Source organism: Lactuca serriola, chromosome 1 (genome assembly GCF_051521515.1).
Source record: "Lactuca serriola cultivar US96UC23 chromosome 1, Lser_US96UC23_V15, whole genome shotgun sequence".
In the NCBI taxonomy this organism is placed as follows: Eukaryota; Viridiplantae; Streptophyta; class Magnoliopsida; order Asterales; family Asteraceae; genus Lactuca; species Lactuca serriola.
In genome coordinates this window covers 117,449,401-117,521,489 of record NC_136408.1, presented here as the reverse complement: position 1 = coordinate 117,521,489, position 72,089 = coordinate 117,449,401, and the positions used below count along the sequence as shown (strand labels likewise).

Here is a 72,089-nt window from a genome sequence, read left to right as displayed (position 1 = left end):
TTTAATTTGTAACAACTTAGAAACTTGTTATTAAGCACGTGCCAAATTAGGTGGCTAACACTAAGCTAACTCCATTACTTTTTTTAATTGTAGGCACCGAGGTGATTCTGCCTGTCGGTCTGCTTTTTTGTATTTATGTTTATCGATTAGTCTACATATAGATGCAGATCTAAACAATGAATTAGTTGAGAAGTAACCACCATCTGCTACGGTTGACCTTCTGCTGCCACCTGCACAAACCAGCATCTGCTACCTCCTCCCAGCACCGCTTCCGAGACCTTTTCTGCCCCGGTAAACTTCTTCCAGAAAAAACCATCAGCAACAGGCCATCATCCCCTGCCTCTAACATATCGACTATTGGCGCGTATATCAAAAGAGGATGTCTTCCTCAAGAGTAAGCCTTGAAAGTTATCTAATTCCACTAGATGAGATCAAACGTGCCACCGAAAACTTCAGTCAGGATAGATGTATTGGACATGGTGGATTTGGTGCTGTCTACAAAGGAGAACTCTCTGCAAGTTGGCAAAACCGCACAGCCGCTGTCAAACGGTTAGGTCCGAACAGCTACCAAGGAGAGCACGAGTTCCGCAACGAGCTTCAGATGATCACCAGATTCCACCATGAAAACATCATACCTTTCATTGGCTACTGTGACGAAGGTGTTGAGATGATTATAGTTTATGAGTTTGCTAAGAATGGAAGCCTTGATTATCATCTACAAAACCCAGGTAGGATGCGTTGCATAACATGGATACAACGCCTGAAGATTTGCCTTGGGGCAGCAAAGGGACTCGATTACCTTCACTCGGGTCTTGGGGATCACAATAGAGTAATACATAGAGATGTCAAAAGTGCTAACATCCTATTAGATGCCAATTTGGTTGCAAAGGTTTGTGATTTTGGCTTGTCAAAATTGGGTCCCAGAAATCAGCCAGATACCCAACTCTATACAAAGGTTGCTGGTACCCAGTTTTACTTGGATCCCACATACCATGAAAGCCGCATCCTCCGAAAAGAATCAGATGTATATTCGTTTGGCGTGGTGCTTTTTGAAATCTTAAGTGGGATGCTTGTTTATGGTGAAAGAAGTTTTGGAGATGAGCAACAGTTTCTGATGAATAACGTACGACGATACCATCAGAATGAACCAGACAAACTAATTGATCCCTATATAAGAGATCAAATTAACTGTGGTTCTTTTGATACATTCAAAGAAATCGCATATCAGTGCATTAGTTTGAATTTAACAGAACGACCAATGCTTGACACTGTCATTAAGAAGCTTGAGGAAGCACTATTTATTCAAGTAAGTCTTTTTACCCAATTCTTTTCTTAAAGAAATCAAGTTTCAAATGTATGAATGAAAACTATCATGGATCGTAGAACATGGTAAATTACCCTTGTCTTTTTCTATCACCTGACATCATCATATAATTCAAACAATTTAGGTTGGTTGCACGTTTCTCCAAAAGTTCGGAAAGCCATTTTCATTTAAATGATTTATTCTTCCAAATTGTTGAACGTCGCAGATTCACAAACTGCCTTCTTTCCAAACTTTGATGCGATTTACAAGTAATTAAAACATTTAATGAATTGTTAAAATTTCATTGATGGAGATGAAAGTTATGAATACACTAAGAAAAATACGATGTTACCAATCAGACACAATAAGACACAACAGCCTAAGTAATTCGTTTCACCTTTTTCATTTTGCAAACATTTGGTTTAATTAATATTTTTGCATTTTCATAGATGTCCGAGCATTCTGCATCCAACCCCGCAGATCATTCCATGATAGAAAGTCTCCTACATAAGCTTAATTCCACCAGACCTTACGACCAGTGGATCGCCACCGGTGAAATCTCACGCCTTACAAAAACAAACCCTGAAAACCGTGTTGCCTTTGCTCAAGCAATCCCTCTGCTGATAGACTTCCTCAGAGCATCCGATTCGCAGACACAGGAAAATGCAGTGACTGCTCTTCTTAATCTCTCGATTTTTGAAGATAACAAAGTCAGCATAGTGACCTCCGGAGCTGTCACGGGGATTGTTCATGTGCTAAAAGAAGGTAGCATGGTAGCACGGGAAAACTCAGCAGCTGCTCTTTTCAGCCTCTCTGTAATTCATGAAAAGGATTTTATCATCGCTTCTGCAGGAGCGATTTCACCTCTGGTGTTACTGTTGAGTGAAGGTACTGAGAGAGGGAAGAGGATGGCAACCAATGCGTTGTTTAATTTATGTATAACTGAGGGTAACAAAAAGAAGGCTGTGAGGGCGGGTGTAGTCCCGATGTTAATGGAGCTTCTCATGGAACAACAGGGTGTTTTGAAGGATAAAGCGATAGCCATTCTAGCCGTACTCTCAATCCAAATTGAAGGGAGGTTGGCTATTGGTATAGCAGCAGCTTTGCCGATTTTGGTTGAAATTATTGAGACGGGATCCCCGAGGAACAAACAGAATGCAGTTGTAGTTTTGGTGGAACTTTGTTTGGAAGATCGAAATTATTTAGTGGAGGCTCAAGAACTTGGAGCTATAGAGAAAATGATGAATTTACTAGAGCATGGTACGGATAGGGGAAAGGTAAAAGCCATAGAGCTGCTAGAAAAGATAAAAAAGTTGGAATATTTGAGGTGATATGGCCTTTGGACCATTTTTGTAATAACTATGTAATTGTTAATATATTCACATATTGTGATAGCAACTATGCCAATATGACATAATTGATACTCCATGTTATTCACCTGTTGAATAAGGAAAACCGGTTTTTCTCGGTCTTGATGAATCCTTAAAAATACCAATCAACTAGTCTTATATCCGTGTGATGGACGGGTTGAACAATGTAAAAACTATCATTGTACCATTGGCAACAAAAAATTGTAGGAACCTAATTTCAATCGAGGATAATACTAAATGTGAAACAGTGTTAACATTATTTTATAAAAATACACAGAAGACTCGAAAATAAATGCAAGGTCCAAAAGAATAACATCAAACACATTAGAACTAAGTTGAAGGGAGGTTGAAATATCATCATCAGATTCGTCATGTAATAGGAGAACTCCCTTGCATCGAATCTTTATGTGTGGCGTTGTTAAGGTTGTGGTGCCCGATTTGTTTGAATGATCGGTTTCTAAATTAGCATACAGGCATCCTAATTCTTTGTATAACTAATTGTTTGTATAATGTAAGCGTTTATACAATTGATGATACATTACATGGTGCAATAATAGGGACTTGAATAAGTACGTTGCTATTATCAGCTAAAAGGATAATTATGTTGCTATTATTGATGAAATGGATTAGTACATTGCTATTATTGGCTAAAAGAATAAATGTTTCTATTAAAGGTTAATAAAATTATTATGTTGCTATATTACAGAGAAAAATATAAATGTTTTGTTATTATTGCTTACAAAAAAATTATGTTATCGTTATCAGTTAAAAAAATAAGTATGTCGTCTCTATTGGTAAAATGAGTAAAGTAACATGAAGAGAACATCACAATGCCTTTAAGTATCAAGTTTGCTTAATGAGACTAATGCCTTTAAGTATCAGGATTGCTTAATGGAGTCTCTTGGAAAGATGTCTGTCAAATATGGCGTTACACATTCTCCAACGAAAGTGTAAATAAGTTTATTTTAATTTAGTGGTAATGCCAACATACTTGATATTCATAAGTTGTATGTTGGAAATATAAATACTAAAGAATGACATAATTGACCTTGATTAACTTTTGTTCATAAATTTTAATGCTATATAAACATATAATTCCAATTATTTATAATTTCTTGTTCACAAAACCTATAACTATTATTGGGTAAATGAACAAAAGTTGTACTCGTAAACAGAAATTCGTTCCCGAATAACATATACGTTAAAAATATAATTTCACAGGTATATTGAAGAATTTAATAATACTAAAAAAGAAACCAAAATATATTTCCTTTTTACATTTTAAGCAAGGTTACAACCTACAACAACTTACTTTAACATAATCAATAAAATTGAAACCAAATTCCAAGTTTTCCACTACAATATGAAAACAAAAGACGAAAAATGAAAATAAAGCATGAAAAATGTCACTTGAAGATAACAAAAGAAATCAATTTCATAACCATCATATATACGGGCATAACAACTCAAAAATATGTAATTAAGGCTCACAATCTCGTAAGTAGGGTTGAGCAACACATCGGGTGCGACCCAAACTGCGAACCAAAAATCTAAAAAAACAATTTCCATGCATCACATAGACCAAAAATCAGACTGCTATATGGTGTTCCAGTTATGGTTCTTGTTAGTTGGTTTCAGTTCCTACACTAGTTCTCAGTGTTGGATCTATATGCTTAAGAATTATTATACAATGATGTTTGTTAATAAAATATGATCATATAGGATCACATATTTAGTAAGTTTTCATGTACCGAATATTTATTATTAATTTCATTATTAATAAATAAATTCAACTTTTGTGTTTAATTACAGAATTATTATTGCTTTATGGAAATAATAATTAAATTGAATATATATTAGTTATTATATCATATGGTATTATTTTATAAGCCGTGCACAAGTTTTGACACTTAGGATTCCACTAGACATATTATGTACATTAGTTTAATTAGATGATGTGTAAGACACCTCGTCATCCCTCCTTTCTCCATACATGGGTTGTTAGTTTTGAGAGTATGGGAGGTTTCCCTCTTACACAATAAATGCTTCTACTCTCTATGTCTTTGACTTGTGTAAGGGTAATAATTTCATTTAGAAGCTACTTTTTGATCTTTAATCTATTTCACTCCATACACATAGGCATGTATTCCTTGCCCTCTCTTACTCTCCAAAAGTAGACTAGCGAAAAAATATGTGTGCTTATTGTTGGATAAAAAACCCAACACTTATGAAGTTCTTCTCCTTTAAGACTTATTTAAGATAAGTTCTTAAAGGCTTAAGAATTATTTTACTTGAAATAACTAGCATTATTGATGACTTATCTTGTTGGTGGATACATTATAGAGAAACTATATCTAAAGTTTTTTCAATCTTCATCAACTCCCTAATTGTCAAGAGTGATCAAAGTCTTCAAAGGTTAACTTCTAAACATTCTATTTGTTGTTCATAATCTTTCTATATCACATATTTGTATCCTTTGTGGTCTTGTATAAAATGGCCTTAATTTTTTTCTTTAAATGGCTTTCGTTTGCCGTAAATAAGAGTTATATAAAAACATCGCTTTTAGCTCCCAAAAACCAATCATTTAGTTCTTTGTAACACTTGGAAATTATGTTTGGCATACTACTATACTAAACAACATTAGGCACTCTTTTTGTGTTCTTGTGGGCATTTGTCTATTGCTTATGCAAGTTGGATGTTGTTGGATATATGAGCTCTAGAATCACTTTAGAATTGTGCTTGCCAATAACATGTGATCATATAGGGTCACACATTTAGCAGGTTATCATTTATTGAATACTTATTATTAATAAATAAATTCAACTCATGTAATTGAGTTGGGATAGGAAAATAATATTATTGAACTGAATAACTAGACATTAATCATATAGAATGATTTAATATGTTGTGTACAAGTATCTGGACCTTTAGGATTTCATATATATATATATATATATATATATATATATATATATATATATATATAAATTGTACACTTATCAGATAATGTTTAATGACTTGGAAACATCACATAACCCTTATCATCACTCATGGTTGTAGATTTTAGAAAGGTATGGAAGGTTGCTTTCCAACCTCCCTCTTACAAAATATATTCTCCTAAATCATTATGCCTTTGACTTGTGTAAGGGTATTGATCTTGGATATCATTAGTTGGTATGTAAGAAAGTGTAAGACTTGCATTTGTGCTATTCTTTTCTCTTCCCTTTGTGATGGTCAAATCTATCATCCCTCTCTTCTTCCCTCTCCTCTCTTTTCTCTCTAAAGTAGACTAGTGGGAGTGTTGGGTGTTCTTATCAAGTGCTTATCCTTTTAGCATTATTTGTGATAAGTTATTAAAGGCTTAATAGGTACTTTTAGAAAAAATAACTAGCATTCTTGGTGGCTTATTTTTTTGAAGGATTTATTATAGAAAAAGTCTATCTTGAGTTTTTACCACATTCATCAACTCACCAAAATCAAGTGGGCTCAAAATTTCAAAGGTTGTACTTTTAAACATGCTATGGTTGCATTAATCTTTCTAGTTCATCTATTTGGATTTTAGTTTTGTTAAAATGATCCAAAAATAAACTAGTTATATTAAATTGCTTTCGTTTGCCGTTAAAGTGTTTTAATTAAAAAGAAATCATTGTTAGCTTCCCAAACTCATCGGTGGGATCAGAGCCACTTTTACATGTTAGAAAGATTTATTTAAGTGTTTGATATTGTAACCACCCAAAATTTTCCATTTGTTAAAAAAGTTAATTTTTCGTAAGCTGAATATAAATTTTCATTAGTGATAATGTAATAAGGTTGTTAATTTATACATTGAAGCTTAATGTGGGGTTATTTAAGAAATTTGTAATTATAAATGGCTTGATATGATTTGAGGGGCTAAGATGTCATATATGGAAATTTTAATTTTTATCTTATTAGGGTTAGATGTGTTTGGAATTTTCTCATGATTATTGAGGGACCCTGTCATACCCTTGGCCGAAGCATGACGAAACCTGTCGGGCTATGCGACTTAGTTCATGGATCACATGTAAACTGAATATATAGCACAACTACAACAATAAACTAATAGTAATTGTATTCCATCTTGAATTTTGAATACAAGATTCTTACAGATGATAATATAGTACATGAATTGCCAAAAGGTATTAAAATGAGAAAAAACTATTTTGAAGAATCTTTAATGAAACTTTAAAGAACTATGAAAACCAAAAGGTATTATTGCATATGTAAAACCATACTTAAAACTATTTTCAAGTGAGAAAAACCACATCTATGGTTTGTAGATAGATTCAGCTAATGTTTATAATGAGTCCTTGTAACATCCAAAAATTCATGAAAATTTTAAACTATTATAATCAACGTACAAATCATAAATTGTTTACAACATAGTTTTCAAAACATGTTCCATATCAGAGTTTCCCAAAATCATAAATCACAACAGGAGGATGTGTACGGTCACGTCTTAGCCTTCCCATGATCGTCTGAAGTATTTGAAACATAACCCAAAACTGTAAGCCAAAGCTTAGTGAGTTTCCCCAAAAGTACCAACATAATACATAATCATAACAACATCAACATACAACATGCATACAAAGCCTTCAGTCTAACTGTGTCAGACCCCCAAACCGGAGCGACGAAAACGTCCGGGGGTGGACGAATTCATTGTATATATGACATCAAAAGTCATGAAACAAAAGATAGAAGACATGACTCTGTACTGCTCCGTCTTCTCAAAAATCTCGGGGATGTACCTGTCTACTAGTTCCCTGAGAATACAAGTGATTTGAAAAAGAAAGTATCAACATTTAAGTTGGTAAGTGCATAAGTTTTTATGATTAGAAGTTTGATGTTAGTTTCCTGAAATAGTAATCATGTTTATTCTTCCAGAAAATCCAACATTTTCTGTTCTAACTGAAAAGTAGTTTTAATACCATAAAACCGTTTTGTATAAGTGTTGTTGTACTAGAAAATAGTGTAACATATTTTTTAGTTCACAATAAAACTATATAAAGAATTTTTTATGTATTGTTTACATTTTCCAAGTTCTGTAATTGTACTCTTTGAAAACCCTATAAAAGTGAGTATGTCTGGCTCCACCAGCTGTAAATTGTATTATTGTAAAACCACTACTTTTTATTCGTACTGTTTGGTTTAATTATATACTATTTGTATTTGTTCATATCTTTTTTTTGTTGAGTTATTATAACCATACTATGACTAGATGGCCTGATACAACGGTTTGTAGGCGTCAAAACTGTTAAAGACATTTGTCACTCAAAGGCATATCAGCCCAACTGTAGCTAACAATCTGAGTGCGGGATGTTAATCCTTTATAGATCTATAAACATTTGTCTCGCTCTTTATCTGGAGATTCTGGTTATAACATCAGGACTTTAACTGTATTGCCTAAATGAATAAGCAACTAAACATTGTCTCACAAAAAGCATATTGACGATTACGTATATAATAAAAGATGAAAAGTCATTTTGAAGTAAATGAACTAATAGTATGATCTTTCTCTAATTTTCTTGAATGTAAAGTATTTGTACGAGAATAATCTGTTAAACTTTGTATAACTGATTTATGAAAATAGTTTGAGAGTTTAATAAATTATACCTATTATAATTTGTATGTGTGTTCTGCTTGATATGTTATATTCATGAAAGTATCCACTTTGCTCGACATTTTACAAAGGGAATATGGATCTGATTGAAGTAACTTTTATATATATATATATATATATATATATATATATATATATATATAAAACTAAAATATAAATGACATTCAGACAAATAATTTTACCCTAAGCCCACATCCAAATAAGGAAAAGGAAATAAAGCGAATTATTAGTCTTAAGCCCTTCTGCATCAATACCGCACCTAACCTCGAAATCGATGCGTCGCAATATACTACCAAATCATCTAAACCCTCGGGTAGCACTAGGATCGGAGCCTCGCACAATCTCCATCTTAAGGTCTCGAAAGCCAACTGCTGATATGTGCCCCACCGGAACGTTGCATTCTTCTTGGTCAAACGGGTCAATGGCACAACAATCTTGGAGAAATCCTAGATAAATCTCCGATAATATCCCGCTAAACCCAAGAGACTACGGATCTCAGACGCATTTTTCAGTATTTCCCACCGCATCACAGCCTCAACCTTGACAGGATCAACCGAAATACCCTCCTTATTGATGACATGCCCCAAAAATTGTACCACCCGCAGCCAAAAATCACATTTGGAGAACTTCGCATAAAGCCTCTCCGTTCTCAAGGTCTCTAAAACTTCTCTCAAATGTTAATCATGCTGCTCTCTAGTCTTAGAATAGACCAGAATATGGTCGATAAAAACAATCACCGACCGGTCCAGCATTGGTCTACACACCTTGTTAATGAGATCTATGAATGATTCCAGGGCATTGGTGAGCCCAAACGGCATCACCACAAACTCATAATGCCCATACCGAGTCCTGAAAGTCGTCTTCGGTATATCCTCATCTGATGAAACCCTGACCAAAGATCAATCTTGGAGAACCAAGACGCACCCTGCAGCTGATCGAACAAATCATCGATCATCGGCAGCAGATAGCGGTTCTTCACCGTTAGTTTGTTCAGTTCCCAGTAATCGATGCACATATGGTGGGATCCGTCCTTCTTTTTCACGTAAAGGATCGTTGCTCCCCACGGGGAATTGCTCTGACGTTTGAATCCTCTATCTAGCAGCTCATGCAGCTGTGTAGATAACTCATGCATCTCGGGTGGTGCCAATCGGTACGATACCTTTGCTATCGGAGCGGCACCCGGCACCAAGTCGATGCGAAGCTCCACCTGCCTCTTTGGAGGCACCCCTGTTAACTCTTCGGGGAAACCATCCAGAAAATCCTGCATAACCGGCACACTACCCACATCCGCATGGTCTCTCCCCTCGTATTCCAGATGTAAGCCATAAATCCTGTGCAACCCTACTATAAAAACCTCCTAGCCCTCCCAGCCGAGCAGAGGGTCGGTCTCTGTGAGACTTCATCACCATGTATCACCAAATCTCCCGCACTTGGGGTTCGAACCCTCACCAACTGATGCTCGCAATCGATCATGGCCCCGTTGGCCCCAAACCAATCCATCCCAACAATCACTTTCAGCCCTCGCAGCGGTATCGAGACTAGGTCCACGCGAAACGTTTCACCCAAGACATTAAGAACACAACCCCAATACACCCTCACAATACTCAAAGTGCGGTCATCCGCAATCTCTACCTCGAGTGGGTATTCCAGAGTTCTAGGTGCGTCCCAGAACTTCTTACTAAGCGCAAGGGACACGAATGATCGGGTAGGACCCGAATCAAACAAAACATGTGCCGACATACCATTGACCAAGAAGTTGCCTAAACAGCATAATGCATACATAAATTATACAATCATAAAGAGTGGAGAATAAGAGATACGTACCCGCCACAACGTCTGGAGCTGACCGAGCCTCCTAGATGGTCAATTGGAATGCACGGCTCTTCATCGCTGGAACATCTGCCTTGACAGGGCGGCCATCGGTAATCCTTAGTGTGGCGGGTGTACACGCCGCCTGTCACAACTGGCAAAATTAGGTTAAGATGTGAATTCCTAAATAATATAATCTCCTTGTATAAGCCCAAAAACTCGATCCAAAAAGCCAAACCCAATCATTTTGAGGTTAACCCATAAAATCTCAACCCAATACCGTTATTGGACCAAGACTTCCTTATTGGGCCCTATTTGGCCGATAACTCCTTTAATTGGTCTTTTTGGGCCGAAAACCCTTCCTTGGGTTCTAATGGGACGAAAACTTCTTGGTGAACCAAGAACTCTTTTAGTCCAAGCCTAAAACTCGAAACCAATCCTTTTTGGGCCATCATTTTGGGTCAAGAACCCTCTTGGGCCCGTTGGGCCTTAAAAGAAAAAGAAATAAGGAACTAATACAAGTTGACACCTCATTAATAGACACTAGGTAATTAGACCATTACATTACATGCATCAATGCAACTTAAGTATCCATCTAGTACTAACCATTAATTCCTCTCTCTCCCTCTCTTCTTTATGTATGTATGTACGTATGTATGTATATATATGTATGTATGTATGTATGTATGTATGTATGTATGTATGTATGTATGTATGTGTGTAAGTATGTATGTATATGTATGTATGTATGCATGTGTGTATGTATGTATGTGCGTATGTATGTATGTATGTATGTATGTATGTATGTATGTATGTATGTATGTACGTACGTACGTGCGTATGTATGTATGTATGTATGTATGTATATATATATGTATGTACGTACGTACGTATGTATGTATGTATGTATGTATTTATGTATGTATGTATGTATGTTTGTATGTATGTATGTATGTATGTATGCATGCATGCATGTATGTATGTGTGTACGTGTGTATGTATGTATGTATGTATGTACGGATCAGTTTCTTGATATTCCATTACATTTTATGTAGGCGGTTATGTTGGAGAAGATGTGGAATTGATATTGTATAAACTTATTGTGGTATGTACATAAGCATAGTTTTGGTCAACATTGACTTTATGCATATATGTGTTAACTATTCCATGTATTTTGGTTGAATGGATTCAAGCTGTTGACTTTAGTGTTCAAGCAGTTCGGCAAGGAACTGTGTAAATAGATTAAGTTGATGTGATAACTAAAAAGGTCTTGTGGTCTTTAAATTTATGGAAGAAAACTTATACTTATTAATATTCTATATGTATTTGGGTTAAAAATTATAACTATCTATGTATGATGAAAGTTTAAATAGTGGAAAATATGTATCTGGTGAAGGGAAGTTGTGAGTTATATTTATTTATAACTACATTGTTATTATTTTTTCACCTGAAAACTATAAAACAAGTGTATAAGTTTTTAGTATTGTTGCTTTTATCTCTCTAAGACCCCATTTAACGATGTTCGAATGATCTATTTATAAAAACTATTTGTGACAATAACAATTTATGGAAGGAATAAATACAAATTTGTAAAACAAATCAGAACTTAATGGGAATAACTTCATTTCCATGACTTTCTCTATAAGCAGAGGACAAATTGCAGGAAATAACGATGTACTTCATGAAATCATTGGAGATAGATATTCATTATGCATTTGATGAAATGAAGTTGATGAAGGTTTGCTTTTTTTTTTTTTTTTTTTTGTTTAATCAATTATTGTTTTATCATTTTTGAACTTATTTTGGATTCTAAAAATTGAACTTTCTTATTTGTTTTGTAGTTCCGACATGCCCATGTATGCAACCTAACATTGAACTTTCTTATTTTTGGAGAATAGAGAAACATATTATTAAGTAGCATCATACATTCCTTTGTATTACAAGATTCTATTTTCCCTTATTTACTTAAGAAGGCATTGAACTTTGGAAAGCCTACTAACTGTACTTCAAAAATTCACCCAATTATCTTAGAACCATATTCATTTGAAAAAACCAAAAGAAATGGGGATCAAGTAAATACACAACACAAGTAACAAAAGTTTATATAATTTGCTTTTTTCTGTGTCTTTTGATAATGAGATCAGGTAGCAATATTTCTAATGCTTTATGTGTTTGACAGATCTAACTTTCGTGATTTGCAGTGTTCAAAGGCATACATTGAAAATGAGACGGCTACTTATGAGAAAGGTCAATTACATATACATATGGTCAGACTTAGTCAAATCAAAATCCACCACTTCATTGTATACTTGAAAACTGTTTGTAAAACTAAACTAGATTTTAAATATTTGTTGGTAAAATTGATTAAAGTACGTCACCATTTCTTGCATTTTTATTATATATACGATTACTTCTGTCCCGTCGCGAAGCGCGAGATATCCTCCTAGTTTTTATAATTTGGATGTTTTATTAAAGAAAAAAGTTTAGGCGCCATTTATGTAATTATGTATCATTGCAATTGAATTAATATCATGATTGAAAAGCTCTTATATGCAAGATAGAAAAATAAATGTGTATAATAATAAAACTGGATAGTAAAAACCCACCGCCAATTGTAAATGATAATAACTAGAAGTTACCCCTTCTCGCTTCAAGAATGATATATGTGACATTTTGCTTACTATATTCTAGTCAGACAAAAGAAAAGTACTATTATCAGTCCTTTTATCGTTTTATGTGCACTGTTTACCAAACTTGCTGACTAGAAAAGTATAGGACCAAACCTATAGATTTTCTATTATGTAAAGATTATTTTTGTAATTTTTTAAACATAGGGACTGTTTATGTAAAAAAATATACAATGATATTTTCTATATATTACAAGGACAATTTTTGTAATTTTTTTAAGCACATGGATCAATTCTTTAAAAGCTTTACACAATGATATTTTGTGCAAATTACGTGGACAATTTTTGTAACTTATTGTCGGGGCCAAACCTGCTAACATACAAAAATATTTGACATATGGCTTGTTTTTCAAAAGAAACTTTACAAGGACAATTTCTATAAATTAAAAAATTACAGGAACTAAATCTGTGAAAATATAAAACCATTGTTGTAAGGACTAAATCTACCAAAATGTAAAACATTTGTAGCAAAAGTCGAAAAACAGAAAATATTATTGGTCATAAACACTTTCTATTTAACAATAACTAGTATTTCATCACCCCACGCTTAGCGGCATAGAACTCGTTTACAAAGTGGACTACAAAAATATAAAATAAAGTTTTGATCCAAACAATTATGCATGAAGGAGACTACAAAAATAAGGTATAAAAGTGTAACTTGATTTGTACAATACACTAATGACAATTAATTACAAAATTACAATAGTAAAAGCAATATTAGTAGAAATGAAAACAATAAAAACAAATTATACAAGGGACAAAAAACGTAACTTTAAAGTAAAAAAACAAAACCCTATTTTTTACTTTTAAAGTTACGAGTTAATAAAAAATGTGTGAATAAAATTAATTTAGGGATGAAAATGTAAAAAGAAATAAAGTTTAAGGGTAGAAAAGAAAACTGTTAGAATAAAAATAATTTAGTCATGTAAAAACAAAAATCCCTATAGGATTCTCTCCCATATATTCTTCTCTCTCCTACCTGGTTCCCACTTCTTCCATATTTTTGGTCGTCGTTGACGGTTGTCATCTCTCCCTTTTAGGTATTCACATCTGTGATCTGCCTGAGACCTTACCTAATATATTCAGAGTTTTCAAGTTTTCAGTCTCTGCAAGCCGCGTTTTTTTATTGAAGAAGATCCTAACTTTATCGTCGATGGTAACTAGAAAGTCGTAACTCGTAAGTATCTCATCTCAGTCATTGCTATAAATCAAGCACATAAACACAAATTTTATCGTGCTTTTTAGTTTATCATTTTGACTTAATAAGATTCATTTTTTAGTAACTAAATCATTTCTATTCATAAGATTTTGTTTCCCCTGTATTTAGCACTTAAAAGGTTTTACAAAATGCGTAAATCTTATTCTAATTACTCATTAATTTTAAAGTCTGAAACTGCATAGAGTTTGTCAATTATTGACAAATTATAATGTAAGCTGCATACAATTTGTCATCACTTACGTACCAAGAACGGAATGGGGTGATGCCTTTTGGTGGTTAATGTGATTGCACTAACTATTGAATTTTAATTTTGATTGAAAGAATACGTTTAATTGAAGTTTTAATAATGCAATTATGTTTTGTTCTTTTTGTGATTTATATCTAATAATGTAATATGAATGTGATAAGATAAATCTAATTTAAGAACTAGAAGATATTAACTTGTTTGAATGAAATGAAAGTGCTATGATGAAATCAGGAAGTAAGAACAGATAACAAAAGTTTCACTAGATTGACTAAATTAACACTCAAATTAACACCAGAATAAACAAGGGTAACCTAATGCTTGCTAGTGATTGGAGAGCCTAGCCTCTCCCAAAGGTTCTAAGACTAGATTTTGACAAAAGATGACTTACACCCCTTCCCTCTACTATTTTATAAGCATTCTCGTAACAAATAAAGAAAATGCCTAAAATGCCCCCGCACTAAGGCTGATCTATAAGAATATTCACGAATGCACAGCAGGTCACAACAACATAAGTAGATTGTGCCAAAGTTTCAGTGCCAAGAACAATATTGGCCAACAATCTCACTTATTGAGCTTGAGTTTGTGGATGTAAGTATGTAACAGACAATGGGATGACTGCAAGATAGCTGATTTGCTGGCATTAGTTTCTCTAATCTTCACAATCTTGCAAAAATGACTTCTTAGAATTTCCAAAAGTGACTTCTTAGAAGTTCCAATCTTCACAATCTTTTCCTTCACATAAATGACTTCTTAGAAGTTCCAAAAGTGCCTAAATTGCGCCACTTTCTGCCAAGAATACAACCTTGCTGGAGTCATCATCACCTTTCTTGACTGAAAGAGCATTCAGTGCACAGGTTACAGTGGTTGCTGATTTCGAATGTAGCAAAAGTGCCAAAACTGTCATTGGGAATGCTAGATAAAACAGTAGCAGCAGATTCCCAAAAAGGATTTGTAAGGAAGGAATCAGATAGTAGTATTACTCTCGATGGTTTACTTACACCATCCTCTTTTGCAATCTTGTTAATCTACATGAGTGCAATGCAAACAAGGCCTTTTATAGCTCTTTTTTGCCATATGGGAATTAGAATCACTTGTTTTATCCTGGAATCCTTCTGGTAAGGTTCTTCTAGAAGAGGATAAGATAAGAGCCTGGTCGATGTCTTTTGAACTGATCTAGAATTAGAATCTAGCAAATGAATGAGTGGTTTAAACCTGGGGAGGTGTGAAGATGTAATCAGTACGCATGGGTTATGCTCAAAAATATTCACAAGAACCTGCACCAACACTCTATGTTGTTCATCAGGTTCAAGCTCTGGTTTCTTGTCCCTCTTTTGAAGAACTTCTAAAAGAATATTACATGTAGTAGGAATCATCTTGAATTTTTTTATGCTCCTCATAATCCAGTTTCATTGCTCCACGTTCCTTCACAAACGATACTTGGAGTTTATCTTTCAAGCAGACGATCTTTTGAGAGAAGTAAAATTCTAAGGCATGTGGTTCTATTGAGAACCATTTACAGAATGTGAGACACTTCCTTGCAAACTCACTAGTTACAATAAGAGATTTAGATGAAATCATTGCACCACCATCATTAGACAAATAACCGAAGACAAGGAAATCCATAGGTGCGAGTTCTGAAGGTTCGCCATCTTTTCGTACCTATTCGCATCTTCGGTCGTAATATTCTCTCTAATTTTCCATGTTGGGATTAAAACAAAACAAGTTAACAACAAAACAAATTAAGCACGAATGACAAAACAATTAAAGATTTTCGTAACACTCACGGAACAAAAACTACTGAAATGCTGCAAAGAAAACTGAACACAATATTTAACGTGGTTCGGTCTAATGTGACCTACATCCACTAACGAACAAGAGAGATGAGATTTTATTATCACCAAGAAAATTACAATCATACAAGGGTAAACTTCATTTATATTTTGATCACTCATTGTAAGGTATCACTCGTATTTTTGGCTACCAAAATAAGGCTCTACACAAAAAAAAGTATTTCCTCACTCTTATGTTTTTCTATCTGGTGTACTATTTTTGTTGCATTTGACGCCCACTTTCTATCTAAAATAAACAAATAATTCACAGGGTTGGCTAAAAAGACACCTCATTTTACCATATAGACACCCTAATTAATTTTTTAAATATTTTTATTGGTTGAAATTACATTGTTTTGAGGCAATGAAAAAGGCATGACAGAGAACATATATGTAATTTCAACCAATACACATATATGTTCTTAGTGGTAACCACATTGGTAAATATATCTATTGGATTCTACGTTCTAAGGATTTTCTTTGGATTTAGATTTTCATCATTAATTAACTCTCTAATGAAATGGTAACTCATATGAATGCTTTTCGTTCTACTATGAAACACTGATTCTTTTCCAAGTAAAATGAACTTTGGTTGTCAAAATGTAGTGCACAATCTTCCTGTTGCATTCCAAGTTCTAGTAGAAAGTTCTTTAACCATATAAGCTCTTTGGCTGCTTCTGCAATAGCCATATATTTTGTTTATTTGGTTGAGAGAGAACCACTCTTTTGTAACATGTACATCCAACATCCAACTGATTGATGTACCTCCAATTGTGAACACACAAGGCTCTTTCCCGAATCCACACATCCACCTAAATCAACAACGGGGAACCTTTCTATGACCATGTCTTTTCTTTTGAAATATAGGGAAACTGAAGATGTTCCTTTCAAGTAGCATAGCAATCACTTTACTCCCTCCCAATGCTTTACCTGGGTTTGACATGAACCTACTAAAAATTCTTACTACATGAGCAATGTCTGGTATTGTGCATACCATAACATACATGAAGCTACCAATCGCAAATGCTTATGGAATTTTAGCCATCCGTTCCATGTGCTCTTCTGTATTTCGGTAATGCTTTTTTGAGAGTTTCAATTGATTTCCTAAAGGTGTACTTTTGGCTTTACCATCTGCTATGTTAAACTTTTCTAAAACTTTCCTGTTGCACTTAGCTTATGAAAGTTTTAGTGTACTGGTAACTCTGTTCCTGGCTATGCTCATGCCCAATATCTGCTTAGCAGCCCCTAGGTCCTTCATCTCAAACTCTCTTGATAACTACATCTTAAGCATGTTGATTTCCTATATGTCAGACCAATAATCAACATGTCATCAACATACAATAACAATCAACATGTCATCAACATACAATAACAAGATGGTGTATGAGAAGCTAAATTTCTTCATGTAACAACATTGATCATTTTCACATTTGTTTTACCCACTCCTTTGTATGAAGCCATCAAACTTCAAGTACCACTCTTTAGGAGCTTACTTGAATCCATACAGAATTTCTTCAGTTTCCACACTAGATTTTCCTTACCAACTGTAGGAGAACCCTCTGGTTGTGTCATGTAGATGTCTTCTTTCAGGTCACCATGGGGAAAAGTTGTCTTCACATTTAGTTGCTCTAGATAGAGATCTTCAGAGGCTACAATACCCATGACCATTTTGATTGTAGTCATCTTTACAACTACAACTGGAGAGAAGATCTCATTGTAATGAACTCCTCTCTTCTGTTGAAACCCTTTGACTACCAACCTTACCTAGTATCATTTGGTGCTATCAATCTCATCTTTGACTTGAAATACCCATTTCTTCGACATTACTTTCTTCCTTGCTGGGAGCTTGACCAAGGACAAAGTATTGTTCTTGTCAACCGAGATCAACTCGTCTTCCATAGCCTTCTTCCACTATATGAAATCTATCATCCTTAAAGCCTCTGGATAAGACTCAGGTTCACCATTCTCAGTCGCTAACAAATAATTAGCTGAAGAAAAATATATGATTGGATGTCTTCATACTCTAGTAGATCTACGAACAATAGGAGTTTCGGTTTATGCATCATCTACAACCTTATCCTCTAAACTACTATCCTCCATGCTCCCACTATCTCGAGATACAACTGAAATTTCTTCTAACTCAACTCGATGTTTTCTTTACTGGTTGCTTGTTACTTTCGAAGCTCTTTGCAAGTTCATCCTTGTATAGAGAACTTTCGTTAAACACCACATCCCAACTTCTGAGAACCTTCTTATTCTCGTTATCCCAGAAGTGGTACCCCATGTTATCCAACCCGTAACCTATAAAGGTGCATTTCCTTTCCTTTGCATCTAGCTTATCTCTCTCCGAGTCTTTAACTTTGATATATGAGACACAACCGAAAACCTTAAGTGATTGAGTGAAATATTGCGACCTTGCCATTCCTTTTCTGGAATCTTGAAACCCTATGGGGATCGAGGATCTTCCGTTGATTAGATACGCAATTGTGTTGACCAAATATGCCCAAAACATCTTGGGTAAACATACATGTAGTCTCATGCTTTTAGCCCTCTCGTTCAATGTTCAGTTCATCCTCTAAGCTACACAATTCCGCTGAGGTGTTTCCGGAACAGTCTTTTGAATTCTTATTCCTTGGTCAACACAGTATTGATGTATTTTTTTCTTTATATGTTTAGTTTGTAGATTTAAAACAATGCTTATTCTCTTTCAAGTTCTGGTTTCTTGGTTTAGTATTTACAACCTTGAGGTTAGAATGAAGTGGGTTATCGGGGCAAAAACATAACTCATTTAATAATATTGGGGGAATACGAGATTCATGATTTTTTGGTAAATTCAAGGGTCATTCAATGTTTACATTTACATGTGTACTAATTTGTTTGTAAGGTGTACAAGGAAAGGAAGATTTAATAAAGATTTTTTTCTATCTCATAAGCAAACATTCATATATTATTTCCTAATTCTATTATGATAGTTTTTTTACCAACATATGTTTGTAGTTTTTTGTTACTAACTCTTCTCAAAAAATGTCATAGTTATTCCATAACTTTGTTATAATTTTTTTCAGATTTTCTTCCATCTTACATTTAATTAGAACACCATTTTGATAGGTGAGGTTTATATACGAAGCATTAAAGAAACTACATTCAGGGATACCTTTAAATGGCCTCAATGGAAGGACGAAAAAAATAAAATGGAAATTTAGATTGCAATAATTTGTTGAGCAACCGATTGGTTTCAAGGTGTCTAGATTTGAACAAGGGTGGTGACTCGGTTGTTTAGGTAAGCAAGGATTTTCAAAATGGTTTGGAGTATAAAGTGTTGTTCAGATAATTTGTTAAACAAATGAGTAGTCTGTTTAGACTCATCAGGTAATTAGTTTAGATTTTCAAATAGGTTTACAAGGTTTGTTTTTTACTTAATAAATTACCCATATGTCTAACCGGAAGGTTTGGAATATTAAGTGTTGCTTTATTTTGACACACCATTTTACCCATGAATCTAAAAATGACCATTTTACCCATAAATATAAAGAAATAACCATCTTTACCATTATTTTTTAACAAGTGTGTAAAATGGTCATTTATTTAGATTCAAAATTTTCATTAAAAAGAAACAACCGTTATGTATATGTTAGGGTTTGTATCTGGACACATTACGCCCAACATAACCCCGAGTACGCCCAGCGTACCCAGGTGAGTCCGCGTCCAATATAAGCGCATGAGTACGCGCAGCGTACACCCCAGTACGCCCAACGTACTCATTTGCTACTAAAAATCTTTCAAGGGACCAATATTGACAATTTGACAAAATGGAAGGACTTAAATAGCTTTACATGGATTTTGGGATGTTACAGTGATCTACTATGCATCGAGGACACTAGACAATTCTCAAAGGAACTACTCTACCACAGAGAATGAGCTATTCGTCATAGTGTTCGCTTTGGAGAAGTTTAGGCAATATCTACTTCGTACCAAAGTTATAGTGTATTCGGATCATGCAGCTCTCAAGTACTTGATCACAAAGAAAGATGCAAAGCTAAGACTTATCCGGTGGATTCTATTATTGCGAGAATTTGATTTGGAAATTCAGGACAAGAGCGGATGCAGAAACCTTCTTGCCGACCACCTAAGCCAGATCACTTTAAATGAAACTCCCCTCCCGTTGAAGGACGAGTTTCCGGATGAGTATCTCATTTCCCTAACTCAATCTATTCCTAGGTATGCCAATATCGTTAACTTTTTGGCCACAAAAGGTATCCCGACACATTCACACGCGCTCAAAAAGATAAATTGAAAAGTGATGCGAAATATTACGTGTGGGATGAACCTTATTTGTGGAAACATTGTCCCGATTAAATAATTTGGCGACGTGTGCCTCAACAAGAACATGAATCCATTTTGCAATTTTGTCATGAATTTACGTGTGGACGACACTTTGGACCTAACCGAACTTTGAGAAAGGTTCTTGAGTGTGGACTATTTTGGCCAACCATGTCACCCGATTGTTATTTGTTTTGTAAAAGTTGTGAACGGTGCCAAAGGACGGGGTACATTTCACAAAAAATTCAAATACCACAAAATCCAATACTTGTTTGTAAAGTTTTTGACGTATGGGGGATTGATTTTATGGGCCCATTTCCCTTCTCATTTGGTAACGTTCATATTTTGCTCGCGGTTGACTATGTGTCTAAATGGGTTGAGGACAAAGCCACAAGATCGGATGATTCCAAAACGGTTATTGACTTTTTCAAATCTAATGTCTTTCTTAGATTTGGTGTGCCTAGGGCATTGATTAGTGATCGTGGGACGCATTTCTGCAACAAGATGATGGAGACTTTATTGAGAAAGTACAACGTTACCCATCGTGTCTCAATCGCCTACCACCCTCAAACGAACGGTTAAGCGGAAGTTTCAAATCGTGAAGTGAAGAGTATTCTTGAGAAAACCGTGAATCCGAAAAGAAAGGATTGGAGTTTGAGGCTTGATGATGCCTTGTAGGCCTATTGGACCGCTTACAAGACCCCAATAGGAATGTCCCCATTTTGTTTGGTTTTTGGAAAGCCATGTCATATTCCCGTCGAATTGGAGAACCGTGCATTTTGGGCGGTAAAGCAATGAAATTTCAACAAAACATAGGAAGCTTCAACCTCTAGAGTTAGAAGAATTGAGAAATGACTCTTATGAAAACTCAAGGATTTATAAGGAGAAAACGAAGCTTTTCCATGACAAGTCCATCATCCGCAAGCATTTTAAACCGGGTCATAGAGTATTACTTTACCATTTGCGATTGAAGTTATTTCCCAAGAAGCTAAGATCACAGTGGATTGGGCCTTTCGTTGTAATAAAAACTTTTGACCATGGGGCGGTGGAAATGCAAAGTGAAGAATCGGGACAATTTTTCAAAGTCAATGGCCATTGTTTGAATCCATTCTATAAAGGTGTTAATGCAAATGCCCTTGAAATCATCCATTTGAATGTCCCAAGCTGTTGAATCAAGCTAGAAGGACGTCTCGCCAAAGATGTTAAAGAAGGGCATTTTTAGGAAAAATAATGTTTTCATCATTACTAATTTCGAATAAATGTTTTAGATAAATCCTTTTTTCATTTCACATTTTTTCTTCTTCCTTCTTGCAATAAAAGAGTGTTGAATTTTAAGCACCGATATTCGTTTTGGTCAAGGGCAAAGATTTGAGATTTTTAACGGGTTCATAAATGGTCCGTGTGTACTCTGAGAATCGTCTGCGTGGACCCAAAATGGACCGAGTGTGGTCACCATTATCAAACACGTCATTCTTCAAAAGTGGGGGGTTTATAGTACATTTTACACGAACTGTGTGTGGTTGAGGGTTTGTCAACGTGTCATGTACACGGACCACGTGTTATCACTGGAAACGACCATGTGAACATTCGAAGAAGGGATTGTTTCAGCAAGATTCATGTGGACCGCGTGTACTCGAAGAACCGTCTGCGTGAGTTGTTGACTTCTGTTGACCCGGGTTTTGACCACGAATGAAACAAACAAAAGCCATCAGCCGACCCTTCTTCCCCATTCTTCTTCTTCTTCTTACTCTTCTATCCTCCATTAAAACTCCCCCACCTTCACATAAAAACTTGATTTCGCGTCAAACCGCCGGTCGGAATTACGTGAAACCACCACCATTATCTCTCATTTTTCGAGCTCCACAAACCCCACCGAAAAACCGCTTTGATCTGTTGTTGGAATTTCGGGCGCCATCACCACCATCTTGCCACTTTCCGGCCAATTCTGGCCACCTCTCACAATTCCGACACCACCATTGTACTCCTTTTGGTCAAGCCTACAAACCCCACTAAAAATATTCCTCAAAGCTCGCCGGAAAATTTTGCCTGAATCTCAATCCGTTGCCGGATTTCTCGGGTTTTTGTGCTAAATTACTTCTCATGGGGAATTGAGCAAAGCTTCAAGCTTGGGGTGGAGTATTAGAAGATTTTCAAATCCCGAATTTTCGCGCACAAATTTTCGACTTTAAAAAGTCGTGGTCACCAATGGGTACATTCTTTCCTTGACTTTAATTTACCAACATGCATGCTTTAGAACAACAATTTATATGGTATTGCATCAAATGAGGCTAGGAAATATTTCTTGCTTTGATTGTTGAACCCTTTTAGAATCCATATGGAGTCGATTGGTGATTTGCATTGAAATATTTATTTGTTTGGATTGTGGTCCGTGTAGTTGTTATTTTCCTTACAGGTTGATCATGTCCACGGCTAGAAAGCACTTGGCTGCCGCCTGAGGCAAGGCCCCCGCTAGAACTCAAAATGTGAAACCAAACATTCGAAGGTTTCAGGACGTAAAGGCGATTGAAAACTATAACAAAAGTTTGCCAATAAAAGTTGCCTTAACCAAATTTGTGTGCAAACCCACGCTCATTTCATTAGGGGTTTCTAAGGGGGCCACTCAGTTGTTTCATAACATTGGGTGGGAAAGCCATCTAAATCTCATGGCACACACTTACGAGCTCCCTACTAGAGAGTTCTTTGCCGACGGCGGGTTAGACAGTGAGAGAAAAAAAGTTGCATTCCAACCTATGTGGGAGCAGGCGTACATTGATTTTGCAAGGATAAATGACATCGTGGTTGAACTCGGCAAGCAAGGAGTAGAAAGTCACGAATGCGTTTGAGGAAGGTAAGCCCAAGATGTCATTTATCCTTGCAAAATCAATGTACGCCCACTTCCCCATAAGTTGGAATGCAACTTTTTTCTCTCGCTGTCCACCCGATGTTAAGGAACAACTGAGTGACCCCCTCAAGAACCCCTAATGAAATAAGCGTGGTATTGCACACAAATTTAGTTGAGGCAACTTTTCTAGGCAAACATTTGCTATAGTTTTCAATCGCCTTTGCGTCCCGACACCTTGGAATGTTTGGTTTCGCATTTGAAGCTCTAGTGGGGGCCTTGCCTCGGGCGGCAGCCGAACACTTTCTCTCCGTGGACCTGATCAACCTGTAAGGAAATTAAAAACTACACAGACCACAATCCCAACAAATAATATTTCAATGCAAATCACAAATCAACTCCCTATGAATTTCTAAAAGGGTTCAATAATCAAAGCAAGAAATATTTCCTAGCCTCATTTGATGCAATACCATATAAATTGTTGTTCTAAAGCATGCATGTTGGTAAATTAAAGTCAAGGAAAGAATCTACTCGTTGGTGACCACGACTTTTGAAAGTCGAAAATTTGCGCGCGAAAATTCGGGACTTGAAAATCTTCCAACACTCCAGCCTAAGCTTGAAGCTTTGCTCAATTCCCCATGAGAAGTAATTTACCGCAAAAACACGAGAAATCCTGCAATGGCTTGAGATTCTGGCTAAATTTTCCGGCGAGCTTCGATGAATATTTTTTGTGGGGTTTGTAGCCCTGATCAAAAGGAGTACAATGGTAGTGTCGGAATTGTGAGAGGTGGCCGAAAAGTGGCGGGATTGTGGTGATGGCGCCAGAAATTCCGGTAACAGATCGGAGTGGTTTTTGGGTGGGTTTTGTAGAGCTCGAAAAATGGGAGAGAATGGCGGTGGTTTCATGTAATTTCGATTGGCGGTTTTACGGGAAATTAAGTTTTGGTGTTGAAGGTGGGGGAGTTTTAATGGAGGATAGAAGAGTAAGAAGAAGAAGAATTGGGAAGAATGGTCGGCTGATGGCTTTTGTTTGTTTAATTCGTGGTGAAAACCCGGGTGAACTAAAGTCAACAACTCACGCAGACGGTTCTTCGAGTACATGCGGTCTGCATGAATCTTGCTAAAGCAATCTCTTCTTCGAATGTTCACGCGATCTTTTCCAGTGATAACACGCGGTCCGTGTATAGGACACGCGGATAAACCCTCGGCCACACGTGGTCTGCAAAAAATGTTCTGTAAACCCCCCACTTTTGAATAATGACGCGGTCGACAAGGGTGACCACACTCGGTCTGTTTTGGGTCCACGAAGACGATTCTCAGAGTACGTGCGGACCATTTGTGAACCCGTGAAAAATCCCCAATATTCACCCTTGACCAAAATGAATACCTGGGCTTAAAATTCAACACTCTTTTATTGCAAGAAGGAAGAAGAGGAAGTGTGAAATGCAAAAAGGATTTATCTATAACAATTATTCGAAATTAGAAATGATGAAAACATTATGTTTTCCAAAAATGTCGTTCTTTAACTTCTTTGACGAGACTTCCTGCCAGCTTGATTCAACACCTCGGGACATCCAAATGGATGATTTCAAGGGAATTTGCATTAAAACCTTCATATAATGGATTCAAACGATGCCCATTGACTTTGAAAATTTGTCCCATTTCTTCACTTTGTATTTCCACCGCCCCATGGTCAAAAGTTTTTATTACAACAAAAGGCCCAATCCACCATGATCTTAACTTTCCAGGAAATAATTTCAATTGCGAATGGTAAAGTAATACTCTATGTCCCGGATCAAAATGTTTGCGGATGATGGACTTGTCATGGAAAAGCTTCGTTTTCTCCTTATAAATCATTGACTTTTCATAAGAGTCATTTCTCAATTCTTCTAACTTTTGAAGTTGAAGTGTCCTATGTTTTCCCGCCTCGTCAATGTTGAAATTGCATTGCTTTACCACCCAAAATACACAATGCTCCTATTCGACGGGAAGATGACATGGATTTCCAAAAACCAACCTAAATGGGGAGATTCCTATTGGGGTCTCGTAAGCGGTCCGATAGGCCCACAAGGCATTATCAAGCCTCAAACTCCAATCCTTTCTTGTCAGATTCACAGTTTTCTGAAGAATACTCTTCACTTCACGATTTGAAACTTCCGCTTGACCGTTTGTTTGAGGGTCGTAGGCAGTTGAGACACGATGGGTCACGTACTTTCTCAATAAAGCCTCCATCATCTTGTTGCAGAAAAGCGTCCCTCGATCACTAATCAACGCCCTAGGCACACCAAATCTCACAAAGACATTAGATTTGAAAAAGTCAATAATCGTTTTGGCATCATCCGATCTTGTGGCTTTTGGCTCAACCCATTTAGAGACATAGTCAATCGCGAGCAAAATATGAACGTTACCAAATGAGACGGGAAATGGGCCCATAAAATCAATCCACCATACGTCAAAAACTTCACAAACAAGGATTGGATTTTGTGGTGTTTGAATTTTTTGTGAAATGTACCCCGTCCTTTGGCACCGTTCACAACTTTTACAAAACAAATAACAATTGCGTGACATGGTTGGCCAAAATAGGCCACACTCAAGAACCTTTCTCAAAGTTCGGTTAGGTCCGAAGTGTCCTCCACAAGCAAATTCATTACAAAATTGCAAAATGGATTCATGTTCTTGTTGAGGCACACGTCGCCAAATGATTTGATCGTGACAATGTTTCCACAAATAAGGTTCATCCTACACGTAATATTTTGCATCACTTTTCAATTTTGCTTTTTGAGCGTGTGTGAATGTGTCAGGATCCATGTTTTTTTACCAAAAAGTTAAAGAAATCGTCATACCAAGGAATATATTGAGTAGGTGAAAAGAGATGCTCATTCAGAAACTCGTCCCGTAACGAGAGGGGAGTTTCATTTGAAGTGATCAGACTTAGGTGGTCGACAACAAGGTTTTCGCATCCGCTCTTCTCCCGAGTTTCCAAATCAAATTCATGTAATAATAAGATACACCGAATGAGTCTTGGTTTTGCATATTTCTTTGTCATTAAGTACTTGAGAGCCGCATGATCCGAATACACTATAACTTTGGTACGAAGTAGATATTGCCTAAACTTCTCCACAGCGAACACTATGTCAAATAGCTCATTCTCCATGGTAGAGTAGTTCCTTTGAGTATAGTCTAGTGTCCTCGATAATAGATCACATGGGAGGCTCTTCCATTCTTTTGACCCAAAATGTCGCCAATAACATAATTGCCTACATCACACATGATCTCGAAGGGGAGATCCCAATTTGGTGCTTGTATGATGGGGACGGATGTAAGCAATTCCTTGAGCTTGTCGAAAGCTTCTTTTCCCGCCTCAATGAACTCGAAGAAACCTCCTTTTGCAAGAGTTGGCACATTGGTCTTATTATCTTTGAAAAATCCTTGATGAACATTCGATAAAATCCGACATGAGCTAAAAAAGAACAAACTTCCCGAACACAAGTCGGGTAAGGTAAGCTTTGAGTAATATCGATTTTAGCGTTATCTACCTCGATTCCTTTCTTTGACACAATATGACCTAAAATAAAACTTTGACTCACCATGAAATGACATTTCTCAAAATCTAGAACCAAATTTGTTTCAATGCTTCTTTTCAAAATTTTGGTGAGATTAGTCAAACATTCTTGGAAAGAGTTGCCATATACCGTAAAATCATCCATAAAAACCTTAATTTTGTTTTCAACATATTCCGAAAAAATACTTACCATACAACGTTGGAAGTGGTCAGGGTGTTACACAATCCAAACGACATTCTCCGTTATGCAAAACTGCCAAATGGACATGTAAAGGTTGTCTTTTCTTGGTCTTCCGGTGCCATCGAGATTTGGTGAAAACTGGAATACCCGTCTAGACATCAATAATAAGATTTTCTAGCCAACCTTTCTAACATTTGATCAATGAAAGGTAATGGGAAATGATCTTTTCTTCTGCTTGCATTGAGTTTGCGGTAGTCAATACATACTCTTTACCCATTTGGTATGCGGGTGGGGACCATCATACATTTGTTGTTCTCGACCACCGTGATTTCCGTCTTCTTTGGTATAACTTGTACCGGGCTCACCCACTTGCTATCCGAGATTGGATAGATCATCCCCGCATCAAGGAGCTTCAAAATCTCTTTCTTCGCAGCCTCCATCATAGGCGGGTTCAATCTTCTTTTCACATCCCGACTCGGATTGCATTCATACTCCATAAAGATCTTATTCTTACAAGTGGAGGGGCTCAATCCCTTGATATCCGCAATCGTCCAACCATTGCTTATTTATGTTCCTGCAACACCTTGAGGAGTTGCTCTTCTTCACATTCTATGAAATGACTTGAAATGTTAGGAAGAGTCTCGTTTTTTCCCAAGTATGCATACTTCAAGTGTTGAAGTAGGACTTTCAATTCTAGTTCCGGTGGTTGAACAAGGAGGGTGACAATCTTGTGTGAGTTTGAGGTAATTCAATTCGCTTCACACTGAACTGAGTGGTTTTCTTGAGCTCTAAATTGTTAACCAATCTTTCAACTTCCAGGTCTAATGAGTAGAGCTTCAACTTCTTGGCTAAATTTCCAGAATCAAATCCGTTGCTCAAAATCATCTCCAACATGTCACTATTAGACAAATCAAACAATTCTTGGGTTAATGGTTTGACAACATCAACAAAATACGAGGATGAAACATCACTAGCATATCTTAGAGCATCGTAGATATTAAAACTTGTCGTTTCCCAATCAAAATCCATCGTTAAGCTTCCCGCATACACATCAATCTTTTTTCTAGCCGTTTTCAAAAATGGTCTCCCAAGTAAAGTTAGAGCCGACTTGGAGGACACTTTTTCTTCTTGATCAATCAAATAGAAATCCGCCGAGAAGACCAATTGGTTCACTTGCACCAAAACATCTTCCAAAACACCTCTAGAAAAGACACTTGATTTATCCGCAAGAGAGATTATGACAACGGTTTCACTTAAAGGACCAACATTCAATGATTCATACACTGAAAAGGGAATGAAATTGATAGAAGCACCAAGATCAAGCATGACACTACTAAAGGTGACATCTCTAATTTTTCAAGGAACCATAGACATTCCCGAATCTTTGCACTTGGGTGGATGTTTCCTTTGTAAAACTGCAGATGCCTTTTCATTATTGAGATTTTCTCATTTCCCTTCAATTTCCTCTTGTTGGTACAAAGTTACTTCATGAATTTTGCATATCTAGGAATTTGTTTGATTGCATCAAGTAAAGGGATGTTTACTTCCACCTTTCAGAAGGTGTCCAAAATCTCTTTCTCCTCCATATTATTCTTTGAAGCTGCAAATTGGGAGGGGAATCGCAGTTGAGTGGCTATTGATGTCACTAGGGAATGGTCTTCTTTGGAACTCCGGCTTGTGTATCATTCTTGGCTATAGGATCCTCAATGGGAATGATCTATATTTCTTCCTCTTCTTCCCTTGACTTCTTCTTTGAACTACTTTCTCCGTTTTGTTTGCCACTTCTCATGGTCACCACATTGACATTGGGTTCTTTTTGGTTTAAGAAGGGAGTTTGCCACGTGACTCCAACTTGCTAATATATGTAACTATATCTCCCATTTGTGCTTCAAGGTTGGAGATACTAGTCCTTGTTTCTTTTTGGAATTATTGGGTGCTAGTGGCTAAGGATTCGACAACGTCTTCAAGAGACATTCCGTAGCTACATGGTTGGGATTGAGGAGGTTGTTGGTGATGATGTGGAGGGTGCAGTTTGGGTTGATAGGTTGATTGTGGATGTTGGTAGTGAGGTTGTTGTAGTGAGTAGGAGGGTCTAACCACTGCATTTTGTGGCAATAGTCTTGCGTTGTAGCTTATGTTGGGATTTGGCTTCAAACTTGAATTGTACGCATTTTGGTAACTGGATGGCTTGTTGTGGTAATTTTGGAATTCTCCGGTGGCATTCACGTGTTCCGCATCTTGTTGGAGAATTGGACACATATCCGTAGGATGTCCGATTGTTGCGCATATCACGCAAACCATCACTTGTAGAGTTTGTCCAATGGCTAACTTTTGAACAACGGATGTTAAATATTTGAGTTAAGACTCTAGATTCGATGTTCACACTTCATTGACTTTTTGTTGAGTTTCCGTCTTCATATCTTGGCGCGGACCAAAGTGTTGGGAGTTAGCGACTATTGTGTTGAAGAGTTGTCTTGTTTGTTGTGGAGTTTTACTAAATACATCTCCTCCACTCGAGGCATCAAGTAATCTTCTCTCCATTGGCAACAATCCCTCATACAAGTCTTGAATGAGGAGTTGTTTCGGAATTTGATGTTGTGGACAACTATAGCACAAGTTGTTAAATCTCTCCCAATAATCATGAAAAGTCTCATTTTGACCTTGGCGGATTCCACAAATCTCATTTCTAAGACATGAGACTCTTAAAGCGGGATAGAACTTGTCAAGAAAAGCTCTTACCATGTATGTCCATGAGTTGACTGACCCTAGGGGAAGATAGAATAGCCAATCCTTTGCTTTATCGGCTAATGAAAAGGGGAATGCCCTTAGCTTGATTTGGTCATCGGTTGACCTTTGTGGCTTTATACTAGTGCAAATAATGTGGAGCATCTTCAAGTGTTTATGTGGGTCTTCATGCTCCAATCCATGAAAAGTTTGAAGGCGATGGACTAGACTTGACTTCAATTCAGAATCTCCTTCCAAAACGGGGTAATTGATACTGGTTGGAGTTTTTGTGACATCGGTTTCCATCATTTTCCTCAAGGTTGTTTCGGGAGCTTGTCCTCCGTCCGCCATTGCAATTGGTTCAATAATGGGTGGATATTGTTGTAGGGGTGGTGTTTTGGGAATTTCTTGGCGAGGGTCGGGACTAGAATTGAGTTCTGTGTCACTTGATGAAGCGCTTTCAACATCTGGGTCCTCATGAGGATTTGAAGTTTGACCACGTTCTATTACCTTTTCCTTCGCCAAATGTCTTGCTTCTTTTTCAATTTTCAGATTATAAATCAAAGCACCTGGAAGTTGAGATCTGGGTATACAAAAACAAATTGTTTAAAAATAAACCAATCCCCGACAACGGCGCCAAATTTTGATGGTTGTTGAGGCCAACAAAATAAATACCGTAAATGTTACACACTAAAATATTGTATAGTGGTAAAGGGATCGTATGCACAGAGATTGGCGCAATTCGTTATTTCTGTGGAAATCTTGTTGTACAAACAGTTGTAAAACTAAAATAAAATAAAAATTGGGGGGAGGGGTTGATCTTTTGAGATGTTTAAAAGAAAACTAGAATTAAGCTAGGATTTAAAAACACAAATAAACAAAAGTAAAGTTTGATATAAAATGAATGAGAGAAAGATGGTTGACATTGGACCATCATTACTTGAACATTTGGTTAAATAATCATGAAAACACTAAGGTGCAATACTTGTGGTTAAAGATCTAACCTGACTATAGCAATTTATAAGCATAACTTGCCTCAACTCTTCTTTTATATTAAAATAGCTAGATAAGCTCATAACACATTTCCTAAATCAAAGTCACAAAACTAATGAAGCAAGTAATTTTGTGAAAATCAATTAGCATTAGGTTTTAAGAATCACTAAGTCCAAAGAGTAATATATTTCTTTCACTATTACTATGGAGAAAATATTTTATTAGTCTAAAAGAAATGAAAAAAAACATTTAAACTAATTGTTGCTTGTTAAATTGAAGACCCATTACTTAGCCAAGTATTCAAGCAACAAAAATAACATTCACATATCAATATTCACGACTAGAGATATATAAACATTAAGGAAGTTTTCATAGAAAATATAATAATAGATTTTCAACACAAGATCATGGAGTTCTTAAAAACAACCAAAACATTCAAGCAATTGCATCAAGTCAACCGAATATGAGTCTAGCTAAGCATGGCCAAAATGAAAGAAATGCAAAGTTGATTAGGGATACCAAACATTGTTCAAAATGCAAGTTGGAAGAAAAATTGCTCCAAGCTTCTAAATCTCTAAATCTTCTAGAGAGCAAAAGTGTTTGTTCCTCCATGTATATTCCCCTATTCTTCCTAAAAAAACAGTAAATAAGTGTAAAAATTTGGATCCAAAAGTCCCCCAAAAGCATTCCACCAACCTTCCCAAAATATAGTCAAAAAGTCAAAAACCCGGATTCACCACATCACGATCCACATAGATTGTTTGTGGATCCACGCAGATCGCGTGGGTCTCGCTAATTGTATGCCTTGGCCCATTTAATATATAATCCAGCCCAATCTTCTCATTCATCCTTCAGCCCACATGCACAACTCTTAAGAGCCTAATTATGCCTTACAAATCCTTCAAAGATGATCCAATACTCCTTTAATCTCCCACAGCTCAAATCCTTGTCGTCTCGCTCGAAATTTAAGTCTAACGCGCTTCTTGCTTATATTGACACCAAGCCACTTCAAGTCAATGAACAAATTGCAAGCCTCTAATAGTCCCGCACTCCTTCCATACATCCAATAACAAATAGTCTTCGATAAATCCTACAAATAAGCTCAAAATACTGGAAAGCACCCGGTAAAGGAGAAAAATAACAAAAAGATAAATTATGCATGGAGATTAACCAAAATGAGATGGTTTTTACTAAAAATAAACTATGAAAAGAAGTAACAAAAACGAAACTCTCATACTGCTGAAGTCCCGCGGACAAAACCCTAGTTGTTGGATGACAGATTCCTGAATCTGCCAATATCAAAATAACACCCAATTAATAATTAGGTCCTTAACACATATCCATAAGTCCATGCTTGGGGTAAAAGACTACTTTACCCCTAACTTAGCTTGACTCTAGCCTAATGCCTAATCCGAAGGTCCAAAAGTCTAATAATGAACCAAGGCCCAACTATGGTCCAATTTTCCAAATTTGGACCAAACCTTTACATGGTCTTACCCTAAGGCCCAACCATTTATTCTGGTCCAAACACTTGGCAATCCAATGGTCCAATATCTCAAAATCATCAAGGTCCAGTTATGGCCCATCTATGGCCCAATTTACCCATTGGGACCAAGCTTGTCAAATGGGGCTTATCCTAAAGCCTAATCCAAATACTCTAGTCCATATGCTTGTTCTTGGATGGCCTATCAGTAGCCCGATCATCAAAGCCCAATAGAAAGTCCCAACTTTTATCCCACTTGAAATTAGGGTTTTCATATAAAAATGAAGATTAGGGTTAAATGTTTCTTACTTAACCTTTTAAGGACTTAATCCATTAAGTCCATCAATCTATCAGGTCAATCATGTAGTGTGGTCGGCTTAATCCATAATCTCAATTCGGTCATCTAAAAATGCGGGTCCCGAGAAGCCATAATCTATATATCAAAAATTAGGGTTTCTAACCCCTCACAACCCAATTAGGCCCAAAAGCTAAGTCTTTAAGCCCATTAGGGTTTTATTAGGTCAATTAGGGTTTTCCTAAGTTGGGCACCACCCACTACCACCTCGGGTAGTGGTGGTGAATGACGGCTCACGGCGGCGGCCACCACCTCATGGTAGTGGTTATGGTTGTAGTTCATTTTTCTCCATGCATCCCAAACGAAATCTACCACACACAAAGCACAACGCCACCCAACACGGCGGCTGGTGGCGGCAGCCACCACCTCATGGTGGTGGTTATGAGTTTTCTTTTTTATATTGTTCACTAATCACAAGTTACAACGCTTTAACCCAAAAATAAATACACAAACTAATAGATAAACACACACACACACCCACCCTTATGGAGGCTGACGGTGGTAGATGGTGGTAGCCACCACCTTATGCTGGTGGTGGTGGCCTTTTCTCGATTTTCCGGTTAAGCAAAACCAGACACAACACACATACCAATCAACAGAAAGCACTCCCACTCTTGGATTTCAATCTTGAAGGGGAAAATGGTGGCAGCAACGACACGGGAAGGCGGTCATGACGTTTGGTAGCAGCCCTCGTCGGTTCGTGACTCCTCACCATCGCCGACAATGAAACGGGGTTGGTCATCATTACAGTTTACTCTTCGGTGGCTCACAACCCACACACGACGGACATGGCTTGCTCCATAATGCTCGGGTTACCCACAACTTCCAACGGCACGAACTTGACTTGGCCACTGCCACAGCTGGAACGGTAGTGCTTGGCTACCTTGCCCGATCAGAAAATGAGAAGAAAAGATGGTGGCGGAACAAAACAAGAGGCGAAGAAGGTGTCAAATTCCACCGAAAACAGCAAGAACAACACCCGGGGTGTGTTCCTTCCGATCATTCGCTGCTAAGAAATCTAATGGTGGCTTTTCTCTTCAACAGAATGGCACAGTGATGGTGGAGCTCGGTGGTGCAAGGTAATTATGGAAGAGATGGCGGCGGCTGGAGGAGGAGGGTGGCGGCCGGTATATGGTTCCTAGTGTTAGGGTGTCAGGAGGATTATATAACCGCCTCTATTCTAAATGTTTTGCCATAATGACAACAATAGTCCCTCCCTCCAGAAATAATTTTGAAACAGCTCCCATATTTACCCATTATACCCCTGCTCTTATAAGTTTTTTTCATAATAAGTCAAACAGTTACCAAACAACCCCTCCTCTACAAATTATTCTCAAATGAAGTCCATATGTTACCATTCAGCCTCTTAGCCTCCAAATATCTTCAAATTAAGTCCCAATAATTTACCAAGTAATCCCTGCCTTCATAAATTTTTACATAACCAATCCAGAACTTACACTTTTAACCCCAAAGTTCTAAATTATGCCAGTTAACTCCTCAGAACAAACACCTTGCTATATAATTACTATTCAATCATTAGTTTGTTTATTTATTTATTAAATAAACGGGGTGTTACAACTCTCACCCACTTAAATTAGATTTCGTCCTCGAAATCATTCCTTACCATTCCTTACATGCTAGACTACTCAAGTAACATGGCTACAATCTCGGGTAACTGTAACCAATCCTCGTAGGGTTCTAAAACGTGATGATAAACGAATTCCTTGCAACATGATCACATCCATCCAGTCTAAAATCTGTAGTCTCAAGAAGGTATGACTCCCTGAAAGACTGCCCATACTGAATCATTATCGCTAAATCCAGTCCACTTGTTTCTCAACTGACTAGTCAACTTTTGATAACACGATGTTCCCACTAGAAAACAGAACCACATACGTAATTATCCTTGCAGATCACTTATACTTGGCCTAGGATCAGCTAATCCCATTGTGAGTGACTTGTCACTTCCCAATCAACCAGTTATTCCGTCCGTACTTGCAACCTAAAACACAAATACTAACACTACCCAAACACAGAAACTGCCTGAAACAACATGTTGCCACATGGCTGCTTTCCAAAATCCACCGAGACCTGCCTGGTCTCAATTCGTACTCTAATCAACTAAGATATCGGGTTCCGGCTCGGTTGCGGAGCCAAAGGACTCCCACATAGTCGTCTCACACAACTTCAGAACGAAATCCTTTTCTGTCAATAATTATCACTAGTTATCTTACCACTTTAGCTTTAACGATCTTCTGATCTAACTGCTCGGGTCCATACGTCGAGTCCTGATATCACCAAATCCAAGGCTAAAAGTGATTGCTACCTTACCAATGGTAGCCTTATATCACAAACGACCTTAATCAGTCCATTGCTTCCTTGATCTCATAACTGTAGTGGCGTTCTGACAGTCTTATCCCTGGCTACACCAACTCTAATTCCTCTGGGGAAATCCATAAACGAATCTGTGGATTTGCCACGCCCTCACTACTACACCCGAACTGGTGGGTACTACTGTTTCTTACGCAATCTAACGACATTCCCATGCTATCTACCAACCTAGTGAATGCTATGGCTACACCTGAAGTCTTACAACACTCTAGCATTATGTGCCAACCTTGTGAATGCTACAAATACACCCACAGACTTACAACACTCTATCACTATCTGCCAACCTTGTGAATGCTATGGCTACACCCATAGACTTATAACACTCTAAAACTATCTACCAACCTTCTAAATGCTACGGCTACACCCCCAGACTTAAAACACTCTAACACTATCAGTCAACCTTTTGAATGCTACGGCTACACCCGCAAACTTACAACACTTTCTCACACTATCTGGCTGCTAGTGAATGCTATGACTATCCCGCAGTTTTACAACACTTTCCATAATGGGTCAAACACGCGCTTGACCTAACACCGAACTAAACTCATGTCCTGACTGGAATCCCCAACCTGATTCCTTAAGGCCTGCTATCACGTGACCACGCTGCATCAGTACCGTAACCATGCCCGTGACCGAAGCAACAAAATAAACCTCGAAATCATCTATACCCTCGGGCAGGGTGAGAATTGGTGTCTCGCACAACGGTTGTCTAAGAGTCTCGAAGGCTGCTTAGGCCCCAACGAAAGGCCACCGACTCCTTGGTTAGTCGGGTCAAAGGAACTGCAATCTTGGAGAAGACCCAAATAAATCTCTGATAATAACCCGCTAGACCCAGGAAACTCCGAATCTCAATTAGAGGCCTCGGAATTTCCCGAAACATCAACGTATGTGTCCCTATCATGGCTGCTATCTCAGTGCAGAATGCCCTCATCCTCTCATCACAAATATCTAAAATTCCCTCCTTGATCGTACCGAATATCACAAGAGTCTAGTAAGTGATACTGTACGTACTCTCAGATGGAATGAACTCCCTCATCTAACCATCAAGCTGCCTGGCTCTAGAGTCCGAGCCTGATCCCTTGCCGACACCAGATCTAACATCTGATCTACCACGTAGCATTACCATACTCAAGTATACTATAAGGATATCAGAATACCAATCATATCTCGAGGCATCACATATACTACAAGTTTCCTGGATTCATCTCAGCCTTCCTTGATTCGAGTACGGATCTTCTGCTTTTAGTAGTACGAGCCCATATTACCTTCCACATCTATCCATACTTTCTTCAAGAATTGACTTGAATCCACTAATTCCTTCTACTACTAATACTTCATGCACTACTCTAATCCAAGGCTTACCCTAGGGTAACCATCACTCTCCGCCATCAGTTGCATAAGAAGTCCCTGCTATACCCCCTAACTAGCTTGCGAATACCATTACGTATCACTAAGACTGGATAATTCTTTGAATGAGAGATCCTACCCTACAACGGTTAGACTCAAACAAAAGCTGTGAGATAGAGCTAGACCTAACCTTCTGAAATTATTTAATCCTCAAAATATGTAACTTAACATATTCGTTTACTAGTTAGTAAAATATAAGTAGGACTCCTATAAGCACAAATCAGGTAGCATTCGAGCATTGAGTAACATAATCAAGCATATCTCATTCAGGCCATCACTGACTAATCTGTACTAGCATGTGGTTCATAAAGCTGAGATACATATAATAGACACATAAGGAATCCTTCCTAGATCCTTAGTCTTGATCTAGCATGCAGCTATCATAAAGCTGATACACATATAATAGGCACATAAGGCATCCTTCCAAGATCCTTAGTCCTAATCTAGCATGTAGTTCTCATAAAGCTGATATATATATCATAACATAAACTTGTATGAGTAATTTGGGAGTACTTACTTGAGCTCGGCTGATTGCATGCACCACACCCTTTTCTCCTTTTTAAATTTTTTTTTTCGCTTTTTCTAAAATTCTTTTATTTTTCTCAAAGTCCTTTTTATAAAATGGTTTTTCTTTTGAAAATTTCTATACTAATTCCTTAGTTTCAGTTCAGACACACCTGAAAGTGTGACCGAATCCCTCAAACCAAGGCTCTGATACCAACTTGAAACATCCTAAAAATGCAGTCCGAAAATTTCGTTTTAATACATAAATAAAAACCATGAGTATCATACATTATATAAAAACCATAAATATCGTGTATCTCATAAATGTTATAATCAACTGTCAATATATCAAAGTCATGTCAAAACATCAAAGTAAATCATCCCAGGCTAAAAGTTGTGGTGTGTGCCATGCAATCATCCCTAGCTCTTCCCTTTGCTGGTGGAAATACCTGAAACCAAAAAGGAAAATTGTAAGCAGGAAGCTTAGTGGCTCTCCCCAAACTACCATATACCATACAAATAAAGAAATAATAGCATCACTTTGGTTTTCCGCCCAACTGCATCAGGACGAACCCGACATCGGGCTTACCCCAACATTAGACCGCGTCTCGCATCAGGCCTCGCTCGGCATACATACAACATATCATATAATATAAGCACATAATATAATCATATAAAAATTCATTGAGCTTTCCTCGACATCAGACCATAGTTCGGAACACATGACACATAACATATAAGCTAAGATGTATCGGGCTTGCCCCGACATCGGACCGAAGCCCGGAACACATAACATATAAGCTAGCATACATCTGGCTTGCCCCGGCATTGGACCGAAACCTGGAACACATAACATATAACATGTAAGAATCATAAATACATCAAGCATACATAAGCACTTCACATGATCGCCCTGACATTGGACCGAAGTCTGGAAACACATAATCTGCATCGCTAACACGAGCATCGGACCGAAGCCCTGTATACGCTAACTTACATAAACGGGCCGACATTGGTGCCTTCGACCCGTTCCTACCGGAGGAAAACTCACCTCATACTGCTGAAGTCCCGCGGACAAAACCCTAATTGTTGAATGACAAATTCTCATATCTGTCAACATCAAAATAACACCCAATTAATAATTGGGTCCCCAACAAATATCCACAAGTCCATGCTTGGGGTAAAAGACTACTTTACCCCTAACTTATCTTGACTCAAGCCTAAGTCCCAATCCAAAGGCCCAAAAGTCTAACAATGAACCAAGGCCCAACTATGGACCAATTTTCCAAATTGGGCCTAAACCTTTACACGGTCTTACCTTAAGGCCCAACCATTTATTCTTGACAAAATACTTGGCAATCCAATGGTCCAATATCTCAAAATCATCAAGGCCAAGTTATGACCCATCTATGGCCTAATTTTCCCAATTAAGCACAAGCCTGTCCAATGAGCCTTATCCTAAAGTCCAATCCAAATATTCTAGTCCATATGCTTGTTCTTGGATGGCCCATCAGTAGCCCAATCACCAAAGCCTAATAGAAAGGCCCAACTCAAGGCCCAAGTGAAATTAGGGTTTCATATAAAATGACGATTAGGGTTAAGTGTTTATTACTTAACCCATTAAGGACTTAATCCATTAAGTCCATCAATCTGCTAGGTCAATCATGTAGTGTGGTCGGCTTAATCCATAATCCAGTCATCTAAAAATGCGGGTCCCGACAACCCATAATCCATATATCCAAATTTAGGGTTTTCTAAACCCTTATTAGGGTTTCTAACCCCTCACAACCCAATTAGGCCCAAAAGCGAAGTCTTTAAGCCTATTAGGGTTTCATTAGGTCAATTAGGGATTTCTTAAGTCGGGCACCACCCACTACCACCTCGGGTAGTGGTGGTTAATGGCAGCTCACGGCGGCAGCCTCCACCTCACGGTGGTGGTTATGGTTCTAGTTTATTTTTTCCAAGCATCCCTAACGAAATCTAACACACACAAAGCACACCGCCACCCAACACAGCGACTGGTGGTGGCAGGAGGCGGCAGCTACCACCTCACGGTGGTGGTTATGAGTTTTCTTTATTATACTATTCATTAATTACAATTTACAATGCTTTAACCCAAAAATAAACACACACACTAATAGATAAACACACACACACAGCCACCCTTGTGGTGAGCGGTAGTGGTAGATGGTGGCAGCCACCACCTCACGGTGGTAGTGGTGGCCTTTTCTCGATTTTCCGGTCAAACAAAACCACACATAACACACACACACACAAATCAACAGAAAACACACCGACTCTTGGATTTCAAACTTGAAGGGGGTGAAACGGTGGCGGAAGCGACACGGGAAGACGGTCATGACATTTAGCAGCAGCCCTTGTCGGTTCGCGATTCCTCATTATCGTCGACAGTGATATGGGTCTGATGATCGTTCCAGTTTACTCTTCGGTGGCTAACGACCCACACACGACGGACATGGCTTGCTCCACAGTCCTCCGGTTACCAACAACTTCTGATGGCATGAACTTGACTAGGCGGCGGCCACAACTCGAACAGTAGTGCTTGGCTACCTTGCCCGATCAGAAAATGAGAAGAAAAGATGGTGGCGGAGCAGAAGAAGAGGCGAAGAAGGTGGTGACTTCCACCGGAAACAGCAAGAACAACACCCCAGGTGTGTTCCTTCCGATCATTCGCTGCTAAGATATCTAATGGTGGCTTTTGTCTTCAACAGAATGGCACAATGATGGTGGAGCTCGGTGGTGCAAGGTAACTATGGAAGAGATGACGGCGGCTGGAGGAGGAGGGTGGCGGCCAGTATATGGTTCCTAGGGTTAGGGTTTCAGGAGGATTATATACCCGCCTCCATTCTAAATGTTTTGTCATAATGACAACAATAGTCCCTCCCTTCTGAAATAATTTCGAAACAGCTCCCTTATTTACCTATTATACCCCTGCTCCTATAATTCTTTTTCATAATAAATCAAACAGTTACCAAACAACCCCTCCTTTACAAATTATTCTCAAATGAAGTCCATATGTTACCATTCAGCCCCTTAGCCTCCAAAATCTTTCAAATTAAGTCTCAATAATTTACCAAGTAATCCCTGCCTTCATAAATTTTTACATAACAAATCCGAAACTTACACTTTTAACCCCAAACTTCTAAATTATGCCAGTTAACTCCTCGGAACCAACACCATGCTATATAATTATTTGATTTTAGGGCTACTATTCATTCATTAATTTGTTTATTTATTTATTAAATAAACGGGGTGCTACAGGTTAAAAAGTAAACTGGCCCATAATAATGAGACTTTATTCGAGATTTCTAGAACTCTTATGTTTCACAAAAATCTTGTTACTTAAAACTCCCAACATGTTATTCACATTTTTCTCTCTTGTGCTATGATATAGAATGGTTTATGGGTCTTGTATAAATATATGGGCAAATATGGGGACGTAATTGTAATAATTATCATTTTTAGTTTTCAACCCTATCTAGAATTAGGGATGACCATAGGCAGGTACCCGCCTCATTTGGCGAGAACCGTAACCGAAACCGGCGGTTCCTGAAAAGCTAAAACCGGAACCGAAACCGGTCCAGGCAGTTTTTAAATTTTTGGAACCACTTCCGGAACCGGTGGTTCCGGTTCTAAGAGTGTGTAACCCGGTTACATCAACTTTATTAAAAACTTTCAATAAAACCGTAATTTAGTTCAATCGAAATCGAATGAATTCGGACCAAAAACAGACAAAATCGAACAAATATATTTTAAATCGGTCTCAATAACACACACATGTTAATATTAATAGTAAATATTATATATATATATATATATATATATATATATATATATATATATATATATATATATACCGGTTCCGGCGGGTACCCAGCGGGTAGCGGTTCCGAAAAAATGTGAACCGGAAGCGGAACCGCTCAAGACCGTTCCGGTTCCGAAAGCGGGTACCAGTTCTGATGCTCATCCCTATCTAAAATTATCTGAAGATTATCATAAATAGGAGTAGTCGGGTATTGAGTATTTTAAAGAATTTGGTCTTCGGCAATACCTACGGTAGGAGGTTGTCTCTTTGGAGAGTTGATAGAAACCAAAATGCAATAACAGTGAATGAAACTAAAATATGAGATTATAGATCTAGAAAGCTGTTCTTTATTGAATGGAATGAAACTAGAACAAATCGGAGAAGATAATCAAATGATTATCTTCGTGCCCTAATCTGAGAGGTTCACTAAAGAGATGACCTCCTACCCAAGCTAACGTCCTGAACTAAAAAATCGAGAATACTCAATACCTTCTATGACTACTCTATTTATGCTATCCTTGAGATAATTGTAGATAGGATTCAAAACAGAAAATAATAAATATTACAATTAGGTCCCCATGTTTGCCCATATATTTATATAAGACCCATAACACATTCTCTATCAAGAGCCTTTCTAATTAGGGCAGGAAGAAACATTTGGTTTCTTTTCTGATTTGTTCTATTTTTATTCGATTCAGTAATTAAATAACTTTCTAGATCTATGTATCTCATATCTTAGTTTCATTCATTTGTTATTGCATTTTGCTTTCTATCATATTAACAGGTATACCCCTTGTGATTTCCATTTTGGTTAATTTGTTTTGGAACCAAATGCATAATATGGGTACGGGTGATGGAAGAACTAGATTAGACACCGAGGCTGTGGGTGTTGACAGTGTGAAGTCTGAAATTGACGACTACATTGAATCACTTTGGATGTTGGTGATGACTCAATGGCAGCATTCAAATGGCTTACTTGCAGGGTCGGTGTCTGAGGAGTTGACTACATTCTCGAAACAGCAACCAAAGGCTCCATTAGACAGGAGTAAATCTGTCGATGTCGCTTTCAAGGTGCTTGAGTTTATTAGCAACAAGGAGGAAAGTAGGACATGGGTTGCCATTGAGAAGCGATTTGATGATCTCACCAAGGACACCAATGGATTACTTCCACGGTTGCATTTCTGGGAATGCATTGGTAATCAATATATAACTCCAACCATGCATGTTTGTTCTTCGTTTTTTTATTAACTATGGTTGCGTTTATTTTTTATTTTTTCTATTTTAATATACCAGGGATGAACAAGGATTCCCAAGACTTTGCTGGGGTGCTGTTTGATTCATTATCTCTAAGGGCCAACATAAAAGGTGAATTGATTAACAAAGATCAAATGTACGAGTTTTGGAACCAAATTTCTGATCAGAGTTTTGACTCAAGGCTACACACTTTCTTTGACATGTGAGGATCAATTAAAATATTAAACACTAATTATTTTTGTTTGGTGGGAATCATACGTACAAATATACTAAATATATAAATAAATGCAGGATTGACAAAGATGCAGACGGTAGGATCACAGAAAACGATGTCAGAGAGGTCTACATTATGTATTTAATCAATTATTTATAGTCTAAGAATATTATTCCCAAATAATATTATATATTCTGTACCCATGGGATGCAGATTATTATCCTTAGTGCTTCAGCCAACAAGCTCTCGCATATTCAAAATCAAGCAGACGAATATGCCGCATTGATCATGGAAGAGCTAGACCCGGATAACAACGGTTACATCATGGTTAGATTAAACACAACTAAATTATATATATATATATATATATATATATATATATATATATATATATATATATATATATAGTTTGGTAATTGTGGGAAAGTGTTTAATTAATTAATGAGAAAATTTAAAACAGATTGAGAATTTGGAGAAGATATTGTTGCAAGCACCAGAGGGTAACGAGAGAGCAGAAAGCCCAAAGCTGAAAACAACGGAAAGTAGTAAGCCAATCAGGAGATGGTATGAAAATTTTAGGTACTATTTACAGGAGATTATTGGCAGAGATGTTGGTTTGTTTACATGGAAGCACATTCATGTCAAAGACAGAGCACTGTGTTGTGCATGTGGATATGAAACCTAATCTTTTGTAACAAAAATATAGCAAAATATTTGTCATAATTTTTTGTGTATGACTATGATTTGATCTTAATAACTAGTTTTAACTTTTTTTTGACAGACTAGCAAAAGTTTTATTCAAGGGTAAATATGGAGCACCAGCACAAGACTATAAGAAATACAGCGTGGTGTTACTAGTGGGGTCAGGAATGGGAGCAACCCCAATGATTAATATTGTGAAAGATATTTTGAATAACATTGAAGCCAAAGAAGAGGAAAATGGTAGCACTGGCGAATGGCACAAGAAAAAATCAGGGCCAACAAACTTTGAAACAACAAGAGCTTACTTCTATTGGGTGACTAGCGAACAGGGTTCGTTTGACATGGTTAAAGACATTATGAATGATGCTGCTGAAATGGATAAATATGATGTCATTGACATGCATGCTTATTGCACCAGGGTTTTTGAGGAAGATGACGCTCGGTCTGCCCTAATCAAAATGGTTGAGTCACTTAATCATGCCAAAAATGGTGTTGATGTTGTTTCGGCGTCTCGTGTTAAGACTTATTTTGCCAAACCCAACTGGTTTGAGACGTACATGCACATTGCTCTTAAACACCCGGGTTCCAGAATAGGTATTACTTCTCACTCACTCGATGTTCATTTTTTAAGATAAGCTTTTTGTCAAGAAATGACAAAAGCCAATAGAAATTAGAAAATCTTGTATGTAAACTCTTGTATACAATTCAGTGATGTTTCTAACTTTTGTCTATGAAAATCCACAGGGGTGTTCTATGGTGGAGAGCCAGCATCAGCAAAAGAGCTGAAACAACTAGCTCATGAATTCTCACACAAGACATCAACCAAATTTGATTTCTGTAAACAGAACTTCTGATTTTTTTTTCCTAAAGATTTCCAGATATGGATCCAATCAAAACCCTTCTAGAATCATAAATTCTACCCCTCTATGTACAGAGAATTGAAGATCAAGGCCGCTATAATTAAAGACTAGTTGTATATCCGCGCTAGGCAACGGGTCACAAAAGTTTATTAAGTTTATATGATATGATGTCTGGTAAATAAATTTCTTTATTTGTTGTTATATCTTAATTTTGGCTAAATAGAGAATTGTTTTGTTTCAAGATTTGAATAAGAACATGTAATCTTCAGACACATATAGAGGAACCCTTGTGAGTACTATCTTATTGCCAGCATGATAGCCAAAGACTATCTCTACATGTTAATTAATATTAGTATGTTGTCCATAGAAATATCCATTCAAGGGGACAATATTCTATACAATATTATTATGCATCTGTTTTTTTTTTTTTTTTTTTTTTTTTTTTTTTTTTTTTTTTTTTTTTTTTTACCGAAACATAGTTAAAGGAAAAATCCACAAAAAAAAAGGAATGATTTTGATCTTAACTCTCTAGTTCTTAGTGTTGGTGACTGACTCTGTTATCCTTATCGATTTTGATTTTTCTATTTGCTTCCTTTGTGTGCAATTTGAATTTATTTAAGTATACCATAATCCAGCAGGAACTGAAGCTAGTACTGGATCCTTAGTCTGTAATCAACCTAATCAACCTCTTAGAGTTGACTACTACGACCACTTCAAACTCCATTTCCTCACACACATTAAACTTAATGATAAATATCCTCACAAAATGGGGGAGAAGAGGGAAAGGGAGTGTCTAATTTCTAATCTTTTCCAACTTGCCACTTTTGGTCTTTTACTAACTAGTTTTCCTCCTTTTGGCCGAAATAACTTCTATTTACCCAACAAGTTGTAATATTCTTACAAGGAACCTCAAAAATTAAATTTTTAACAATTATGTTACAAATCAAGTTAAAACAAGGTTAATTTGTAGTTTCAGAATTTCGGCAATTTTAGTCCCTTAATCGTAAATTTTCTCTTTAATCCTAATTTAACCTTCTAACGGCCCTGAAACTTTCAAATTCACTTGTATTAATTTTTTTTAACTTTTTTAATTTTTTCTATCTATTTAGTTATTTATATCTATATTTAATTTTCAATAATTTTCCAAAAAAGAACAAAAATCCTATCCCCAAAATACAGATTTTACAGGGCTGGAGGTTGGAATCACAATGTTTGTTAGATCGTAATTCAGAGATTTGTAATGTCATATAATAAATATTGGGAGCCAAACAATGAAGTTGACGTTAAATCTTCAGATTGAATTTCAAGTCGTGAACTGTACCCTTTGATTTGTCTATGTATTAGTGTATTTTCCCTTAGAAAATTGCGTTAGACTAAATTGGAAGCTATAAAATACTTCGCTCACAACATACTTTAGTATTCTAATGCAATATTCAAAGGACGAATAGAGTAAATACAGCACTTGAGAGTTAACTTGTCTGTTTCTGTTTTTCAAATTGTATTTGACGATAAAAGCGAAAGGTGACCAACTAGACCGAAAGAATACTACGCCTATTGATATGAGTCACATCACATGTTTGGTAAAATGAATAAACAAGTTTATAACCAATAATTACATCATTGAAGAAATAAAAATAACAAAATTGCTGATCTAAAAGGTTAGGTGGTGATTGGAATTGTAATATATGATCATGGGGGCGTTGAGGGGGGCAAAATTGCACTACAAGAATAAACACCTATAGGGACGACATTAGTCGTCACTATAGGCTTCCTGTAGGGACGACATATCGTCGCTATAGAGTTGATCATTTTTTATTGACTTTTAAGATACAGGGACGACTTGTTGTCTCAACATGTTAAGCGGGAGAAATGAGGGTTTGGCGTGGTTTTTAAACATCTATAGAGACGACATATCGCCCTAATAAATAATAAAAATTGAAAATAACATATTTTTTAATCGTTTAACGGGAATAAAACGTTTTGGGGTAAATATAGGGACGACTGGTCGTCCCCATAGCTTTCTATGCCCAAAAAATATATATTTTTAATCTATTTAGTTGGAAAATTGAATACGATGTCGTTTGTTTATGGCTATAGGGACGATAGAATACCCCATAGGGTTATGATCTTAGGATCCCTTTCCGTTTGGTCGTCTCCGGTCTCGGATTCTCTGTCGATTAGCTTGTCTCAGGATTCGTCTTCCCCCTTTCACCACTGGTTCACCTGTAACACCAGTTGATCAACCTCATGCTCATCTCCATTTTTCTATTTTTTTTTGTTCCTTCTTCTCCGTCCCTAACTTGTGATTTTTCTATGGTTTCACAATTGATCTCTCAAGAGGCAATTTGCTCACATCGATTAGCAAATCTGCATTACTGTTTCATGTTCCTCACCATAGCTTTCTGCGATTAAAAGGTATTTTGCTTTCAACATAATCTATAATCTACTACCCTTGCTACTCTGATAATTTGCTTTCAGTTGAAACACGTGTACTTGTTGCCTAGTGTCACATGTTACGGTATGGATTTCCATTATGTTTTCCACTAAATCAGACAGGCTCTACTGAGTCAGTTGCTAATCATGTTGCCAATCTACTCTTCTTGCTAGCCTCCCCCTTGCTACCCTGATATTTGACATTGTTTTGTATGTTAAGATCGACTATAATCTTTATGATAATAAGAACAATACTCCTTTAAGAAGTGAATACACTCAACCTAGCACACTTGCATACTCAATAGATGCCCCCTTCTTGGAATTCAGAAAAAAAACACAACCAGCTAAACCTTTACAAATAGGAGGCACTCCATCTGAATCAGTTCCACTTCCACCACCGGAATCAGCAGCTACTACAGTCACAGATTCAGGGTTGATGTTGTGGTTGAGGCAACTAAACCTCCAATTCTACTCCACAATTTTCTTTCTTTCTTTTCTATTGAGTTGCCAATTTTTCCCCTTCTTTACCCATTGACATATGAAACAACTTTTGGATGCTCACTAAAAATATGCAAGGGTTGGTTTAATGTATTCCTATTGATTGAAGGTAAAGTGTAATGTATATTAGTTTACTGTTTAGGGAGGAGTTTAATGTGTATTAGTTTACAACGTGGAGGTAAGACTCTTTAGATTGGATTTTGTATGTGGAGCTATAATTTAGAATTATACTAATAGCATCATATATTTTTGATCAGTTGAGTGTTTCCAAACATCCTTTGGGTTCTATTGTATTTCTTCATGATTTCTATTGTTGACTTAATCATGATTGCTATATATTGTTTCTAATTGGGACTATTTTTCTAATCGGGTGCCCTTTACTTGAAGTCATGAGCAACCTAATCTATATTATTTGTTGGGAATGCAAGTGTTTTATCATTGGATATGTTCATAAAGTTGTAAAAAATGACAATGATGTTGGAGGAATTTCTTTAATATTTTATTGTTGCTTTGCTATGCTAGTTTTTTCTTTATGAGTTGATTAAAATAATTAAAATGTGTCTACAGTCACAGTTGCTTAAGCAATTGTCACAGCTATGCATACAGAGGAATTCTTGAATGTTGATACCCTCTTCTTTTTTGACTTCTAGATATTTATAAAAGGTATATGATACCCACATGCATAATGTTTCACAACACTTGATATTTATAAACAGAGACCAAAATGGAAAAAAAAAGATTCGTTGTTGAACCTGATCCAAAATATCACTGTAGGACATGGACAAAAATGTAATTTACTTGATAATCTAATTAATGGTTGAAATTTGAAAATACAGGACAACTGAGACGAAATTACTGCAACATGAAAGCTATTTATATGTTCATGTCAATGTTATATAATTAACATGAAATTTTCTGTATTTCCAGCTATTTGAGACTTAATTGTATGCTATTTATCAGTTCTTTGTTCATAATATCACCAGAACTTCAATATTCTCTTTTGTAGAGCACAAAGGATTTATCACAAGTTTGGTTGAAATATGAAAGAATTGATAATTTGTCACATGTTTTGTTGACAGAAATGGAATGGAATTCAATTCCATTCCTTTGTATATTTCTGTTTTTAAATGAATATAAATGATAAATGGAAAAACTACTCGTTTTAAATGAATATAAATGATAAATGGTTTTAAATATTATAAACAATGATAATTACCCTTTGAAAAAATATGTATTCTTAACAAGGAGATGCTTGGATTTGAATTCCTTGGGACTTAGAATGAAATGTTGGAATCAAAAAGGATTTTGTGAATTCCAATTGAATTTAATTCCATAGTCTTTTACAACCCAACAATGGAATGGAATTACAAATCCCATGGAATCCAACAAACCAAACACCAAAAAGATTTAATTGGGTTATTTTTGTTGGTTGTTTCTGTTTTTGTAGATTCTTGGAACAGGGTTTATTTTTAGGACAGAGTTTACAGATAACAAGTCACCGAATGGGGGTAAGATTCCAATCATTAAACTTAAAGAAGAATCCAAATTTAAAGATATATAAAAACTGAATTATGAATAGTAAAGATTCATTTGGTCTCTGATTATCTTTCTTTAAAGATTCATTTACGTCATTTTCAATCTTTGATAAAGATACTCTGTGCTTTGATTACTTTTAAAACAATTATAAATGGGAGCTCGAACAAAAATTTCAAGTTTCCTTAGCCTAATATTTCTATATAATAGATTGAATTTGTTATTAGCATTGGATTCTGAACTCAAGTTACGATCTTTTTTCTTAATATTATTGTCTTGTACTGAATTTTTTTTAACATGTTCAAATACTCCTGTGATGGTTAGATATGTCTGCTCATTGGACAACATGAGAATTCTCATGAATCTAAAATGTGTTCAAGGTATTAAACATATATATACAACAAATATTCAGTTTTTAATTCCTATACAAATATTTATTTTCTAAAAATATGTTTTTGTTTTTTGAAATAGCTGTTTCCTGCTAACCAGAAAAAGCCACTAGAGATTGTGAATGTACTAATTGCAAACAGAAACAAACTCATCCGGTTTTTTAGTGATTTTAGTCTCGAAAAAGGTAAAAAAGAAAAAAATTATTATTATTATTCCTGTTTCTAATACTTTTTAAGATCATATGCTTAAAAAGTAAATTCATTATTCATATTCTGTTGTGTTAATCCAAAATGCATTTTGTTTAATTCATTATAATTACAATTTCCCTTTTAAAAGTACACATGTTAAATAAAATGCATTAAATAGAAAAAAAACACAAACTAATGTAACAATGTTGCTCCATTTTAAGACTATCAGGAAAGTGGAGAGTATGGATTTGTTCAAGGGCTTTTCGGGTAAATTTAATCATTTTAATCAGAATATTTTATAATCAATGCCTTTTAACGTCTTGAATTTTTATTTTTTTCAGTATTTTCTAACTTGAGCATGTGATGTGTTTTATATGTTTCACAACCACATAAAAGAGGTAAATCCATACACCTCTATTGATTATAATGTAAAGTTGTATCTTAGATACTAATTATTAATTTGTTGCAGAATTTGGAGTAAGAAATTATGGAGCTCGAGTAGTAACATTTACCGATCAAAGTTAACTTTTTAGAAAATTCAAGCTTAAAGATGTAAGAATTCTTTATTTCAATCATGTATACTAATTTCCTTTTGGAGATATAACATTTCAACATTCATATATGATCTTTTGAATTACTAAAAGTAATTTGTTTAAACTTTCAAGTAAGGTTTTTAGAATTGAGTTTCTAGTTTCTAGGATTAATCTATAATATATATTCCCTCATTTTGTTGTACTAGGCTTCAAGTTGTTTAGCTATAATAGAAGTATAATGTTATAAAAAAAATAACGCAATACAAGTAGAAGTAGAATGCTATAAAAAAATAAAGCATTACAAGTAGGATGATATAATATGAAGAATATGAAAAATAAATCCTAAATAAAAACAAATTAGTCATATATTTACTATACATACAATCTAATTCTTGATAATCAAACAATTATGACAATTGATAAGAGTTGGATTACACTGCCAAATCGGAGCTCTCCAGAATTCCTGATAGGTCTTAGAAACATTATAGAGATTGCCAAGGACCATGTCGATGGTGAAGGAAAAACATGTTGCCTGTGTAGAGATTGTGTGAATATGTATCGACAAATTGTGACTACGGTTTATGCCCACATACATGATCGTGGATTTCTTCAATCATATCGTATATGGATTCATCACGGGGAAGAATATCCTTCTTCAGATTTAGACAACATTTGGTTTCCTAAAAATGATACTACAACAACACATGAAATGTTTGATGCAACAGATGATGTTATGGCAGAGGAAAATACACATGAAGAAAATATTGATGGAGAAGGAATTGGTTTAGACCCAGAATTTGATGCATTGTTTAAAGAGGCCAATACAGAGTTATACCCTGTTGGATGTCTTCCCTAAACTTTGTAGCAAAACTGATGCACATGAAAGCCATCAACAAATGGACAGACAGTTCGATGGACCAACTTTTAGAGTTTTTAAGAGTTGCGTTCCCAAAAGAAAATACGATTCCAGCTTCACACTAGGGAGCTAAGAAGAAGCTGAAAAAAATTGGGTTAGGATATCAATTTATACATGCTTGTGTTAATGATTGTGCTTTGTTTTGGAAGGAGAATGAATCGATGCAGAACTGTCCTATTTGTAACGAGAGCAGATGGGTTGAAAAAAACACAAAGGTGAAGAATGTGGCACAAAAAGTGTTGAGTTATTCTCCTTTAACTCCCAGGCTTCGTCGAAGGTATAGTTCTAGATTCACAGCAAAAGACATGATTTGGCATCATACAGGGTGGTCAAATGATGGTAAGATGTATCATCCAGTTGATGGGAAGGCATGGCAAGAATTTGATAAGCGTTATCCTGAGTTCGCCAATGAACCTAGGAACGTTCGCTTGGGTTTGGCTGCTGATGGCTTTAATCCATTTGGCAACATGAATCAGTCTTATAGTATGTGGTCAATAATGTTGACAACGTACAATACCCCACCATGGTTATGTATGAAAGTGTCTTCTTTCATGTTGACTTTGCTAATTCCTGGCCCTAAATCACCTGCAAAGGACATTGATGTTTTCTTGAGGCCTTTAGTAGACGAGTTGAAAATGTTGTGGGACGAAGGAGTGAAAGTGAGAGATGCAGCAACCAACACTATATTTACGATGCATGCAACACTATTATGGACTATCAACGATTATCCTACTCGTAGCAGTTTGTCTAGATGGATTGGTCAAGGTTATAAAGCTTGTTCTACCTGCAATAAAGACACACCTTCATGTCGTATAACCAACAAGATAACTTATGTTGGTCATAGAAGATTGTTGCATTTCAAGCACAAATGGAGGGAGAGTTTGTTGTTTAATGGCTCAAAACAGTCGAGAAAGCCTCACCGGCGATTCAGTAATGCAACAATATTAAAGCAACTAATGTATGTTTATTGTTTTTTTTTGTTGTAGGTTAAAATTGAAAATGAGTATAAGAAAATGTTGGACGAGGTTGGTGGTGACGAATAAAAAGTCAAACAACTAGAATGCTTGGCTCATGTACTTGGAGAAAGGAGAGGTCATACATGGGGTGTTGGTCGAAAAGTGAAAAATGTAACACCTTATAATATCCTGGCTCCTTCAACAAATAATGTAGACCTCAATGCATTTGCTCTTCAGTTGACTCAACAATTGACTTAACAAATGAGTCAACAGTTTAATCAACAAATGCAACAAATGTTCACGTCTCAAAATCCAAACACCCAACCTCCGCCGACCGTTCAATTCAATATTGATCTCTCACAGGTACAACTTCCGAAGAGACAAGTGATATATAATGATTATGCTCAAAGTGATGATGCTCAAAGTGATGATGATCAAAGTACTGATCGGCAAACTTCTAGTGGATCAGATTAAATTAGGTAGTATTTGTAATTCTATGAAACTTTTATACATTTCAAAAGAATTTTTTGGTAAATGTTTTGAGATCGTATTATATTTTAATGTTTTGAGATTATATTTTATTTTAATATTTTCCAATTAAATTTACCGATTTAGCTATTTTGTAAATTTACTGTTTTAAGAATTTGGGAAATTATAGTGGTTAAAAGGAGCTATATGGGCATACCTATAGAGATGACATGGACACACGTATAGAGACGAGATGTCGTCTCTACAGATACCTATAGAGACAACATGTTGTATTTATAGAGGAATCTACATAGATAACACGACATACCTATAGAGACGACATGTCGTCTCTACAAATGCATCAACCACTACGAAACACCGTTGCTATAGGGTGAATGATGCCCACTATGTATCCATCTATGGAGACGACTCATTGTGTCTATCGCTGCATCTATGGAGACGACAAGTTGTCTCTATAGCTATACTTGTGGAGACGGCCGGTGGCTTTTATAGATTACTCTATAAAGACGACATGTCGTCCCTATAGCTTAATCAAAGGAGCCCAGCAAACTTATAGCTACGAATCAGAATAGGGCGACATATTGTCACCAAAGGCTACTAATTGCGACGAGTTTTTTAGTGACGAAAATACATATCTATTGCGACGGGGCTATTGAGATGAAAGCTATAGGGACGACATATCGCCCCAAAAACCTATAGGGATGACTTTTTGAACCTATAGAGACGACAATTGTTGTCCCTATACGTCTCATTTGTTGCAGTGGTGGGCAGTTGCACAAGGCCTAATTTGTTATTATTATATAGTTTTATTTAAAAATAACAACTTATAATAACGAAAATGTCATTTTTTTACTTGTTCGTCTTGGGCCTTTGAGGATATTCAATTCCTCAGGCCCTGTATATGATAACATATATGAAGTATAGGTGGGATTTTATTAATTACCGGACTTGGTTCGAGTCTACTCTTTATAATATTTTATTAAGCCAATGACAATATGAACTGAGATGCACATGGATCTAATCATATCTACGCAGAATCATGTTTTTTATGTTCATAGAACCATACACAAAGAAAGCCACCAACTAATTTTATAAAACAGTCTTCTTCAGGATCAGGGCCTCGCCTAATTCCACTGGAGGAGATCCTCTCGACCACCCAAAATTTTAGTCGAGAAAATCGGATCAGTCCCCGTGGATTTGGTCATGTCTACAGAGGACAACTGAAAAATCGCATTGTCGCCATCTATTGCGCTGATCTGCATGGTTCCCAAGGTGATCGTGAGTTCCGTTACGAGATCAATATTATTTCCAGAGTACACCATAAAAATATCATCCCTTACATTGGCTACTGTCATGAAGGCAATCAGAGGGTACAGTATCTAAATACCCTGTCAATGGAAGCCTTGTTGAACATCTTGGCGACCGGATAAAAGGCGTTTCCTAACATGGGCAGATCGCCTAAACATTTGCATAGGGGCAGCAAGAGGACTAGAGTGTCTTCATTCGGATCTTGGTGAAGACAACATAGTAATTCACAGATGTGTTAAGAGCCGCAATATACTGTTAGACTATAATTTGGAAGTCAAAATTAGTAATTTCTGTTTGTCCATATTCGTCGAGCAAAAGCAGCTACAATCTTATGAATCTGCTTCAGGTAGCCCTTATTACATGGATCATGTTTACGAACAAAGTGGCAGTGCCAACACAGAAGCAGATGTCTACTCATTCGAGGTTGTTCTTTTCGAAATGTTGAGCCAGATGGTAGTTTATGAAAAAACAGAGCATTGGTGGTGATCAGCCACAAACACTCATAAATCTGAAGGACTCCACAACTTAATTGATCCTTATATAAGAGATAAAATTACAAAAATAACCTAATCCCTTCATTATTTTGTGGAAAATAGCAAAAAAAAACCCAAATAGGCATCACAATCGCAGATGAAATCGCTGATGATTTAAGCACATTTACGATTTTAACATTCCATCTGCGAATATACAAATTGCTAAAACACGGGTACACTTTAGTGACTTGTACATTCGCCAGATGTTTTTTTTTTATTTTTTTTTTCATTTTTCCCGTATAAATACATGTCAGCTCAGACTAAAATATAGTTCATCTAGTATTTGCTTTTCATCCACCTGCGATTTTGCGTGTTGTTTTTACTACGAAATTGATAGTTTGACTACGAAACAACCTTATTATATATAAAGTTTTGCAAAAATTTATCACTTTACTTGTTATTTTTTTGGAAAATTTGTTTAAAACCTATCTAGGGGGTGTTTGGCTTAGCTTTTAAAAGCTCAAAAGAACTTTTCCAAAAAGTTACAAAAAGTCAGGATTTCCTGACTTTTCCAAAAAGTTGTTTTTTTTTGTATTAAAACTCCAAAAGTTATTAGTTTGCCAAATATCTTTTTGTTTTTTTTTCTTTTACAAAAAGGACTTTTGGCTGTGAAAAGCTAAGCCAAACACACCTCTAATAAAATGAATTCTCCAACTAAAAGTTTGAAAAATATTTGAAAAATGAAATCGTTCATAGTGCCTCCAGAGAGAGAGTTCCCCAACAAAAAGTTTGAAAAATGAAAGAAAAAAAGTACGTATTTATACCCCTGATGGGCTTAACCCATCTGGGAACATACAATTAAAATCACAGATGGATCAGTCCATATGTGATTTTGGAGGCTATTTTTGTAATTTGGGCTTTTTTGCTATTTTCCACAAAGTAATTAAGATATTAGGCTATTTTTGTAATTTTCTCTAAAATTAATATGGGTGCTTTCAACATGTTTAAGAAAATTGGTTATCAGTGGTGCAGTGCATTGGTTGGAACTTCAAGGATCACCCTATGATGAAAGTGATCATCAAGGGGATCAAGGAAGCACTAGATTTTCAAGTGATTCTTTTCATTTAATTATATTAAAGGAAATCTAGTTTCAACTTTCCAAATGATAAATTGAAATGCTAATAAATACCTCACATCAAGATAAACTCGTAGTAATTAGCTTGGATGTCTTACATTTTTCTGTCTTACCATATAGATTTTGTGAGTGAAAAGCTTAATAGATTAAACTTCCCAGAGGGATATAAATACAAAGTTTAGAAAAGATAAGTACACATAATTCAAACCAATTAAAAAGATAGCAACATAGACAGATAAGGACGTAGAGAAGGTAAGGACGCAAGGATTCCTTCACTTCCCCTCAAGTTGGAATATGTAGGTCTTGAATGCCCTACTTACTAAATAGAACCTGCAACCTCTAAAGGCTTTTGTGAAGATGACTGCAACCCGTGACTTCTTATCAACATAAACAAACATTATTTCTTTAGTTTCAACACGTTCCTTTACAAAGGAATAGTCCATTTCCACAGGTTTTGTTTGTTCATGGAAACATAAATCTTGGGAATGTATCTAGCACCTCACTATCGGCAATTTCCATGGATCTATATTCTGCTTTGGCAGAGAGCGTATTAGTTTTTACTGTTAGAAAGTTGTTATAAACAGTTGTAGATGGTAGTTAGATAGAAAGGGTATTATCATTTTTTATATATTATGAGTGAGTTAGTTTCTTAGTGCTTTTCTACTATATATATATATATATATATATATATATATATATATATATATATATATATATATATATATATATAGATTCTTCGTTATTGAATACAAGAAGTGAATCATTCTTTATAATTTGTTCTTCATTTTCTCTCAAATCAACATGGTATCACACTAGTTTTCCGATTCTGTATTTCTTCATCTTTTTTCATGGCTGTTCGTGTTGATCCATTGAATCCTATTGGACCTACAACCATTGATCCATCCAATCCTTTTTTCACTGTTGCATCTGACAATCCGAGTTCTATTCTCATTACAAATCCATTTAATACCGTAGGATTTGCATCTTGGAAATGATCAATTATCACCCTTTTTTGCTAAAAACAAGTTAGGTTTCATTGATGGACCAATTTCTAGACCAACGATCAATTCCATTTCAGGCTTGATTTCAAACTAATTCCATGGATATTAGTTGGATATGGAATTCCTTATCCGAAAACATTGTAGACAGTGTTTTATTCTTTTCTACTGCTTTGGATTCAATTGAATCAAAGGTTTTAGTTCGAACAACCAGATGGAGCGTTGATCTACCAGATTCAACAACAACTTTATTCAACTTCTCAAGGTTCAAATGTTATCTCAAACTGTTTCACCAAATTAACAAGAATTTGGGATGAATTACGTCTTGTTCAAGCAATTCCTTCCTGTTCTTATGAAGATGCATCTCATATCAATAGGATGTTGTTATGCTTAGCGATCTGTAGATCGATTTGACTGTCTATAGACTATTATATGATTATCTGATATATGTGTATATGTTTGATTGATAGTTGAGGCTTTTCTACTTTGTGCATGAGCCAACAGACCGAGACATTCCAATCTGATGGTTGTAGGGCGAGAGTATTCCATCCGAAGGATGATTGGACTCACAGTATGTGGGCATTCCAATCTGATGGTTGTGAACCGAGAGTCTTCCATCACGAGGATGATTGGACTCATAGTATGTGAGCATTCCGACCCGATGGTTGCGGGGCAAGAGTATTCCATCCTGAGGATGATTGGACTCATACTATGTGGGCATTCCAACTCTATGGTTAAGGACTGAGGGTATACCATCCTGAGGATGATTGGACCCATAGTATGTTGGCATTCCAACCCGATGGTTGAGGGCGTGGGGCATTCCAACCTGATGGTTGATAGAGCCCATAGGATGCTATTATTATATGTGTGTTATTTTTGTGCGGGTATTTTGGGGGAACTCACTAAGCTTCGTGCTTACAGTTGTGGATTTTGTTTCAGATACTTCAGATGATCGCGTGAAGGCAAATGCTTGATTGTGCACTTCCTTGTTTTTCATGATTATGATTTTTTGGATTTCTCTGATGATAAAGTATTTGAAAACAATTTGTAATAAATGGTGGTTTTTGGATACTTTAAAAAAGTTTAAATTTTTTGTGAAATTTACGGATGCTACAAGCTGGTATCAAAGCCTTGGTTTGAGTGAATTGGAGGAACACTCGTGTGAAACCAATCTCAAACTAAGGAAAAATATTTTCAAAATGATTTTCAAATGGTTTTCAAATACAAAAAGAGGATGCTATGTATACAATCAACCGGAGCCTGTAAGTTGACCCCAAAATATCGTATTATTATTTGATATTGTGATATGTTAGAACAACATGCTAGTGATAGGCTAGGGATCAATCGGAATTTCATGATAGAATTTCCTAATTATATGATGCCGGATAGCGTAGGGTCCTTCTTTATATGAAATTGACATCATTACTATAGTTGCTTAGTGTATGCATCATAGTTGTATATAGCTATGATCTTATAGCCTAAGAATGTTTGGTTTGGCCTTATTTCCTGTTCTTGTTTGATGAAGGGCTTAGGGTAGGATCAGATACTTGAATGTCTATATGGTCCAGTGTTATGTCTGGCTAGCATACATGAGTTCTATAGGGTTGGTGGAAGTTTCATGGATGAGTTGTGCAGGGGTCAGTCGGCCAGTTGTGAGATGTTTAGCCTTCCTCTAGGAGTGAGGATTGAGTGCTTGCCTATGTTTACGTATATTGTTAGGGTGCCATGATGATCCTTGAGACAAATATGGGTAGGTGTGGAAGGTAGTATGGTCCCATACTATTGAAAGCATATGGCCCATACGCATATAAAGGAAGTCACAACCCATAGGCTTTTGGTAGGAGTTGGATCCCTGTTATTATATCGAATGTTTGATATCTTCCTGGTATATTTTTTAGTATGGTGACTATGAGGCGATTTGAGACTGGATCTGGGTCAGGATCGGGAGCGGAAGCTGGCAGCCAGGATAGGCCAGCGTTGAAAGAGTGTCGCGTCTGGGAGATCATCCGTGAGGAGGTAGTTAAGATTGTTTGGGGTCAGATTCTAGAGATGTTCGGGTCTATCAAGATCGCAATGATGGAGTACCTTGATGACAAATACACAACCATTGATGAGATTGTTGTTGCTGCAGTCTTTGCAATTGTGGCAGCTGCAGGTGTTGGGACATGACATGTGTTTCAGTATAGGGACTTTGATAACTGAAGCCTCCAACTTTTGATGGATTTCAAGAGCCGATTGTGGCCATGAGGTGGCTGTCTGATTTGGAGGGATGTTTCTTCACTTGTTCCTTCCCTGTTTATCAGAATGTCAAGTGTGCTCTGAACCTGCTAAGGTTCGGAGCAAAGGATTGGTGGAGATTGATTACGGGATTGTACTCTGATGAGCAAAGAGATGCAGTGTTATCGGATCAGTTCAGGGAGATGTTCCACACTCGCTACATTCCTAGGGTTGAGCAAGAAAGGTTGGCTAAGGAGTTCTTGGAGTTGAGATAGGGTACGGAGTCGGTGATGGAGATCACCCGAATGTTTACTGAGAGGGGAATGTTTTGCCCTAAGTTTGCTTCTGAGCAGGCGTAGATGACTCGTTATCTGAGCATGCTCAAGACGGACATCAGACAATTTGTGTCCACTCAGCGGTGTGATACTTTTTTGGATATACATGATGCCATCAGGCGGCGTGAGCTGGAGATTTAGCTTGAGTTGAGGAAGCGGAGGCAGGCCCCGACGCAGTCACAGCCTGTGCCAAAACGATTTAGGGTCGCTGACTCCAGGTAGGGGAGTAAGATGGGTCGCACTTGTAGGAAGTGCGACAAGGTGCATGATGGGGTTTGTCAATCTTCTTCAAGGTTCCAAAAGTGCTGCAAGCAGAGCCACGTTGCTAAGGATTGTAGATAGCAGACTCCAGCTTTTGGTGTTAGACTTTGTTACCATTGTGAGCAGGTGAGCCATATGAAGGCCCATTGTCCCATACTAGTTCCCAAGTCGGCATAGGCTCTAGTGCCGGCTACCTTGAGGATTAATGACGGGAGTTAGGGAGAGCAGGGCCCCCGAGGGCCTGGGGACGTGCGTTCCAGCTCACTGTCAAGGAGGCCAAGACAACACCAGATGTGGTGGCTAGTATGTTTCTATTGCTTATCTCGTTGATTATGTTTATTGTATGCTCATATTTTTGTAGCAATGTTAGGTACATTTTTAGTGAACTCCTTGCATGCTCTTGTATTGTTTAACTTGGGGGCGAGTCGGTCATTTGTCTCTCGATCATTTAGTAGGGAGTTCAGTTCGCCTTTAGGAGAGCTAGAGTGTCATTGTGAGTCTCCATCGCCAATGAACACGAGATTTATGCTTCTTCATTCTATCGGGGTTGTGTTCTATAGATCTTTGGGGTATCCTTCCTGATCGACTTGATCCTGATCCCTATGGCAGGTGTCTGTGTGATAGTAGGAATGGACTGAGTGAGTCATTTTGGTGTCGTGATCGACTGCAAGGGTCAGCATATAGTAGTTCGAACCCTAAGTGGGGGAGAACTAATTATATATGTTGAGGGCACCAGGTTGGGTTCAGGGTTTTGCTCGGCAGCTGTGACATCTCCATTTTCTTGGTCAAAATAGACAGATTTGTTTATGCTTTATTTTGGAAATCAGATTATCTTTTAAGGAAATACGTTACGGAATTTGTTCCTAGAAAAACATGATAAATACGTTATCAAAGCATTTCCGAAGAAATGTATTTTATTCATTTTAAAACATTGGGATGTCATCGTCAATATAGAAACATAATCATAAACAGACCTTACATTCATTTATACAAGTGATTTTCATCTTCTTAATCTCTCGGTGTTGTGTAGCTTTATATCAACTAACAATAATATAGTTATTATGTTTAATCATCAAACAATCAACCCAATTACTCATGTTCATTATCTTCTTTATTTCTTAAGCACTTACCCTAAGAATCATCTATCATTCAGTTTTTCATTCCTAAGGATTCTCCTAAGGAATAGGCACGAAGTCCATCGTTGCCTATGGCACAACTGCCAACGATATTTGTTAGGCACAGCTGCCAATATTATCATTTACGTACTCCTGCTAGGATTATAACATTCTCCATTAGGCTCAGCTACCGATATTATCCTTTAGGCGCAGCTACCAAGATTATGATGTTCTCTATTAGGCTCAGTTGCTGATATTATCCTTTAGGCACAACTGCCAGGATATCTAGAGGACATCTGGTGGATACGTAAATCAAAAACACCTACTGGTTATGACGCAACTACCAATATTCATCTATATCATCTTTCATCCCTCATTATTTATCTACCTATGTTCTACCCAACAGATTTGTAGATATAAAATACATATAGAGTTTAGATCTGAAAAAGTTTAAATCTTTCATTCAACACCGATCTCAAGATATTAAAATATATATACAATTTAGATCTGAAAAAAAAAAAGTTTAAATCTTTCATCCAACATAGATCTCAAGATATATAGATAATATGCACATATATCACATAATTTATATAAAATACTTCATATGTATGTCACATAATTTATATAAAATACTTCATATGTATGTGTAAGATGAAAGTAACTATGCACTCACTTGAATAGTTAGTGATTACTAAATGTTTTCATCGCTCCAACCTTAACACTGTTTGCCAACTTATTATCTTGCCGAAACCTTATCTCGAACGTTCGGAGTTTCAGTAGAAGAAATACAACGCTTTAAGCTATTTATACTTGGTTGCAATATCTGCCGCTCTGCCGACTAATATGTTTTTTAAATCTTAAAAGCTCCAATAATATTTTGATTCTCCTTTAATCAATTTTTAAATAACTTCTTGGTATGTAACAATGAAAAACGATGCATATTTATACTACATTTTAAAACGCTTAGTCATTTAAGAAAAACCAACACATATAACCTTTGTTAAATGAAGACATACGGACTACGCAAATTCAATAACACATATCATTTTAATTAATAAAATATATATGACCTTTCTTATATTTCTTACACGTATATTGGCTTGCAATTTACATTTATGGTCCTTCAGTTATTCTTGTATTAACACAATATATCCTTGAAGTTAAACTATATCCCCTTAACTATTTATTAATAAAATCATTATACCCTTTATAATAAAATCTTATCAAAAAGTTTGATCAATAACTGTCGTAAAAAGTACCCGGTCAATTATTATCAAAAAACGACTATAACAAAGAAAATATTGTTTCACTACTTGGGTTCACCCTTAAACGTATTTAGACCAAATACATCTTATATCGTTTGAGATTTTATAATCGTTAAAATTTTCGTTAAGATTATTTATCCTAAATAAAATTTTCATTGAGATTTTACAATCGTTAAAATGATCTTTTCGATAAGTTTATAACAAGATTTATAAAAATTTTACATGCCCGTAATATTTGTCTGCATAAAACATATATAATAAATAAGTATTTATATAACCTATAACACATAAGAAGACAATTTATCCTATTTGAGGTTTTTTTTATTTGATAAAACAAATATTTATTATTACTATCCTCTTAATGTTCAGCCTAACTCTCGGGCGTTACAACAGCCGGGGCTCAGTAGTATATTTAGCATGAGTGTGCGTGTTATTTGGTGTATGTGGTAGATACGCGGGTCACGGATTAGGTCTCAGTTTTTGATGTTCCAGTTGTTAGAGATTTCGCTGATGTGTTTCTGGAGGAGTTACCTGGAGTGCCTCCAAAGAGGTAGGTCGAGTTCAGGATTGACCTTGTGCCAGGTGTGACCCCTATTGCTATGGCGTCGTACCGATTGGCACCGCCAGAGATGCAGGAGCTGTCATCTCAGCTGCAGGAGCTGGTAGGAAAGCAGTTCATTCGTCCAAGCAGTTCTCTGTAGGGAGCACCGATTCTCTCCATCAAGAAGAATGATGGTTCACACCGGATGTGCATTGATTACGGAGTTAAACAAGTTGACGGTGAAGAACCGTTATATACTTCTATGGATAGATGATCTTTTTGATCAGTTACAGGGAGCATCTTGATTCTCTAAGATAGACCTAAGGTCCGGATGCCATCAGTTCAGGGTGAGGGAGGAGGACATAGAGAAGATTGTGTTCCGAACTCGTTATGGGAATTACGAGTTCGTGGTGATGCCGTTTGGCTCACCAACTCACCGATAATGTTCATGGATCTGCTGAACCGGATGTGTATGCCGATGCTTGATCGTTCGATTATTATATTCATTGATGACATCTTGGTGTATTCCAAGACCAACGAGCAACATGAGGAGCATCTCTGTGAGCTACTAGGAGTATTGAGGTGAGAACGACTTTTTGCCAAGTTCCTGAAATGCGAGTTTTGGTTAAGAGAGGTCCAGTTCCTTAGACATCTCATTAACCAAGAGTGGATTTTGGTCGACCTGGCCAAAGTCGAGGCGCTAATGCAGTGGGAGACTCCAAAGTCCCCCTCGAATATCAGGGGTTTTCTAGGTTTGGCAGGGTTGTACCAGAGATTTATTCAGGATTTATCCAAAATTATAGTACCCCTCGCTCATCTGAAAAGGAAGGGATGGATTTGCAGTTGGGCCTTGAGCAGCAGACGACATTCGAGACCATTCAGCAACGACTTTGCGAGGCTCCAGTCTTGACTCTCCCGTAGGGAGTTAAGGATTTTGTGGTTTTCTGTGATGTATCCATCACCAGACTGGGAGCGTTCCTCATGCAGAGAGGATGGGTGATAGCATATGCATCACAACAATTGAAGCCGCATGAGACCAGATATCCCACGTACGACCTTGACTTGGGAGCGGTTGTGTTCGCCCTCAAGATCTGGAGACATTACCTATACGGGGTTCGATGTACCATATATACAGACAATAAGAGTTTGAGTAATATCATGGATCATCCAAACCTTAACATGAGGCAACGCATGTGGCTGGACGTAGTCAAGGATTATGATTGCGAGATCCTTTACCATCTTGGTAAAGAGAACGTTATGGAGGATGCCCTGAGCGGCAAGTCAGCTGGATCTTCTGTTCTGGCGTCGTGTATAAGGATATCTGTGGATTCTCCACTTGTAAGCTTGATCAGGGAAGCTCAGACTAAGGGTATACGACATGAGAATTGGAAAATTGAGAGGATCAGGGGCGAGATCACAAGATTCGTTCAAGACAGTCATGGATTAATGACCCATTGCGGTCGAGTATGGATTCCGATGTCTGGTGGGGTCAAACAGATTGTACTGGAGGAGGCTCATAAGTCTCGTTTCTCTATTCACCTAGGGGCAACCAAGATGTACCGGGATCTGAGACGGAGTTACTAGTGGTCGTGCAAGAAGAGAGAGATCGCTTGGTACGTCGAGAGGTGCCTGACTTGCAGCCTTTGGAGGTTCCCATGTGAAATGGGAACAAATCATGATGGATTTTATCGCCAAGTCGCCGAGAACAACAAAGGGTTATGATGCTATATGGGTCATCGTGGATCGATTGACTAAGAGCACCCATTTTCTGGCCATTCGGGAGAGCTCGTTAGCCGAGAAATTGACCGGTGTGTATATCTGCAAGATCATTGCTCACCGTAGGGTGCCAGTATCTATTGTGTCAGACCGTGATGTTCGATTCACTTCTCCTTTCTGGCAGAATTTCCATGAGGAATTATGCAGGAGACTACATTTTAACGCCGCTTACAATCTGCAGACTGAAAGCCAGAGCGAGCTGACCATCCAGAACCTCGAGGATATGTTGAATTCATGCATCATTGATTTTGCTGGGAGCTAGGACACCTACCTACCCCTTGCAGTGTTCTCCTACAACAACACTTTTCATTCCAACATTGGTGCTACACCTTTCGAGCTGTTGTATGCATGGAGATGTCGTACCCCAATCTATTAGGGCAAGGTTTCCCATAGGGTCATGGGTCAGACTGAGGTGGTTATGCAGACTAACGAGAAGATTCAGCAGATCAGACAACAATTAAAGACTGCTCAGAGTCGGCAAAAAAGTTACGCCGACAGGCGCCGATCCGAGTTGGAGTTTTAGGTCGGCGACATGGTGTTGCTGAAGGTCTCACCCTGGAAGGGTGTGATTCGTTTCAGGAAGAGGGGAACCTAGTATGGGACGCCCTGAGTGGCAAGTTGGATGGATCTTCTGTTCATGCGTCATGTATAAGGATATCTGTGGATTCTCCACTTGTGAGCTGGATCAGGGAAGCGAAGATTGAGGGTGTATGGCAGGAGAATTGGAAAATTGAGAGGATCAGGGGCGAGATCTCAAGATTCGTTCATGAAAGTCATGGATTGTTGGCCCGTTGTGGTCGGGTATGGGTTCTGATGTCTGGTGGGGTCAGACAGATTGTACTGGAGGAGGCTCATAAGTCTCGCTTCTCTATTCACCCAGAGGCCACCAAGATGTACCGGGATCTGAGACGGAGTAGCTAGTGGTCGTGCATGAAGAGGGTGATCGCTTGGTACGTCGAGAGGTGCTTGACCTGCAGCTTCTGGAGGTTCCCATGTGAAAATATGAACAAATAAGGATGGATTTTATCACCAAGTTGTCGAGAATGAAAAAGGGTTATGACGCTATATGTGTCATCGTGGATCGATTGACTAAGAGCACCAGTTTTCTGGCCATTCGGGAGAGCTCATTGGCTGAGAAATTTACCGATGTGTATATCCGTGAGATCATTTCTCACCATAGGGTGCCAGTATCTATTGTGTCAGACCGTGATGTTTGATTAACTTCTCGTTTCTGGCGGAATTTCCTTGAGGAGTTGTGCACGAGACTGGATTTTAGCACCGCTTACCATCTGCCGACTAAAAGCCAGAGCGAGCGGACCATCCATAACCTCGAGGATATGTTGAGGTCATGTATCATTGATTTTGCTGGGAGTTAGGACACCTACCTACCCCTTGCAGTGTTCTCCTACAACAACAACTTTCATTCCAACATTGGTGCTCTACCTTTAGAGCTGTTGTATGGGCGGAGATGTCGTACCCCAATCTTGAGGAGAGGTTTCCCACAGGGTCATGGGTCGGACTAAGGTGGTTATGCAGACTAATGAGAATATTTAGCAGATCAGGCAACAATTGAAGACTGCTCAGAGTCGGCAGAAATGTTATGCCAACAAGCGCCGATCCAAGTTGGAGTTTTAGGTCGGCGATATTGTGTTGCTGAAGGTCTCACCCTAGAAGGCTGTGATTTGTTTCAGGAAGAGAGGAAAGTTGGTTCCCCGATATATTGTAATGTTTTAGATTATTTCCAGGGTTGGCAAAGTGGCGTAGAGACTGGACCTTCCGGAGAAGCTCCTTCAGATTCATAGAACTTTCCACGTTTCGCAATTGGGGAAGTGTATATTGGACGAGGATGTGGTAGTGTCGTTGGATGACATTCAGGTCGACGGACGCCTGAATTACGTTGAGAAGTCGGTGTCTATCTTAGAAAGGAAGATAAAAGTCCCGCGTAACAAGGAGATACCTTTGGTAAAGGTACAATGGCAACATCGGAGGGGATCTAAGTGGAATTAGGAGCCAGAGGTCGAGATGCAGGAGCAGTATTTGGAATTTTTCACTACAGCAGGCTTTGAGGACGAAGCCTAGTTCAAGTGGGAGAGAGTTGTAACATCCTAATCTCCAGGTTTGAATTTCAAGCTTGATATTTATATTTTCAGGGCAGCTCGACGATTTTGAAGGCTCCAACTCGTCTTGTAGAGTATTTAATGCCCGCGTATCTTTCAATGTCTATTCGACGAGTTGGAAGGCCCCAACTCGATGATTTGAAGGATGAACATGAAAACCCTAGTTTTTAGGGTTTGCAACCTAATTAAATGCCTTAAATCTGATTGATGGCCTCCCTCATCGTCCCCTTAGTCCAGAGAAAACCCTAATCGTTCCTCTTTCCCTATTTTGAGTGTGTGTGAGCTTAAAGAATATTCTTTGGTGCTTTTCTTGAAGGAGCTTGAAGTTGGTGGTGCAAAGTTGAACGGAGAAGCTTTAGATCCAGGATTTTCATTTTTGTTGCAGCGACTTGAAGGTATAAAGTCGTTATCTTGATCAACCCTTTTTCTAGATATCTTCTTTTGAAAGTTATGGCCATTATTAGCTATTTTTCGGACCATTCTTTGATTTGAGCATGTTATGAAGCCATTGTTTTAGATCTGGACATCTCATGGCCTCCATGGACTTCAAGTTGTCAAATTTATCAAATCTTGGCCCTCCTTCATGCACTAGGTCCCTTGATAAGCCTTATTTGAGAGTTTTAGCCCTCTTGATTCCATGCATGGACGTAAAACTAGCAACTTTACCATGGGCCACCAAGATGTACTGGGATTTGAGACTGAGTAACTGGTGGTCGTGCATAAAGATGAAGATTGCTTGGTACGTCGAGAGGTGCTTGACCTGCAGCCTCTGGAGGTTCCCATGTGAAAATAGGAACAAATCACTATGGATTTAATCTCCAAGTAGTCGAGAATGACAAAGGTTTATGTTGCTATATGGGTCATCGTGGATCGATTGACTAAGAGCACCAATTTTCTAGCCATTTGGGAGAGCTCGTTGGCCGAGAAATTGACCGATGTGTATATCCGCGAGATCATTGCTCACCATAGGGTGCCAGTATCTATTTTATCCGACCGTGATGTTCGATTCACGTCCCGTTTCTGACAGAATTTCCATGAGGAACTGTGCACGAGACTACATTTTAGCATCGCTTACCATCTGCAGACTGACAGCTAGAGAGAGCGGGCCATCCAGAACCTCAAGGATATGTTGAGGGCATGCATCATTGATTTTGTTGGGAGCTAGGACTCCTACCTACCCCTTGCAGTGTTCTCCTACAACAACACCTTTCATTCCAACATTGGTGCTCTACCTTTAGAGTTGTTGTATGGGCGGAGATTTCGTACCCCAATCTATTGGGGCGAGGTTTCCAACAGGGTCATGGGTCGGACTGAGGTGGTTATGGAGACTAACGAGAATATTCATCAGATCAGGCAGCAATTGAAGATTGCTCAGAGTCGGCAGAAAAGTTATGCCGAGAGGCGACGATCCGAGTTGAAGTTTTAGGTCGACGACATGGTGTTGCTAAAGGTCTCACCCTGGAAGGGTGTGATTCATTTCAAGAAGAGAGGAAAGTTGGGTCCCCGATATATTGGACTATTTTGGATTATTGCCAAGGTTGGAAAAGTGGCATAGAGACTGGACCTTCCGGAGGAGCTCCATCACATTCATAGAAAATTCCACGTTTCGTAATTAGGGAAGTGTATACTGGACGAGGATGTGGTATTGTCATTGGATGATATTCAGGTCGACGGACGTCTGGATTACGTTGAGAAGCCGGTGGTTATCTTAGAAAAGAAGATAAAAGTCCCGCGTAACAAGGAGATACCTTTGGTAAAGGTACAGTGGCAGCATCAGAGGGGATCTAAGTGGACTTAGGAGCTGGAGGCCGAGATGCATGGGCATTATTTGGAATTGTTCACTGCAGCAGGCTTTGAGGAAGAAGCCTAGTTCAAGTGGGAGAGAATTGTAACATCCTAATCTTTAGGTATGAATTTCAAGCTTGATATTTATATTTTTAAGGAAGCTCGGTGATTTGGAAGGCTCCATATCGTCGTGTAGAGTATTTAATGCCCGCATATCTTTCAATGTCTACTCGACGAGTTGGAAGGCCCCAACTCGACGAGTTGAAGGATGAACATGAAAACCCTAGTTCTTTGGGTTTGCAACCTAATTAAATGCCTTAAATCTGATTGATGGCCTCCTTCATCGTCCCCTCAGTCCAGAGAAAACCCTAATCGTGCCTCTTTCCCCATTTTGAGTGTGTGTGAGCTTAAAGAGTATTCTTTGGTGCTTTTCTTGAAGGAGCTTGAAGTTGGTGGTGCAAAGTTGAACGGAGAAGCTTCAGATCCAAGATTTTCAGTTTTGTTGCAGCCACTTGGAGGTATAAAGTCGTTATCTTGATCATCCCTTTTTCTAGATCTCTTCTTTTGAAAGTGATGGCCATTATTAGCTATTTTTCGGACCATTCTTTGATTTGAGCATGTTATGAAGCAATGGTTTTAGATCTAGACATCTCATGGCCTCCATGGACTTCAAGCTGTCAAATTTATCAAATCCTGGCCCTCCTTCATGCACTAGGTCCCTTGATAAGCCTTATTTGAGTGTTTTAGCCCTCTTGATGCCATGCATCGACGTAAAACTAGGAACTTAACGTGCTATTTCAGTCCTAAGGGACCAAATCTATAGTTTGGGGCTTTGGTTTCGCTTGGAAGTGTTTAAATGAATTAAGGCTAGGAAAACTCGACGAATTGCTCTGCCAAGTCGTTGAGTTAGTTCTGGTTTTCTGGCTTTCTGGATACTATAGGAACTCACGAGTTGTCCTACCAACTCAGAAAATTTGCTGGGATTTTTCTCGGTTTTCTGAATATTGAAGGAACTCAACGAGTCAGTAGATGCACTCGGCGAGTTGGGTCAACATGGACTGTTGACCTTGATCATTGACTTTGACTTTGACCATGGTTGACCAAGTATGACTTCTAGGCGGTATTTTGGTAATTCAGGATTTTAATGAACAAAATCACATGGTGGTTGTAGGAAGTCGATATCGGAGTTGAGATTTGGAATTTGTTCTTCTTAGTTAAGCACTACTTGTGAGGTGAGTTTTCCTCACTATACTCAAGGGTCTAAGGCACTAAGGTCCGCCCTTTGGGTTGTTATCCTGCTTTATTACTATTATGATATGTTAGATCGGTATTCTGGTAGATAGGATGTTTCTATGTTGTTATGATCTGTTAGCTCGTTATCCTGATCGATACGATGTTTCTAAGCTAAGTGATTTGTAGATCGGTTTGACAGTCTGTAGACTGTTATGTGATTATCTGATGTTTGATTGGTGGTTGAGGCTTTTTTGCTTTGTTCCTGAGCTAATAGACTGGGGCATTCCAACCTGATGGTTGTGGGCCGAGAGTCTTCTATTATGTGGATGATTTGACTCATAGTATGTGGGCATTCCAACCTGATGGTTGTGGGCCGAGAGTATTCCCTCACGAGGATGATCAGACTCATAGTATATGGGCATTCCAACCCGATGGTTGTGGGTCGAGAGTATTCCATCTCAAGGATGATTGGACTCATAGTATGTGTATATTCTAACCCGGTGGTTGAGGGTCAAGGGTATACCATCCCGAGGATGATTTGACCTATAGTATGTTGGGATTCCAACATGATGGTTGAGGGCCTGGGGCATTCCAATCCAAAGGTTGATTGGGCCTAGAGTATGTTGTTATTATATGTGTGTTATTGTTGTTGGGTATTTTGGGGGAACTCACTAAGTTTCGTGCTTATATTTGTGGATTTTGTTTCAGGTACTTCGGATGATCGCAGGAAGGTGAAGGCTTGATCATGCATCTTTTCGTTTTTCATGATTATGATTTTTGGGATTTCTCAGATGATAAACTATTTGAAAACAATTTGTAATAAATGATGGTTTTTGGATATTTTAAAAAATATTAAATTTTTTGTAAAATTTACAGATGTTACACGATAGATTCTTTTCGAGTCTCGTGAACGGGAAGAATATTTTTAGCTTGAAGAAATGTCGGAAATGGATTTGTTTTTGTTATGAAGTTGACGTTCCTATGATAGATTGGAGGAATTTGACATAAAATTTGCATCACCAGTTCCACTTAATTAATCTTGGAGTCACAGGTCTTGGTGTGACATCTTAAAATTCATGACCAAAAATTTCATTTTTAATTACATAATTATAAATACCAGTAGTCTGAAAACATAAATAGTGTCATCTCATATGATAATAAAAACCAATATTCAAAACATGTCATAAGAAAACAACATCAGAGTAAAACTCCGAAAGATCTCATGTGCGGAAAATCATAGTGTGATGTGTCGCGATCACGCCGACTCCTTTCCATTCGAAGTAGAAGTACCTGAAACAAAAACTGAAAGCCATAAGCACGAAGATTGGTGAGTTCCACCATCATACCACATACCATACAATAAACATATTGCATAGCATATTCGGGTTCTGGCCTACCCCCTCGGTCTCTTTCAACCGGTTATCGCCGAGCATATCAGCGTGTCGACCTACCCTTTTGGTCTCGTTCAACTTAATACTGCCTAGCATATCTGGGTGTTGTCGTACCCCTTCGGTAGCTTTCAACCGATTACCATCAAGCATATCAAGGTGCCAATGTATCCATTTGGTCTCTTTCAGCCGAATAATGCCTAACATATCTAGGTGCTGGCCTCCCCTTTAGTCTCTTTCAACCGGCAACTGCCTACCATATTTGGGTGCTATCCTACCCCTTCTGTCTCTTTCAATCGGTTACGGGGTCTATTTCACCCCTACCACCACCACATAATATCCTTGAAAATAAGCACATAAATCACATACTACCTAGCATATCTGGGTGATGGCGTACCCCTTCGGTCTCTTTGAACCGGTTATGGAGTCTACTTCACCCCTGCCACTACCACGTAATAACATAGCATAAAATCACATAAATCTTAACAGATAGTGCCATACCAAACAATTATCACAAAGACAATCATCTCTACTATAAGCAGCTACTAGTGGGCCAGCATTGTTGCCTTCGACCAACTTATACCGGGAAGGTAACTCACCTCACACTACTGAAGTTCATTGCAAAGAATCCTTAGCTGCTTCCCTGGCAACTCCTCAAGCTATCAATACCAAAATATCACCCAATTAGCAATTGGGTCCCAAACCATGATTCATAATCCATACGTGGGGTAAAATGACCATCATACCCCTGGACCAACAACATTCATAACTAAGGCCCAAGCTCAAAACCAAACAAGCCCAAAATTACAAAATCCCTAAAATCCCACTAATGGCCCAATTTTCCAAATTGGGCCCAAACCCTTACGTGGGCCTTACCCTAAAGCCCAACAATCCTTGTCAAATAATAATTCTCCAATGACCCAAAGGCCCAAGCCTATTCGGCCTACAAAAGCCCATAACCATTGGGCCTACCAAGGCCCAATACAAAACCTTGGTTTAGTTGTAGAGGCCTTACTCCATAGTGAGTCATGGGGCGCAACAAACTCAGGCCCAAATCCTAAGGCACAAAAACACCGTTGACCACATGGCACGTACGCCCAATATACGCGGTGACCAAGTATACGCGGTGTACTAGGGGTACGCCCGACGTATACGCGGTGTACTAGGGGTATGCCCGACGTACTGACCATCCTCCTAAGAAACTCCTTTATGACATAATCCATTTGGTCCTAACGTCCAAAACATAGTTCCAAGCCCTTTAAGACCTCTTAAACAATAAAGTTACAAACTTTATGTATTTGCATGCATGATTTGGGGGGGGGGGGGGGGTTAAGACATGATTTAAGTCCTTAACCACACTTTGTGACCATCTAATACTTGCATGGTTGTGGCTTAACAATCAAGGCCCGATTTTTATTGTTCTAAATGGTGGGTTTAGTATACTACAACATCCTATGGTGCACATACAACCTTAGAAGCTTTGGATCTATGTTTTCACTAATTATACATGTAAATGGTTTCCAAAGCTTTAAGCCTACAAGTAGCCTACAAATGATATAAACTACATAAAATACTAGTTAGAAGTTTACCTCTTTGTGTAGCTTGTAGAACTTGATGAATTTTTCTTTAAAAAGCTTAGCCCCAATAGTGTGGAATCCTCAAATGAAGTCATAACACCTCATGGACAAAGGTGGAACTTGAGAGAGAATTCCATGCACCCAAAAACACCCATGAACTCTAAGAACAAGCATGTAGGCGTTTTTTAGGTTAAGAGCATGTATTTATATGTTGGATTTCAAGGGTCATGGGTATAACCCAAATCCATACCCATCGGTTTATGATCCATGGTTCATGTGGCCTAACTCTTTATGTATCCATACATAAACTTGGTCCAACATGGATCATAAGCCCAACACTTATAAATGTAAGTAATTATCATAATTAGTCCCTATAGATTTAATTAGTCTCTTTTGATCACTAAATTAATTCCAAATTAATTCTTGATCAGTACTGATTAAAACATATGATTTCATATAAATATATTATAACTTATAATATATTACTAAATTATATATAACCTTTCTCTCAAGAGTCTATCCTAACAAATTGTCCTGATGATATGCAACCTAAATGGACCATGCAACTCTCGGGTCGAGTACATACCAATAATATTTATGGGCTCAGACATCCAATCCAATAGTCTCCCATTTAGATAAGTCTAAAACTATTATTTCAAGTACGACTCCAAAATCCCAACTAGCAATCGTAGCTCTTAAAAGGAATGGATAAACTTTGACTCGTATGCTTGCACTATTTACTCATCAAATCATACACAACAATGTGTTTTATAACACCAAGTTACTGGTGTGTTTTCACATTATCAATGTGCAACCGAATTGTAGATTGCAACTCATATCTCTTTGTTTGAAGAACATAAGATATTATCCTCTCATGATCACTCGTGATGAAATCCATGAAGTGAGTCAAAT

At 37.6% G+C, this 72,089-nt stretch overlaps 2 protein-coding genes across 3 annotated transcripts; both read left to right on the top strand.

Annotated features, from left to right (window-relative positions):
• Nucleotides 1-155: 155 nt before the first annotated feature.
• Nucleotides 156-2,740, top strand: LOC145097879 (putative receptor-like protein kinase At5g59700). The gene is made up of 2 exons (XM_079035542.1): nt 156-1,306; nt 1,753-2,740. The coding sequence occupies exons 1-2, from the start codon at nt 380-382 to the stop codon at nt 2,632-2,634; spliced, it is 1,809 nt and encodes a 602-aa protein (XP_078891668.1). The 5' UTR covers nt 156-379; the 3' UTR covers nt 2,635-2,740.
• An 11,058-nt stretch (nt 2,741-13,798) lies between these two features.
• LOC145097865 (respiratory burst oxidase homolog protein C-like) lies at nt 13,799-44,118 on the top strand. Of its 2 annotated transcripts, XM_079035526.1 has the most exons (9): nt 13,799-13,984; nt 19,211-19,382; nt 41,472-41,882; nt 41,981-42,143; nt 42,233-42,281; nt 42,369-42,482; nt 42,616-42,734; nt 42,937-43,451; nt 43,602-44,118. In XM_079035526.1, exons 3-9 carry the CDS (start codon nt 41,519-41,521, stop codon nt 43,709-43,711), a joined length of 1,434 nt encoding a protein of 477 aa, XP_078891652.1. In that variant the 5' UTR covers nt 13,799-13,984; nt 19,211-19,382; nt 41,472-41,518; the 3' UTR covers nt 43,712-44,118. The 2 variants fall into 2 exon arrangements, with proteins under 2 accessions (XP_078891652.1, XP_078891657.1); XM_079035531.1 differs by lacking the exon at nt 19,211-19,382.
• Nucleotides 44,119-72,089: the final 27,971 nt, after the last annotated feature.

Bases quoted from the DNA above. Each gene is read 5' to 3' on its own strand.
- LOC145097879 (XM_079035542.1), top strand. From the start codon at position 380: ATGTCTTCCTCAAGAGTAAGCCTTGAAAGTTATCTAATTCCACTAGAT. The intron at 1,307-1,752 runs GTAAGTCTTTTT...GCATTTTCATAG, and splicing joins AGGAAGCACTATTTATTCAA to ATGTCCGAGCATTCTGCATC.
- LOC145097865 (XM_079035531.1), top strand. From the start codon at position 41,519: ATGCATAATATGGGTACGGGTGATGGAAGAACTAGATTAGACACCGAG. The intron at 42,144-42,232 runs GTGAGGATCAAT...AAATAAATGCAG, and splicing joins CTACACACTTTCTTTGACAT to GATTGACAAAGATGCAGACG. The intron at 42,483-42,615 runs GTTAGATTAAAC...AATTTAAAACAG, and splicing joins ATAACAACGGTTACATCATG to ATTGAGAATTTGGAGAAGAT.